Source organism: Heterodontus francisci, chromosome 23 (genome assembly GCF_036365525.1).
Source record: "Heterodontus francisci isolate sHetFra1 chromosome 23, sHetFra1.hap1, whole genome shotgun sequence".
In the NCBI taxonomy this organism is placed as follows: domain Eukaryota; kingdom Metazoa; phylum Chordata; class Chondrichthyes; order Heterodontiformes; family Heterodontidae; genus Heterodontus; species Heterodontus francisci.
The window spans coordinates 80,742,998-80,810,210 of NC_090393.1; positions in this window are offsets into that span (position 1 = coordinate 80,742,998).

Genomic DNA, 67,213 nt, shown 5'->3' on the forward strand with positions numbered 1-67,213 from the left:
AGAGTGATAGAGACTGATAGAGAGTTTCAGAGAGTGTCAGAGAGTGTCAGAGAGTGTCAGAGATTGTCTGAGAGTGATAGAGAGTGATAGAGAGTGATAGAGACTGTCAGAGAGTGTCTGAGAGTGTCAGAGAGTGATAGAGAGTGATAGAGAGTGTCAGAGAGTGTCAGAGAGTGTCAGAGAGTGTCAGAGAGTGATAGAGATTGTCAGAGAGTGATAGGGAGTTTCAGAGAGTTTCAGAGAGTGTCTGAGAGTGTCTGAGAGTGTCAGAGAGTGTCAGAGAGTGATAGAGAGTGTCAGAGAGTATCAGAGAGTCTCTGAGAGTGTCAGAGAGTGATAGAGAGTGTCAAAGAGTGTCAGAGAGTGATGGAGAGTGATAGAGAGTGATAGAGAGTGCCAGAGAGTGTCAGAGACTGATAGAGAGTTTCAGAGAGTGTCAGAGAGTGTCAGAGAGTGTCAGAGAGTGTCTGAGATTGTCTGAGATTGTCTGAGAGTGATAGAGAGTGATAGAGAGTGATAGAGACTGTCAGAGAGTGTCTGAGAGTGTCAGAGAGTGATAGAGAGTGATAGAGAGTGTCAGAGAGTGTCAGAGAGTGTCTGAGAGTGTCAGAGAGTGTCAGAGAGTGATAGTGAGTGTCTGAGATTTTCAGAGAGTGTCAGAGAGTGTCATAGAGTGATAGAGAGTGATAGAGAGTGTCAGAGAGTGTCAGAGAGAGTCAGAGAGTGATAGTGAGTGTCTGAGATTGTCAGAGAGTGTCAAAGAGTGTCAAAGAGTGTCAAAGAGTGTCAGAGAGAGTCAGAGAGTGATGGAGAGTGATAGAGAGTGATAGAGAGTGTCAGAGAGCGATAGAGAGTGATAGAGACTGTCAGAGAGTGTCAGAGAGTGATAGAGAGTGATAGAGAGTTTCAGAGAGTGATAGAGAGTGTCAGAGAGTGTCAGAGAGTGTCAGAGAGTGATAGAGAGTGATAGAGAGTGTCAGAGAGTGTCAGAGAGTGTCAGAGAGTGATAGTGAGTGTCTGAGAGTGTCAGAGAGTGTCAAAGTGTGTCAGAGAGTGATGGAGAGTAATAGAGAGTGATAGAGAGTGATAGAGAGAGCCAGAGAGTGTCAGAGAGTGATAGAGAGTGATAGTGAGTTTCAGAGAGTGTCAGAGAGTGATAGTGAGTGTCAGAGAGTGTCAGAGAGTGTCAGAGAGTGATAGAGAGTGATAGAGAGTGATAGAGAGTGATAGAGAGTGTCAGAGAGTGTCAGAGAGTTATAGAGAGTGATAGAGAGTTTCAGCGAGTGTCAGAGAGTGTCAGAGAGTGATAGTAAGTGTCTGAGAGTGTCGGAGAGTGTCAGAGAGTGTCAGAGAGTGTCAGAGAGTGATAGAGAGTGATAGAGAGTGATAGAGAGTGTCAGAGAGTGTCAGAGAGTGTCTGAGATTGTCTGAGAGTGATAGAGAGTGATAGAGACTGTCAGAGAGTGTCTGAGAGTGTCAGAGAGTGATAGAGAGTGATAGAGAGTGTCAGAGAGTGTCAGAGAGTGTCAGAGAGCGATAGAGAGGGATAGAGAGTGTCAGAGAGTGTCAGAGAGTGTCAGAGAGTGATAGAGAGTGATAGAGAGTTTCAGAGAGTGTCAGAGAGTGTCAGAGAGTGTCAGAGAGTGTCTGAGATTGTCTGAGAGTGATAGAGAGTGATAGAGACTGTCAGAGAGTGTCTGAGAGTGTCAGAGAGTGATAGAGAGTGATAGAGAGTGTCAGAGAGTGTCAGAGAGTGTCTGAGAGTGTCAGAGAGTGTCAGAGAGTGTCAGAGAGTGATAGAGAGTGATAGAGAGTGTCAGAGAGTGATAGAGAGTGTCAGAGAGTGATAGGGAGTTTCAGAGAGTGTCTGAGAGTGTCAGAGAGTGATAGAGAGTGTCAGAGAGTATCAGAGAGTCTCTGAGAGTCTCAGAGAGTGATAGAGACTGTCAGAGAGTGTCAGAGAGGGATAGAGAGTGATAGAGAGTTTCAGAGAGTTTCAGAGAGTGTCTGAGAGTGTCAGAGTGTGATAGAGAGTGATATAGAGTGTGAGAGAGTGTCAGAGAGTGTTTGAGAGTGTCAGAGAGTGTCAGAGAGTGTCAGAGAGTGTCAGAGAGTGATAGAGAGTGTCAGAGAGTGTCAGAGAGTGATAGAGAGTGTCAGAGAGTGATAGGGAGTTTCAGAGAGTGATAGAGACTGTCAGAGAGTGTCAGAGAGTGTCAGAGAGTGATAGAGAGTGTCAGAGAGTGATGGAGAGTGATAGAGAGTTTCAGAGAGTTTCAGAGAGTGTCTGAGAGTGTCTGAGAGTGTCAGAGTGTGATAGAGAGTGATATAGAGTGTCAGAGAGTGTCAGAGAGTGTCTGAGAGTGTCTGAGAGTGTATGTGAGTGTCAGAGAGTGATAGAGACTGTCAGAGAGTGTCAGAGAGTGTCAGAGAGTGATAGAGAGTGATAGAGAGTGTCAGAGACTGATGGAGAGTGATAGAGAGTGATAGAGAGTGTCAGAGAGTGTCAGAGACTGATAGAGAGTGATAGAGACTGTCAGAGAGTGTCAGAGAGTGTCAGACAGTGATAGTGAGTGATAGAGAGTGTCAGAGAGTGATGGAGAGTGATAGAGAGTGATAGAGAGTGATAGAGAGTGTCAGATAGTGTCAGAGAGTGATAGAGAGTGTCTGAGAGTGTATGAGAGGGTCAGAGAGTGATAGAGAGTGATAGAGACTTTCAGAGAGTGTCAGAGAGTGTCAGAGAGTTTCAGAGAGTGATAGAGAGTGATAGAGAGTGTCAGAGAGTGATGGAGAGTGATAGAGAGTGATAGAGATTGATAGAGAGTGTCAGAGAGTGTCAGAGAGTGATAGAGAGTGATAGAGACTGTCAGAGAGTGTCAGAGAGTGATAGAGAGTGTCAGAGAGTGATGGAGAGTGATGGAGAGTGTCAGAGAGTGATAGAGAGTGATAGAGAGTGTCAGAGAGTGTCAGAGAGTGTCAGAGAGTGTCAGAGAGTGATAGTGAGTGTCTGAGAGTGTCTGAGAGTGTCAGAGAGTGTTAGAGAGTGTCTGAGAGTGTCAGAGAGTGATAGAGAGTGTCAGAGAGTGTCAGAGAGTGTCAGAGAGTGTCTGAGAGTGTCAGAGCGTGTCAGAGAGTGTCAGAGAGTGTCAGAGAGTGTCAGAGAGTGATAGAGAGTGATAGAGAGTTTCAGAGAGTATCAGAGAGTGTCTGAGAGTGTCTGAGAGTGTCTGAGAGTGATAGAGAGTGTCAGAGAGTGATAGGGAGTTTCAGAGAGTGTCAGAGAGTGATAGGGAGTTTCAGAGAGTGTCTGAGAGTGTCAGAGAGTGATAGAGAGTGATAGAGAGTGTCAGAGACTGATGGAGAGTGATAGAGAGTGATAGAGAGTGATAGAGAGTGTCAGAGAGTGTCAGAGACAGATAGAAATCTGCCCCCCAGGATATTGGTACCCCTCTGGTTCAGGTGAAGACCATCCTGTTTGTAGAGGTCCCACCTACCCCAGAAAGAGCCCCAATTATCCAGGAAACCAAAACCCTCCCTCCTACACCATCCCTGCAGCCACGTGTTCAACTCCTCTCTCTCCCTTTTCCTCGCTTCGCTAGCACGTGGCACGGGCAACAACCCAGAGATAACAACTCTGTTTGTTCTCGCTCGAAGCTTCCACCCTAGCTCCCTGAATTTCTGCCTTAAATCCCCATCTCTCTTCCTACCTATGTCGTTGGTGCCTATGTGGACCACGACTTGGGGCTGCTCCCCCTCCCCCTTAAGGATCCCAAAAACACGATCCGAGACATCACGAACCTGGGAGGCAACACACCAACCATGAGTCTCTCTCGTTCCCACAGAACCTCCTATCTGTTCCCCTAACTATGGAGTCCCCAATGACTAATGCTCTGCTCCTCTTCCCCCTTCCCTTCTGTGCAACAGGGACAGACTCTGTGCCAGAGACCTGTACCCCATTGCTTACCCCTGGTAAGTCGTCCCCCCCAACAGTATCCAAAACGGTATACCTGTTGTTGAGGGAAACGGCCACAGGGGATCCCTGCACTGCCTGCTGGTTCCCTCTCCTTCTTCCCCTGACGGTAACCCATCTACCTACTTCTTTTACCTGAGGTGTGACTACCTCCCTATAACTCCTGTCAATAACCCCCTCCGCCTCCCGAATGATCCGAAGTTCATCCAGCTCCAGTTCCCTAACGCGATTCTCGAAGAGCTGGAGTTGGGTGCACTTCCCGTAGGTGCAGTCAGCAGGGACACTAAAGCAACTGCCCAAATATGTAACCTCACTTACCCAGCAGTCCCGCGTGCGCTCCGCCTACACACGAGAAATGGCTTCCGATTTCTTGGCACACTTTTCAAAGCTCAGCTCCCGCTGTTCTCTCTCTGGCTCTGTGACATCCGATTTCTTGGCGCGCTTTTCCAAGCTCAGCTCCCGCTGTTCTCTCTCTCTCTCTCTGTGGCTTCCCATTTCTTGGCGCGCATTTCAAAGCTCTGCTCCCGCTGTTCTTTCTCTCTCTCTCTCTCTCTGTGACATCCGATTTCTTGGCGCGCTTTTCAAATCTCTGCTGCCGCTGTTCTCTCTCTCTCTCTCTGTGACATCCGATTTCTTGGCGCGCTTTTCCAAGCTCAGCTCCCGCTGTTCTCTCTCTCTCTCTCTCTCTGTGGCTTCCGATTTCTTGGCGCGCTTTTCAAATCTGTGCTGCCGCTGTTCTCTCTCTCTCTGTGACATCCGATTTTTTGGCGCGCTTTTCCAAGCTCAGCTCCCGCTGTTCTCTCTCTCTCTCTCTCTGTGGCTTCCCATTTCTTGGCGCGCATTTCAAAGCTCTGCTCCCGCTGTTCTTTCTCTCTCTCTCTCTCTCTGTGACATCCGATTTCTTGGCGCGCTTTTCCAAGCTCAGCTCCCGCTGTTCTCGCTCTCTCTCTCTCTTTGTGACATCCGATTTCTTGGCGCGCTTTTCCAAGCTCAGCTCCCGCTGTTCTCTCTATCTCTCTGTGACATCCGATTTCTTGGCTCGCTTTTCACAGCTTTGTTCCCGCTGTTCTCTCTCTCTCTCTCTCTCTCTGTGGCTTCCGATTTATTGGCGCGCTATTCAAATCTGTGCTGCCGCTGTTCTCCCTCTCTCTCTCTCTGTGGCTTCCCATTTCTTGGTGCGCTTTTCAAAGCTCTGCTCCCGCTGTTCTCTCTCTCTCTGTGGCTTCCGACTTCTTGGCGCACATTTCAAAGCTCTGCTCCCGCTGATCTCTCTCTCTCTGTGACAGAGAATGTGAGAGAGTGTCAGAGAGAGACAGAGAGAGTCAGAGAGTGTCTGAGAGTGTCAGAAAAAGACTGAGAGAGATACAGAGTGATAGTGATACGGAGTGTCAGAGAGTGTCTGAGAGTGTCAGAAAATGTCTGAGAGTGATAGAGAGTGATAGAGAGAGATAGAGAGAGATAGAGAGTGTCAAAGAGTGCCAGAGAGTGCCAGAGAGTGTCAGAGAGTGACAGAGAGTGATAGAGAGTGTCAGAGAGTGATAGAGAGTGTCAGAGAGTGTCAGAGAGGGTCAGGGATTGTATGAGAGTGATAGAGAGTGTCAGAGAGTGATAGAGAGTGTCAGAGAGAGATAGAGAGTGCCAGAGAGTGTCTGAGAGTGTCAGAAAGTGATAGAAAGTGTCAGAGAGTGTCTGCGAGTGTCAGAGAGTTTCAGAGAGTGATAGAGATTTTCAGAGAGTGCCTGAGAGTGTCAGAGTGTGTCAGACAGAGTCAGAGAGTGACAGAGAGTGTCAGAGAGTGATATAAACTTTCAGAGAGTGTCAGAGAGGGTCAGAGAGGGTCCGAGAGGGTCAGAGAGTGTCAGAGAGTATGAGAGAGTGTCAGAGAGTGTTAGAGTGTCAGAGAGTGTCAGAGAGTGATAGAGAGTGTCAGCGAGTGATAGAGTGGCAGAGAGTGTCTGAAAGTGTCAGAGAGTTTGACAGTGTCAGAGAGTGTCAGAGAGTGATAGAGAGTGTGTGTAAGTGTCAGAGAGTGATAGAGAGTTGCAGAGAGTGTCTGAAATTGTTAGAGAGCGTCAGAGAGGGATAGAGAGTGTCAGAGAGTGTCTGAGTGTGTCAGAGAGTGTCTGAGTGTGTCTGAGAGGGTCAGAGAGTGTCAGAGAGTGATAGAGACTGTCAGAGAGTGTCAGAGAGGGTCAGAGAGTGACAGAGAGTGATAGAGAGTGGCTGAGAGTGTCTGAAAGTGGCTGAGAGTGTCTGAAAGTGTCAGCGAGTGATAGAGAGTGGCAGAGAATGTCTGAAAGTGTCAGAGAGTGTCAGAGAGTGATCGTGAGTGGCAGAGAGTGTCTGAAAGTGTCAGAGAGTGTCAGAGAGTGATATTGAGTGTCAGCGAGTGGATGTGTGTGTCTGAGAGTGTCAGAGAGGGTCAGAGAGTGATAGAGAGGGTCAGAGAGTGTCAGAGAGTGGCAGAGAGTGTCTGAAAGTGTCAGAGAGAGTCAGAGAGTGATAGAGAGTGTCAGAGAGTGTCTGAGTGTGTCTGAGAGTGTCAGAGAGTGTCAGAGAGTGTCAGAGTGTATCAGAGAGTATCAGAGAGTGTCAGAGAGTGTCAGAGAGTGATAGAGAGTGTCTGAGACTGTCTGAGAGTGTCAGATTGACTCAGAGAGTGATAGAGAGTGTCGGAGAGTGTCTGAGAGGGTTAGAGTGTATCAGAGAGTGTCAGAGAGTGTCAGAGAGTGATAGAGAGTGTCTGAGACTGTCTGAGAGTGTCAGATTGACTCAGAGAGTGATAGAGAGTGTCGGAGAGTGTCTGAGAGGGTTAGAGTGTATCAGAGAGTGTCAGAGAGTGAATACGAGTGAATGAGAGTGGTAGAGAGTGGTAGAGAGTGTCTGAGTGTGTCAGAGAGTGTCTGAGAGTGTCAGAGTGTATCAGAGAGTGTCAGAGAGTGATAGAGAGTGTCAGAGAGTGTATGAGAGTGTCAGAGAGTGTCAGAGAGTGTGCGAGTGTCAGAGAGTGTCATAGAGTGTCATAGAGTGTCAGAGAGTGTCAGAGAGAGTCAGTGAGTGATTGAGAGTGATTGAGAATGATTCACAGTGATAGAGAGTGTCAGAGAGTGATAGAGAGTGATAGAGAGGTTCAGAGAGGGTCAGAGAGTGTCAGAGAGTGTGCGAGTGTCAGAGAGTGTCAGAGAGTGTCAGAGAGTGTCATAGAGTGTCAGAGAGTGTCAGAGAGAGTCAGTGAGTGATTGAGAGTGATTGAGAATGATTCACAGTGATAGAGAGTGTCAGAGAGTGATAGAGTGTGTCAGAGAGGGTCAGAGGGGGTCAGAGAGTGTCAGAGAGTGTGAAAGAGTGTCAGAGAGTGGCAGAGAGTGTGCGAGTGTCAGAGAGTGTCAGAGAGTGATAGAGAGTTGCAGAGAGTGATAGAGAGTGTCAGAGAGTGATAGAGAGTGATAGAGAGGGTCAGAGAGTGTCAGAGAGTGTCAGAGAGTGTCTGAGAGTGTCAGAAAAAGACTGAGAGAGATACAGAGTGATAGTGATACGGAGTGTCAGAGAGTGTCTGAGAGTGTCAGAAAATGTCTGAGAGTGATAGAGAGTGATAGAGAGAGATAGAGAGAGATAGAGAGTGTCAAAGAGTGCCAGAGAGTGCCAGAGAGTGTCAGAGAGTGACAGAGAGTGATAGAGAGTGTCAGAGAGTGATAGAGAGTGTCAGAGAGTGTCAGAGAGGGTCAGGGATTGTATGAGAGTGATAGAGAGTGTCAGAGAGTGATAGAGAGTGTCAGAGAGAGATAGAGAGTGCCAGAGAGTGTCTGAGAGTGTCAGAAAGTGATAGAAAGTGTCAGAGAGTGTCTGCGAGTGTCAGAGAGTTTCAGAGAGTGATAGAGATTTTCAGAGAGTGCCTGAGAGTGTCAGAGTGTGTCAGACAGAGTCAGAGAGTGACAGAGAGTGTCAGAGAGTGATATAAACTTTCAGAGAGTGTCAGAGAGGGTCAGAGAGGGTCCGAGAGGGTCAGAGAGTGTCAGAGAGTATGAGAGAGTGTCAGAGAGTGTTAGAGTGTCAGAGAGTGTCAGAGAGTGATAGAGAGTGTCAGCGAGTGATAGAGTGGCAGAGAGTGTCTGAAAGTGTCAGAGAGTTTGACAGTGTCAGAGAGTGTCAGAGAGTGATAGAGAGTGTGTGTAAGTGTCAGAGAGTGATAGAGAGTTGCAGAGAGTGTCTGAAATTGTTAGAGAGCGTCAGAGAGGGATAGAGAGTGTCAGAGAGTGTCTGAGTGTGTCAGAGAGTGTCTGAGTGTGTCTGAGAGGGTCAGAGAGTGTCAGAGAGTGATAGAGACTGTCAGAGAGTGTCAGAGAGGGTCAGAGAGTGACAGAGAGTGATAGAGAGTGGCTGAGAGTGTCTGAAAGTGGCTGAGAGTGTCTGAAAGTGTCAGCGAGTGATAGAGAGTGGCAGAGAATGTCTGAAAGTGTCAGAGAGTGTCAGAGAGTGATCGTGAGTGGCAGAGAGTGTCTGAAAGTGTCAGAGAGTGTCAGAGAGTGATATTGAGTGTCAGCGAGTGGATGTGTGTGTCTGAGAGTGTCAGAGAGGGTCAGAGAGTGATAGAGAGGGTCAGAGAGTGTCAGAGAGTGGCAGAGAGTGTCTGAAAGTGTCAGAGAGAGTCAGAGAGTGATAGAGAGTGTCAGAGAGTGTCTGAGTGTGTCTGAGAGTGTCAGAGAGTGTCAGAGAGTGTCAGAGTGTATCAGAGAGTATCAGAGAGTGTCAGAGAGTGTCAGAGAGTGATAGAGAGTGTCTGAGACTGTCTGAGAGTGTCAGATTGACTCAGAGAGTGATAGAGAGTGTCGGAGAGTGTCTGAGAGGGTTAGAGTGTATCAGAGAGTGTCAGAGAGTGTCAGAGAGTGATAGAGAGTGTCTGAGACTGTCTGAGAGTGTCAGATTGACTCAGAGAGTGATAGAGAGTGTCGGAGAGTGTCTGAGAGGGTTAGAGTGTATCAGAGAGTGTCAGAGAGTGAATACGAGTGAATGAGAGTGGTAGAGAGTGGTAGAGAGTGTCTGAGTGTGTCAGAGAGTGTCTGAGAGTGTCAGAGTGTATCAGAGAGTGTCAGAGAGTGATAGAGAGTGTCAGAGAGTGTATGAGAGTGTCAGAGAGTGTCAGAGAGTGTGCGAGTGTCAGAGAGTGTCATAGAGTGTCATAGAGTGTCAGAGAGTGTCAGAGAGAGTCAGTGAGTGATTGAGAGTGATTGAGAATGATTCACAGTGATAGAGAGTGTCAGAGAGTGATAGAGAGTGATAGAGAGGTTCAGAGAGGGTCAGAGAGTGTCAGAGAGTGTGCGAGTGTCAGAGAGTGTCAGAGAGTGTCAGAGAGTGTCATAGAGTGTCAGAGAGTGTCAGAGAGAGTCAGTGAGTGATTGAGAGTGATTGAGAATGATTCACAGTGATAGAGAGTGTCAGAGAGTGATAGAGTGAGTCAGAGAGGGTCAGAGGGGGTCAGAGAGTGTCAGAGAGTGTGAAAGAGTGTCAGAGAGTGGCAGAGAGTGTGCGAGTGTCAGAGAGTGTCAGAGAGTGATAGAGAGTTGCAGAGAGTGGTAGAGAGTGTCAGAGAGTGATAGAGAGTGATAGAGAGGGTCAGAGAGTGTCAGAGAGTGTCAGAGAGTGTCAGAGAGTGATAGAGAGTGATAGAGAGGGTCAGAGAGTGTCAGAGAGTGTCAGAGAATGATAGAGAGTGATAGAGAGTGATAGAGAGTGTCTGAAAGTGTCAGAGAGTGATATAGAGTGAGAGAGAGGGTCAGAGAGGGTCAGAGAGTGTCAGAGAGTGTGAAAGAGTGTCAGAGAGTGGCAGAGAGTGTGCGAGTGTCAGAGAGTGTCAGAGAGTGTCAGAGAGTGTCAGAGAGTGTCAGAGAGTGATAGAGAGTGATAGAGAGTGATAGAGAGTGTCTGAAAGTGTCAGAGAGTGATATAGAGTGATAGAGAGCGGCAGAGAGTGTCTGAAAGTGTCAGAGAGTGATAGAGAGTGTCTGAGTTTGTCAAAAAGTGTCAGAGAGTGATAGAGTTCGTCAGAGAGGGTCAGAGAGTGTCAGAGAGTGTGAGAGCGTCAGAGAGTGTGAGAGTGTCAGAGAGTGTGAGTGTCAGAGAGTGTCAGATAGTGTCAGAGAGTGTCAGAGAGGGACAGAGTGTGTCAGAGAGTGTCAGAGTGTGTGAGAGAGTGTCAGAGAGTGTGAGATTGTCAGAGAGTGTCAGAGAGTGATAGAGAGTAGCAGATAGTGTCTGAAAGTGCCAGTGAGTGTCAGAGAGTGTCAGAGAGCGTCAGAGAGTGTCAGAGAGTGTCAGAGAGTGATAGAGAGTGATAGAGGGTGGCAGAGACTGTCTGAAAGTGTCAGAGAGTGTCAGAGAGTGATCGAGAGTGTCAGAGAGTGTCTGAGTGTGTCTGAGATTGTCAGAGAGTGTCAGAGAGTGTCAGAGAGTATCAGAGAGTGTCAGAGAGTGTCAGAGAGTGTCTGAGACTGTCTGAGAGTGTCAGAGAGTGATAGAGAGTGTCAGAGAGTGTCTGAGTGTGTATGAGATTTTCAGAGAGTGTCAGAGAGAGATGGAGAGTGTCACAGTGTATGAGAGAGTATCAGAGAGTGTCAGAGAGTGTCAGAGATTGTCAGATAGTGAAAGAGAGTGTCTGAGACTGTCTGAGAGTGTCAGCGAATGTCAGATAGTGATAGAGAGTGTCAGAGAGTGTTAGAGTGTATCAGAGAGTGTCAGACAGTGTGAGAGAGTGATAGAGTGTGGCAGAGAGTGACTGAGTGTGTCAGAGTGTGTCTGAGTTTGTCACAGTGTATCAGAGAGTGTCAGAGAGTGATGGAGAGTGCAAGAGAGTGTCAGAGAGTGTCAGAGAGTGATAGAGAGTGTCAGAGAGTGTGAGAGAGTGTCAGAGAGTGTGAGAGAGTGTCAGAGAGTGTCAGAGAGAGTGAGAGTGCCAGAGAGTGATAGAGAGTGTCAGAGAGTGTCAGACAGTGACAGAGAGTGTCAGAGTGGGTCAGAGAGTGTCAGAGACTGTGTGAGACTGTGTGAGAGCGTCAGAGAGTGTGAGAGTGTCAGAGAGTGTCAGAGAGTGATAGAGAGTGAGAGAGAGTGGCAGAGAGTGTCTGAAAGTGTCAGAGAGTGATAGAGAGTGTCAGAGAGTGTCAGAGAGTGTCTGAGATTGTCAGAGAGTGTCAGAGAGTGATAGAGAGTGTCAGAGAGTGTCAGAGAGTGATAGAGAGTATCAGAAAGGGTCCGAGAGTGTGAGAGTGTCGGAGAGTGTGAGAGTGTGAGAGTGTCAGAGAGTGTGAGAGTGTCAGAGAGTGACAGAGAGTGAAAGAGAGTGGCAGAGAGTGTCTGAAAGTGTCAAAGAGTGTCAGAGAGTGATAGAGAGTGTCAGAGAGTGTCAGAGAGTGATAGAGAGTGTCAGAAAGGGTCCGACAGTGTGAGAGTGTCAGAGAGTGTCAGAGAGTGACAGATGGTGAAAGAGAGCGGCAGAGAATGTCTGAAAGTGTCAGAGAGTGAAAGTGAGTGTGAGCGAGTGTCTGCGTGGGTCTGAGAGTGCCAGAGAGGGTCAGAGAGTGATATAGAGCGTCAGAGAGTGTCAAAGAGTGTTAGAGAGTGTCAAAGAGTGTTAGAGAGTGTCAGAGAGAGATAGAGAGTGGCAGAGAGTGTCTGAAAGTGTCAGAGAGTGTCAGAGAGAGATAGATAGTGTCACAGAGTGTCTGATTGTGTCTGAGATTGTCAGAGAGTGTCAGAGAGTGATAGAGAGTGTCAGAGAGTGTCACAGTGTATCAGAGAGTATCAGTGAGTGTCAGAGAGTGTCAGAGAGTGATAGAGAATGTCTGAGACTGTCTGAGAGTGTCAGATTGAGTCAGAGAGTGATAGAGAGTGTCAGAGAGTGTCTGAGAGTGTTTGAGTGTATCAGAGAGTGTCAGAGAGTGATAGAGAGTGGTAGAGAATGTTCTGAGTGTGTCAGAGAGTGTCTGAGAGTGCCACAGTGTATCAGAGAGTGTCAGAGAGTGATGGAGAGTGAGAGAGAGTGTCTGAGTGTGTCTGAGTGTTTCTGAAAGTGCCAGAGAGTGTCAGAGAGGTTCAGAGAGTGATTGAGAGTGATTGAGAATGATTGACAGTGATAGAGAGTGTCAGAGAGTGATAGAGTGTGCCAGAGAGTCTCTGAGAGTGTCAGAGAGGGTCAGAGAGGTTCAGAGAGTGTCAGAGAGTGTGAAAGAGTGTCAGCGAGGGTCAGAGAGGGTGCGAGTGTCAGAGAGTGTCAGAGAGTGTCAGAGAGTGTCAGAGAGTGTCAGAGAGTTATAGAGAGGGCAGAGAGTGTCTGAGTGTGTCAGAGAGTGTCAGAGAGTGACAGAGAGTGACAGAGAGTGTCAGAGAGTGTCAGAGAGTGTCAGAGAGTGATAGAGAGTGATAGAGAGTGATAGAGAGTGATAGAGAGTATCTGAAAGTGTCAGAGAGTGATATAGTGTTATAGAGAGTGGCAGAGAGTGTCTGAAAGTGTCAGAGAGTGATAGAGAGTGTCTGAGTGTGTCAGAGAGTGTCTGAGAGTGTCAGAGTGTATCAGAGAGTGTCAGAGAGTGTCAGAGAGTGTCTGAGAGTGCCAGAGTGTATCAGAGAGTTTCAGAGAGTGTCAGAGAGTGTCAGAGAGTGTCAGAGAGTGCCAGAGTGTGTCAGAGAGTGTCAGAGAGTGATAGAGAGTGATAGAGAGTGTCAGAGAGTGATAGAGTGTGCCAGAGAGTGTCTGAGAGTGTGAAAGAGTGTGAAAGTGTGTCAGAGAGTGTCAGAGAGTGTGCGAGTGTCAGAGAGTGTCAGAGAGTGTCAGAGAGTGATACAGAGAAGGCTGAGAGTGATAGAGAGTTTCAGAGACTGTCAGAGAGTAATTGAGAGTGATTGAGAATGATTCACAGTGATAGAGAGTGTCAGAGAGTGTCAGAGAGTGATAGAGTGTGCCAGAGAGTGTCTGAGAGGGTCAGAGAGGGTCAGAGAGTGTCAGAGAGTGTGAAAGAGTGTCAGAGAGTGGCAGAGAGTGTGCGAGTGTCAGAGAGTGTCAGAGAGGGATAGAGAGTGGCAGAGATTGTCTGAAAGTGTCAGAGAGTGTCTGAGAGTGATAGAGAGTGTCGGAGAGTGTCAGAGAGAGTCAGAGAGTGTCAGAGAGTGATAGAGAGTGATAGAGAGTGTCTGAAAGTGTCAGAGAGTGATATAGAGTGATAGAGAGTGGCAGAGAGTGTCTGAAAGTGTCATAGAGTGATAGAGAGTGTCTGAGTGTGTCAGAGAGAGTCAGAGAGTGATAAAGTTTGTCAGAGAGTGTCAGAGAGTGTCAGAGAGTGTCAGAGAGTTTCAGAGAGTGTGAGAGAATGTCAGAGAGTATGAGAGAGTGTCAGAGAGTGTGATAGTGTCAGAGAGTGTCAGATAGTGTCAGAGAGTGTCAGAGAGGGACAGAGTGTGTCAGAGAGTGTGAGAGAGAGTGAGAGTGTCAGAGAGTGTCAGAGACTGTCAGAGAGTGATAGAGAGTAGCAGAGAGTGTCTGAAAGTGTCAGAGAGTGTCAGAGAGTGATAGAGAGTGTCAGAGAGTGTCAGAGAGTGATAGAAAGTGATAGAGAGTGGCAGAGAGTGTCTGAAAGTGTCAGCGAGTGATATAGAGTGACGGAGAGTGGCAGAGAGTGTGTGAAAGTGTCAGAGAGTGTCAGAGAGTGTTCGAGAGTGTCAGAGAGTGTCTGAGTGTGTCTGAGATTGTCAGAGAGTGGCAGAGAGTGAGAGAGAGTGTCAGAGAGTGTCAGAGAGTGTGAGAGAGGGTCAGAGAGAGTGTCAGAGAGTGTCAGATAGTCATAGAGAGTGTCAGAGAGTGGTAGAGAGTTTCAGAGAGTGATAGAGAGGGATAGAGAGTGGCAGAGAGTGTCTGAAAGTGTCAGAGTGTGTCTGAGTGTGTCTGAGATTGTCAGAGAGTGTCAGAGAGTGTCAGAGAGTATCAGAGAGTGTCAGATAGTGTCAGTGAGTGTCAGAGAGTGATAGAGAGTGTCAGAAAGTGATAGAGAGTGGCAGAGAGTGTCTGAGTGTGTGTGAGATTGTCAGAGAGTGTCAGAGAGAGATAGAGAGTGTCAGAGTGTATTAGAGAGTATCAGAGAGTGTCAGAGAGTGTCAGAGATTGTCAGATAGTGATAGAGAGTGTCTGAGACTGTCTGAGAGTGTCAGCGAGTGTCAGATAGTGATAGAGAGCGTCAGAGAGTGTGTGAGAGTGTTAGGGTGTATCAGAGAGTGTCAGACAGTGTGAGAGAGTGATAGAGTGTGGTAGAGAGTGTCTGAGTGTGTCAGAGTGTCTCTGAGAGTGTCACAGTGTATCAGAGAGTGTCAGAGAGTGATGGAAAGTGTAAGAGCGTGTCAGAGAGTGTCAGAGAGTGTCAGAGAGTGATAGAGAGTGTCAGAGAGTGTCAGAGAGGGTCAGAGAGGGTGAGAGAGTGTCAGAGAGTGTGAGAGAGTGTCAGAGAGTGTGAGAGAGTGTCAGAGAGTGTCAGGGAGAGTGAGAGTGTCAGAGAGTGTGAGAGTGTCAGAAAGTGTCAGACAGTGACAGAGAGTGTCTGAGTGGGTCAGAGAGTGTCAGAGAGTGTGTGAGAGTGTGTGAGATTGTCAGAGAGTGTGAGAGTGTCAGAGAGTGTCAGAGAGTGATAGAGAGTGAGAGAGAGTGGCAGAGAGTGTCTGAAAGTGTCAGAGAGTGTCATAGAGTGTCAGAGAGTGACAGAGAGTGTCAGAGAGTGTCTGAGTGTGTCTGAGACTGTCAGAGAGTTTCAGAGAGTGATAGAGAGTGTCAGAGAGTGATAGAGAGTGTCAGAGAGTGTCAGAGAGTGATAGAGAGTGTAAGAGTGTCAGAGAGTGTGAGAGTGTCAGAGAGTGTGAGAGTGTCAGAGAGTGACAGAGAGTGGCAGAGAGTGTCTGAGTGTGTCAGAGTGTCTCTGAGAGTGTCACAGTGTATCAGAGAGTGTCAGAGAGTGATGGAAAGTGTAAGAGAGTGTCAGAGAGTGTCAGAGAGTGTCAGAGAGTGATAGAGAGTGTCTGAGAGTGTCAGAGAGGGTCAGAGAGGGTGAGAGAGTGTCAGAGAGTGTGAGAGAGTGTCATAGAGTGTGAGAGAGTGTCAGAGAGTGTCAGGGAGAGTGAGAGTGTCAGAGAGTGTGAGAGTGTCAGAAAGTGTCAGACAGTGACAGAGAGTGTCTGAGAGGGTCAGAGACTGTCAGAGAGTGTGTGAGAGTGTGTGAGATTGTCAGAGAGTGTGAGAGTGTCAGAGAGTGTCAGAGAGTGATAGAGAGTGAGAGAGAGTGGCAGAGAGTGTCTGAAAGTGTCAGAGAGTGTCAGAGAGTGTCAGAGAGTGACAGAGAGTGTCAGAGAGTGTCTGAGTGTGTCTGAGACTGTCAGAGAGTTTCAGAGAGTGATAGAGAGTGTCAGAGAGTGATAGAGAGTGTCAGAGAGTGTCAGAGAGTGATAGAGAGTGTAAGAGTGTCAGAGAGTGTGAGAGTGTCAGAGAGTGTGAGAGTGTCAGAGAGTGACAGAGAGTGGCAGAGAGTGTCTGAAAGTGTCAGCGAGTGATAGAGAGTAATAGAGAGTGGCAGAGAGTGTCTGAAAGTGTCAGAGAGTGTCTGAGTGTGTCTGAGATTGTCAGAGTGTGTCAGAGAGTGTCAGAGAGTGTCAGAGATTGTCAGAGAGTGTCAGAGATTGTCAGAGATGGTCAGAGAGTGTCAGAGAGTGTGAGAGAATGTCAGAGAGAGACAGAGTGTGTCAGAGAGTGTCAGAGAGTGTGAGAGTGTCAGAGAGTGTTAGAGAGTGGCAGAGAGTGTCTGAAAGTGTCAGAGAGTGTCAGAGAGTGACAGAGAGTGTCAGAGAGTGTCAGAGAGGGTCCGAGAGTGTGAGAGTGTCAGAGGGTGTGAGTGTGTCAGAGTGTGTCAGAGAGTGATAGAAAGTGATAGAGAGTGACAGAGAGTTTCTGAAATTGTCAGCGAGTGATAGAGAGTGATAGTGAGTGGCAGAGAGTGTCTGAAAGTGTCAGAGAGTGTCAGAGAGTGATCGAGAGTGCAAGAGAGTGTCTGAGTGAGTCTGAGATTGTCAGAGAGTGTCAGAGAGTGATAGAGAGTGTCAGAGTCTCAGAGAGTGTCAGGGAGGGTCAGAGAGTGTCAGAGAGTGTCAGAGAGTGTGAGCGAGTGTCAGAGAGAGGGTCAGAGAGTGTCAGAGAGTGATAGAGAGTGTCAGAGAGTGGCAGAGAGTTTCAGAGAGTGATAGAGAGTGATAGAGAGTGGCAGAGAGTGGCAGAGAGTGCCTGAAAGTGTCAGAGAGTGTCAGAGAGTGAAAGAGAGTGTCAGAGAGAGTCAGAGAGTGATAGAGAGTGATAGAGAGTGTCAGAGAGTGGCAGAGAGTTTCAGAGAGTGATAGAGAGTGATAGAGAGTGGCAGAGAGTGTCTGAAAGTGTCAGAGCGTGTCTGGGAGTGTCTGAGAGTGATAGAGAGTGATAGAGAGTGGTAGAGAGTGTCTGAAAGTGTCAGAGAGTGATAGAGAGTGTCAGAGAGTGTCTGAGTGTGTATGAGATAGTCAGAGAGTGTCAGAGAGAGATAGAGAGGGTCAGAGTGTATTAGAGAGTATCAGAGAGTATCAGAGAGTATCAGAGAGTGTCAGAGAGTGTCAGAGATTGTCAGATAGTGATAGAGAGTGTCAGAGAGTGTCAGAGAGTGTCAGAGAGTGATAGAGAGTGTCAGAGAGTGATAGAGAGTGACAGAGAGTGTCAGAGAGTGTCAGTGTGTGTCAGAGAGTGACGGAGAGTGATAGAGAGTGTCAGAGAGTGTCATTGAGTGCTAGAGAGAGTCAGAGTGTGTCAGAGATTGATAGAGAGCGATTGAGTGTGTCAGAGAGTGTCAGAGAGCGATAGAGAGTGTCAGAGAGTGATAGAGAGTGTCAGAGAGTGATAGAGAGTGTCTGAGAGTGTCTGAGAGTGACAGAGAGTGAAAGAGAGTGTCTGAGAGTGTCTGAGAGTGTCAGTGAGTGATAGAGAGTGATAGAGAGACTCTGAGAGTGTCAGAGAGATTCAGAGAGTGATAGAGAGTGTCAGAGAGTGATAGAGAGTGTCAGAGAGTGTCAGAGAGTGATAGAGAGTGTCTGAGAGTGACAGAGGGCGTCTGAGAGTGTCAGTGAGAGTCAGAGAGTGATAGAGAGTGTAAGAGAGAGATAGAGAATGTCAGAGAATGATGGAGAGTGTCTGAGAATGTCAGAGAGTGATAGAGAGTGTCAGAGAGTGATGGAGAGTGTCTGAGAGTGTCAGAGAGTGAGAGAGAGATTCTGAGAGTGTCAGAGAGTATCAGAGAGTGATAGAGAGTGATAGAGAGTGTCTGAGAGTGTCAGAAAGTGTCAGAAAGTGTCAGAGAGTGACAGAGAGTGTCAGAGATTGTCAGAGAGTGATAGAGAGTGTCAGAGAGTGATAGAGAGTGTCTGAGAATGTCAGAGAGTGATGGAGACTGTCAGAGAGTGATAGAGATTGTCTGAGAGTTTCAGAGAGTGAGAGAGAGATTCTGAGAGTGTCAGAGTGTGTCAGAGAGTGATAGCGAGTGATAGAGAGAGTCTGAGAGTGTCAGAGTGTGTCAGAGAGTGTCTGAGAGTGACAGAGAGTGTCTGAGATTGACAGCGAGTGTCTGAAAGTGACAGCGAGTGTCTGAGAGTGACAGCGAATGTCTGACAGTGTCAGTGAGTGTCAGAGAGTGATAAAGAGAGATAGAGAGTGATAGAGAGTTTCAGAGTGTGTCATTGAGTGATAGAGAGTGTCAGACAGTGTCAGAGTGTGATAGAGAGTGTCAGAGAATGACAGAGAGTGACAGAGAGTGACAGAGAGTGATAGAGAGTGTCAGAGAGTGTCAGAGAGTGTCAGAGCGTGTCAGAGAGTGTCAGAGAGTTTCAGAGAGCGATAGAGAGTGATAGAGAGTGGCAGAGAGTGGCAGAGAGTGCCTGAAAGTGTCAGAGAGTGTCAGAGAGTGAAAGAGAGTGTCAGAGAGAGTCAGAGAGTGATAGAGAGTGATAGAGAGTGTCAGAGAGTGGCAGAGAGTTTCAGAGAGTGATAGAGAGTGATAGAGAGTGGCAGAGAGTGTCTGAAAGTGTCAGAGCGTGTCTGGGAGTGTCTGAGAGTGATAGAGAGTGATAGAGAGTGGTAGAGAGTGTCTGAAAGTGTCAGAGAGTGATAGAGAGTGTCAGAGAGTGTCTGAGTGTGTATGAGATAGTCAGAGAGTGTCAGAGAGAGATAGAGAGGGTCAGAGTGTATTAGAGAGTATCAGAGAGTATCAGAGAGTATCAGAGAGTGTCAGAGAGTGTCAGAGATTGTCAGATAGTGATAGAGAGTGTCAGAGAGTGTCAGAGAGTGTCAGAGAGTGATAGAGAGTGTCAGAGAGTGATAGAGAGTGACAGAGAGTGTCAGAGAGTGTCAGTGTGTGTCAGAGAGTGACGGAGAGTGATAGAGAGTGTCAGAGAGTGTCATTGAGTGCTAGAGAGAGTCAGAGTGTGTCAGAGATTGATAGAGAGCGATTGAGTGTGTCAGAGAGTGTCAGAGAGCGATAGAGAGTGTCAGAGAGTGATAGAGAGTGTCAGAGAGTGATAGAGAGTGTCTGAGAGTGTCTGAGAGTGACAGAGAGTGAAAGAGAGTGTCTGAGAGTGTCTGAGAGTGTCAGTGAGTGATAGAGAGTGATAGAGAGACTCTGAGAGTGTCAGAGAGATTCAGAGAGTGATAGAGAGTGTCAGAGAGTGATAGAGAGTGTCAGAGAGTGTCAGAGAGTGATAGAGAGTGTCTGAGAGTGACAGAGGGCGTCTGAGAGTGTCAGTGAGAGTCAGAGAGTGATAGAGAGTGTAAGAGAGAGATAGAGAATGTCAGAGAATGATGGAGAGTGTCTGAGAATGTCAGAGAGTGATAGAGAGTGTCAGAGAGTGATGGAGAGTGTCTGAGAGTGTCAGAGAGTGAGAGAGAGATTCTGAGAGTGTCAGAGAGTATCAGAGAGTGATAGAGAGTGATAGAGAGTGTCTGAGAGTGTCAGAAAGTGTCAGAAAGTGTCAGAGAGTGACAGAGAGTGTCAGAGATTGTCAGAGAGTGATAGAGAGTGTCAGAGAGTGATAGAGAGTGTCTGAGAATGTCAGAGAGTGATGGAGACTGTCAGAGAGTGATAGAGATTGTCTGAGAGTTTCAGAGAGTGAGAGAGAGATTCTGAGAGTGTCAGAGTGTGTCAGAGAGTGATAGCGAGTGATAGAGAGAGTCTGAGAGTGTCAGAGTGTGTCAGAGAGTGTCTGAGAGTGACAGAGAGTGTCTGAGATTGACAGCGAGTGTCTGAAAGTGACAGCGAGTGTCTGAGAGTGACAGCGAATGTCTGACAGTGTCAGTGAGTGTCAGAGAGTGATAAAGAGAGATAGAGAGTGATAGAGAGTTTCAGAGTGTGTCATTGAGTGATAGAGAGTGTCAGACAGTGTCAGAGTGTGATAGAGAGTGTCAGAGAATGACAGAGAGTGACAGAGAGTGACAGAGAGTGATAGAGAGTGTCAGAGAGTGTCAGAGAGTGTCAGAGCGTGTCAGAGAGTGTCAGAGAGTTTCAGAGAGCGATAGAGAGTGTCAGAGAGAGATAGAGAGTGTCAGAGAGAGATAGAGAGTGTCAGAGAGTGATAGAGAGTGTCTGAGAGTGTCAGTGAGTGTCAGAGAGTGATAGAGAGTGTCTGAGCGTATCAGTGAGTGATAGAGAGTGATAGAGAGCCTCTGAGAGTGTCAGAGAGTGAAAGAGAGTGATAGAGAGTGTCAGAGAGTGATAGAGAGTGACAGAGAGTGTAAGAGTGTCAGAGAGTGTGAGAGTGTCAGAGAGTGTGAGAGTGTCAGAGAGTGACAGAGAGTGGCAGAGAGTGTCTGAGTGTGTCAGAGTGTCTCTGAGAGTGTCACAGTGTATCAGAGAGTGTCAGAGAGTGATGGAAAGTGTAAGAGAGTGTCAGAGAGTGTCAGAGAGTGTCAGAGAGTGATAGAGAGTGTCTGAGAGTGTCAGAGAGGGTCAGAGAGGGTGAGAGAGTGTCAGAGAGTGTGAGAGAGTGTCATAGAGTGTGAGAGAGTGTCAGAGAGTGTCAGGGAGAGTGAGAGTGTCAGAGAGTGTGAGAGTGTCAGAAAGTGTCAGACAGTGACAGAGAGTGTCTGAGAGGGTCAGAGACTGTCAGAGAGTGTGTGAGAGTGTGTGAGATTGTCAGAGAGTGTGAGAGTGTCAGAGAGTGTCAGAGAGTGATAGAGAGTGAGAGAGAGTGGCAGAGAGTGTCTGAAAGTGTCAGAGAGTGTCAGAGAGTGTCAGAGAGTGACAGAGAGTGTCAGAGAGTGTCTGAGTGTGTCTGAGACTGTCAGAGAGTTTCAGAGAGTGATAGAGAGTGTCAGAGAGTGATAGAGAGTGTCAGAGAGTGTCAGAGAGTGATAGAGAGTGTAAGAGTGTCAGAGAGTGTGAGAGTGTCAGAGAGTGTGAGAGTGTCAGAGAGTGACAGAGAGTGGCAGAGAGTGTCTGAAAGTGTCAGCGAGTGATAGAGAGTAATAGAGAGTGGCAGAGAGTGTCTGAAAGTGTCAGAGAGTGTCTGAGTGTGTCTGAGATTGTCAGAGTGTGTCAGAGAGTGTCAGAGAGTGTCAGAGATTGTCAGAGAGTGTCAGAGATTGTCAGAGATGGTCAGAGAGTGTCAGAGAGTGTGAGAGAATGTCAGAGAGAGACAGAGTGTGTCAGAGAGTGTCAGAGAGTGTGAGAGTGTCAGAGAGTGTTAGAGAGTGGCAGAGAGTGTCTGAAAGTGTCAGAGAGTGTCAGAGAGTGACAGAGAGTGTCAGAGAGTGTCAGAGAGGGTCCGAGAGTGTGAGAGTGTCAGAGGGTGTGAGTGTGTCAGAGTGTGTCAGAGAGTGATAGAAAGTGATAGAGAGTGACAGAGAGTTTCTGAAATTGTCAGCGAGTGATAGAGAGTGATAGTGAGTGGCAGAGAGTGTCTGAAAGTGTCAGAGAGTGTCAGAGAGTGATCGAGAGTGCAAGAGAGTGTCTGAGTGAGTCTGAGATTGTCAGAGAGTGTCAGAGAGTGATAGAGAGTGTCAGAGTCTCAGAGAGTGTCAGGGAGGGTCAGAGAGTGTCAGAGAGTGTCAGAGAGTGTGAGCGAGTGTCAGAGAGAGGGTCAGAGAGTGTCAGAGAGTGATAGAGAGTGTCAGAGAGTGGCAGAGAGTTTCAGAGAGTGATAGAGAGTGATAGAGAGTGGCAGAGAGTGGCAGAGAGTGCCTGAAAGTGTCAGAGAGTGTCAGAGAGTGAAAGAGAGTGTCAGAGAGAGTCAGAGAGTGATAGAGAGTGATAGAGAGTGTCAGAGAGTGGCAGAGAGTTTCAGAGAGTGATAGAGAGTGATAGAGAGTGGCAGAGAGTGTCTGAAAGTGTCAGAGCGTGTCTGGGAGTGTCTGAGAGTGATAGAGAGTGATAGAGAGTGGTAGAGAGTGTCTGAAAGTGTCAGAGAGTGATAGAGAGTGTCAGAGAGTGTCTGAGTGTGTATGAGATAGTCAGAGAGTGTCAGAGAGAGATAGAGAGGGTCAGAGTGTATTAGAGAGTATCAGAGAGTATCAGAGAGTATCAGAGAGTGTCAGAGAGTGTCAGAGATTGTCAGATAGTGATAGAGAGTGTCAGAGAGTGTCAGAGAGTGTCAGAGAGTGATAGAGAGTGTCAGAGAGTGATAGAGAGTGACAGAGAGTGTCAGAGAGTGTCAGTGTGTGTCAGAGAGTGACGGAGAGTGATAGAGAGTGTCAGAGAGTGTCATTGAGTGCTAGAGAGAGTCAGAGTGTGTCAGAGATTGATAGAGAGCGATTGAGTGTGTCAGAGAGTGTCAGAGAGCGATAGAGAGTGTCAGAGAGTGATAGAGAGTGTCAGAGAGTGATAGAGAGTGTCTGAGAGTGTCTGAGAGTGACAGAGAGTGAAAGAGAGTGTCTGAGAGTGTCTGAGAGTGTCAGTGAGTGATAGAGAGTGATAGAGAGACTCTGAGAGTGTCAGAGAGATTCAGAGAGTGATAGAGAGTGTCAGAGAGTGATAGAGAGTGTCAGAGAGTGTCAGAGAGTGATAGAGAGTGTCTGAGAGTGACAGAGGGCGTCTGAGAGTGTCAGTGAGAGTCAGAGAGTGATAGAGAGTGTAAGAGAGAGATAGAGAATGTCAGAGAATGATGGAGAGTGTCTGAGAATGTCAGAGAGTGATAGAGAGTGTCAGAGAGTGATGGAGAGTGTCTGAGAGTGTCAGAGAGTGAGAGAGAGATTCTGAGAGTGTCAGAGAGTATCAGAGAGTGATAGAGAGTGATAGAGAGTGTCTGAGAGTGTCAGAAAGTGTCAGAAAGTGTCAGAGAGTGACAGAGAGTGTCAGAGATTGTCAGAGAGTGATAGAGAGTGTCAGAGAGTGATAGAGAGTGTCTGAGAATGTCAGAGAGTGATGGAGACTGTCAGAGAGTGATAGAGATTGTCTGAGAGTTTCAGAGAGTGAGAGAGAGATTCTGAGAGTGTCAGAGTGTGTCAGAGAGTGATAGCGAGTGATAGAGAGAGTCTGAGAGTGTCAGAGTGTGTCAGAGAGTGTCTGAGAGTGACAGAGAGTGTCTGAGATTGACAGCGAGTGTCTGAAAGTGACAGCGAGTGTCTGAGAGTGACAGCGAATGTCTGACAGTGTCAGTGAGTGTCAGAGAGTGATAAAGAGAGATAGAGAGTGATAGAGAGTTTCAGAGTGTGTCATTGAGTGATAGAGAGTGTCAGACAGTGTCAGAGTGTGATAGAGAGTGTCAGAGAATGACAGAGAGTGACAGAGAGTGACAGAGAGTGATAGAGAGTGTCAGAGAGTGTCAGAGAGTGTCAGAGAGTGTCAGAGAGTGTCAGAGAGTTTCAGAGAGCGATAGAGAGTGTCAGAGAGAGATAGAGAGTGTCAGAGAGAGATAGAGAGTGTCAGAGAGTGATAGAGAGTGTCTGAGAGTGTCAGTGAGTGTCAGAGAGTGATAGAGAGTGTCTGAGCGTATCAGTGAGTGATAGAGAGTGATAGAGAGCCTCTGAGAGTGTCAGAGAGTGAAAGAGAGTGATAGAGAGTGTCAGAGAGTGATAGAGAGTGACAGAGAGTGTCTGAGAGTGATAGAGAGTGACAGAGAGTGTCAGAGAGTGATAGAGAGTGTCTGAGAATGACAGAGAGTGTCAGTGAGTGTCTGAGAGTGATAGAGAGTGATAGAGAGTGATAGAGAGTTTCAGAGTGTATCATTGAGTGATAGAGAGTGTTAGACAGTGTAAGAGTGTGATAGAGAGTGTCTGAGAGTGTCAGAGAGTGTCAGAGTGTGTCAGAGAGTGATAGAGCGTGATAGAGAGTGTCAGAGAGTGTCATAGAGTAATAGAGAGTTTCAGAGTGTGTCAGAGAGTGATAGAGAGTGATTGAGTGTGTCAGATAGTGTCAGAGAGCGATAGAGAGTGTCAGAGAGAGATAGAGAGTTTCAAAGAGTGATAGAGAGTGTCTGAGAGTGTCAGTGAGTGATAGAGAGTGATAGAGAGCCACTGAGAGTGTCAGAGAGTGTCAGAGAGTGATAGAGAGTGTCAGAGAGTGATAGAGAGTGATCGAGAGTGTCTGAGAGTGATAGAGAGTGTCAGAGAGTGATGGAGAGTGATAGAGAGTGACAGAGAGGGTCTGAGAGTGTCAGAGAGTGTCAGAGTGTGTCAGAGAGTGACAGAGAGTGATAGAGAGTGTCAGAGAGTGTCATAGAGTGATAGAGAGTGTCCGAGTGTGTCAGAGAGTGATAGAGTGTGATTTAGTGTGTCAGAGAGTGTCAGAGAGCGATAGAGAGTGTCAGAGAGTGATAGAGAGTGATAGAGAGTGTCAGAGAGAATCATAGAGTGATGGAGAGTGTCAGAGAGTGTCAGAGAATGATAGAGAGTGATAGAGAGTGTCAGAGTGTGTCAGTCAGTTTCAGAGAGTGATGGAGAGTCATAGAGAGTCTCACAGAGTGTCATTGATTAATAGAGCGTGTCAGAGAGTGTCAGAGATTGATAGAGAGTGATAGAGAGTGTCTGAGATTGTCTGAGAGTGACAGAGAGTGAAAGAGAGTGAAAGAGAGTGTCTGAGAGTGTCAGTGAGTGTCAGAGAGTGTCAGAGAGTGATAGAGAGTGATAGAGAGTGTCAGAGAGAATCATAGAGTGATGGAGAGTGTCAGAGAGTGTCAGAGAATGATAGAGAGTGATAGAGAGTGTCAGAGTGTGTCAGTCAGTTTCAGAGAGTGATAGAGAGTCATAGAGAGTGTCACAGTGTGTCATTGATTAATAGAGAGTGTCAGAGAGTGTCAGAGATTGATAGAGAGTGATAGAGAGTGTCAGAGAGTGTCAGAGAGTGAAAGAGAGTGATAGAGTGTGTCAGAGTGTGTCAGAGAGTGATAGAGAGTGATAGAGAGAGTCAGAGAGCGTTAGAGAGTTACAGAGAGTGTCAGAGAGTGACAGAGAGTGTCAGAGCGTGTCAGAGAGTGATACGGGGTGTGATAGAGGATGCCTGAGAGTGTCAGAGTGTGTCAGAGAGTGTCAGAGAGTGATGGAGTGTGATAGAGAGTGTCACAGAGGGTCATTGAGTGATAGAGAGTGTCAGAGAGTGTCAGAGAGTGATAGGGAGTGTCAGAGAGTGACAGAGAGAGTCTGAGAATGTCAGAGAGTGATAGAGAATGTCAGAGAGTGATAGAGAGTGATAGAGAGTCTCTGAGAGTGTCAGAGAGTTTCAGAGAGTGAGAGAGAGATTCTGAGAGTCTCAGAGAGTGTCAGAGAGTGTCGGAGAGCGAAAGAGAGTGTCAGTGAGTGATAGAGAGTGTCAGAGAGTGATAGAGAGTGTCTGAGAGTGTCTGAGAGTGACAGAGAGTGTCTGAGAGTGACAGCGAGTGTCTGAGAGTGTCAGTGAGTGTCAGAGAGTGATATAGAGTGATAGGGAGTGATAGAAAGTTTCAGAGTGTGTCATTGAGTGATAGAGAGTGTCAGAGTGTGAAAGAGATTGTCAGAGAGTGTCATAGAGTGATAGAGAGTGTAAGAGAGTGATAGAGAGTGATAAAGAGTGTCAGAGAATGATAGAGAGTGACATAGAGTGACAGAGAGTGTCTGAGAGTGTCAGAGAGTGTCAGAGTGTGTCAGAGAGTGATAGAGAGTGATAGAGAGTGATAGAGAGTGTTAGAGAGTGTCATAGAGTGGCTGAGAGTGTCAGAGTGTTTCAGAGAGTGATAGAGAGTGATAGAGAGTGATAGAGAGTGATTGAGTGTGTCAGAGAGTATCAGAGAGCGATAGAGAGTGTCAGAGAGCGATAGAGAGTGTCTGAGAGTGACAGAGAGTGAAAGAGCGTGTCTGTGAGTGCCAGTGAGTGTCAGAGACTGATAGAGAGTGTCTGAGAGTGTCAGTGAGTGATAGAGAGTGATAGTGACAATCTGAGAGTGTCAGAGAGTGTCAGATAGTGATAGAGAGTGTCAGAGAGTGATAGTGAGTGGCAGAGAGTGTCTGAGAGTGTCAGTGAGTGTCAGAGAGTGATAGAGTGTGTCAGAGAGTGATAGAGTGTGATTGAGTGTGTCAGAGAGTGTCAGAGTGCGATAGACAGTTTCAGAGAGTGATAGAGAGTGTCTGAGATTGTCTGAGAGTGACAGAGAGTGAAAGAGAGTGTCTGAGAGTGTCAGTGAGTGTCAGAGAGTGATAGAGAGTGTCTGAGAGTGTCAGTGAGTGATAGAGAGCGATAGAGAGCCTCTGAGAGTGTCAGAGAAATTCAGAGAGTGATAGAGAGTGTCAGAGAGTGATAGTGAGTGGCAGAGAGTGTCTGAGAGTGTCAGTGAGTGTCAGAGAGTGATAGAGAGTGTCTGAGAGTGATAGAGAGTGATAGAGAGTGATAGAGAGTGTCAGAGAGTATTATAGAGTGATGGAGAGTGTCAGAGAGTGTCAGAGAGTGTCAGAGAGTGATAGAGAGTGATAGAGAGTGTCAGAGTGTGTCAGAGAGTTTCAGAGAGTGATAGAGAGTCATAGAGAGTGTCCCAGAGTGTCATTGATTAATAAACAGTGTCAGAGAGTGTCACAAATTGATAGAGAGTGATAGAGAGTGTCAGAGAGTGAAAGAGAGTGATAGAGAGTGTCAGAGTGTGTCAGAGAGTGATAGAGAGTGATAGAGCGAGTCAGAGAGAGTTAGACAGTTACAGAGAGTGTCAGAGAGTGACAGAGAGTGTCAGAGAGTGTCAGAGAGTGATATGGAGTGTGTTAGAGAGTGCCTGAGAGAGCCAGAGTGTGTCAGAGAGTGTCAGAGAGTGATGGAGAGTGATAGAGAGAGTCACAGAGGGTCATTGAGTGATAGAGAGTGTCAGAGAGTGTCAGAGAGTGGTAGAGAGTGTCAGAGAGTGCCAGAGAGTGATAGGGAGTGTCAGAGAGTGACAGAGAACTTGTGAGAATGTCAGAGAGTGATAGAGAATGTCAGAGAGTGATAGAGAGTGATAGAGAGTCTCTGAGAGTGTCAGAGAGTTTCATAGAGTGAGAGAGAGATTCTGAGAGTGTCAGAGAGTGTCAGAGAGTGATAGAGAGTGATAGAGAGTGATAGAGAGTGTCAGAGAGTGATAGAGAGTGTCTGAGAGTGTCTGAGAGTGACAGCGAGTGTCTGAGACTGACAGCGAGTGTCTGAGAGTGTCAGTGAGTGTCAGAGAGTGATAGAGAGTGATAGGGAGTGATAGACAGTTTCAGAGTGTGTCATTGAGTAATAGAGAGTGTCAGAGAGTGTCAGAGTGGGATAGAGAGTGTCAGAGAGTGTCAGAGAGTGTCATAGAGTGATAGAGAGTGTAAGAGAGTGATAGAGAGAGATAGAGAGGGTCAGAGATTGATAGTGAGTGACAGAGAGTGACAGAGAGTGACAGAGAGTGACAGAGAGTGACAGAGAGTGTCAGAGAGTGTCAGAGAGTGTCAGAGTGTGTCAGAGAGTGATAGAGAGTGATAGAGAGTGATAGAGAGTGTCAGAGAGTGTCATCGAGTGATAGAGAGTGTCAGAGTGTTTCAGAGAGTGATAGAGAGTGTCATTGAGTGTGTCAGAGAGTGTCAGTGAGCGATAGAGAGTGTCAGAGAGTGATAGAGAGTGTCAGAGCGCGATAGAGAGTGTCTGAGAGTGACAGAGAGTGAAAGAGAGTGTCTGAGAGTGTCAGTGAGTGTCAGAGACTGATAGAGAGTGTCTGAGAGTGTCAGTGAGTGATAGAGAGTGATAGAGACCCTCTGAGAGTGTCAAAGCGTGTCAGAGAGTGAGAGAGAGTGTCAGAGAGTGATAGAGAGTGACAGAGAGTGATAGAGAGCCTATGAGAGTGTCAGTGAGTGTCAGAGTGTGTCAGAGGGTGTCAGAGCGTGTCAGAGAGTGATAGAGAGTGATAGAGAGTTTCAGAGAGTGTCAGAGAGTGATGGAGAGTGTCAGAGATTGTCACAAAGTGTCAGAGAGTGATAGATAGCGTCAGAGAGTGTCACAGAGTGAAAGAGAGGGATAGAGAGTGTCACAGAGTGTCATTGAGTAATAGAGATTGTCAGAAAGTGTCAGAGAGTGATAGGGAGTGTCAGAGAGTGTCAGAGAGTGTCAGAGAGTGATACGGAGTGTGATTGAGAGTGTCTGAGAGTGTCAGAGAGTGTCAGAGAGTGATGGAGAGTGTCAGACCGTGTCAGAGTGTGATAGAGTGTGTCTGAGAGTGTCTGAGAGTGTCAGAGAGTGTCAGAGTGTGTCAGAGAGTGATAGAGAGTGATAGAGAGTGATAGAGAGTGTCAGAGAGAGTCAGAGAGTGATAGAGAGTGATTGAGTGTGTCAGAGAGTGTCAGAGAGCGATAGAGAGTGTCAGAGAGAGATAGACAGTGTCAGAGAGTGAAAGAGAGTGTCTGAGAGTGATAGAGAGTGGTAGAGAGTGACAGAGAGCGATAGAGAGTGTCTGAGAGTGTCTGAGAGTGACAGAGAGTGAAAGAGAGTGTCTGAGAGTGTTAGTGAGTGTCAGAGACTGATGGAGAGTGTCAGAGAGTGTCAGAGTGTGTCAGAGAGTGATAGAGAGTGATAGAGAGTGATAGAGAGTGTCAGAGTGTTTCAGAGAGTGATAGAGAGTGATTGAGTGTGTCAGAGAGTGCCAGAGAGCGATAGAGAGTGTCAGAGAGCGATAGAGAGTGTCAGAGAGTGATAGAGAGTGTCAGAGAGCGATAGAGAGTGTCTGAGAGTGTCTGAGAGTGACAGAGAGTGAAAGAGAGTGTCTGAGAGTGTTAGTGAGTGTCAGAGACTGATAGAGAGTGTCTGAGAGTGTCAGTGAGTGATAGAGAGTGATAGAGACCCACTGAGAGTGTCAGAGAGTGTCAGAGAGTGATAGAGAGTGTCAGAGAGTGTTAGAGAGTGATAGAGAGTGACAGAGAGTGATAACGAGTGATAGAGAGCCTATGAGAGTGTCAGAGAGTGTCAGAGTATGTCAGAGGGTGTCAGAGAGTGTCAGAGAGTGATAGAGTGTGATAGAGAGTTTCAGAGAGTGATGGAGAGTGTCAGAGATTGTCACAAAGTGATAGAGAGTGATAGAGAGTGATAGAGAGTGTCAGAGTGTGTCAGAGAGTGTCAGAGAGTGATAGAGAGTGATGGAGAGTGTCAGACCGTGTCACAGTGTGATAGAGTGTGTCTGAGAGTGTCAGAGAGTGACAGAGTGTGTCAGAGAGTGATAGAGAGTGATAGAGAGTGATAGAGAGTGATAGAGAGTGATAGAGAGTGTCAGAGAGTGTCAGAGAGTGATAGAGAGTGATTGACACTCTCTGACACTCTCAGACACTCTCTATCACTCTCTGACACTCTCTATCACTCTCTGACACTCTCTGACACTCTCAGACACTCTCTGACACTCTCTATCACTCTCTATCACTCTCTGACACTCTCAGACACTCTCTATCACTCTCTGACACTCTCTATCACTCTCTGACACTCTCTGACAATCTCTGACACTCTCAGACACTCGCTTTCACTCTCTGACACTCTCAGACACTCTCTATCACTCTCTGACACTCTCTATCACTCTCTGACACTCTCTGACACTCTCAGACACTCTCTGACACTCTCTATCACTCTCTATCACTCTCTGACACTCTCTGACACTCTCTATCACTCTCTGACACTCTCTATCACTCTCTGACACTCTCTGACAATCTCTGACACTCTCAGACACTCGCTTTCACTCTCTGACACTCTCAGACACTCATTATCACTCTCTGACACTCTCTGACACTCTCTATCACTCTCTGAGAGTGATAATGAGTGTCTGAGAGTGTCAGAGAGTGAAAGCGAGTGTCTGAGAGTGTCAGAGATTGTCAGAGAGTGTCAGAGAGTGATAGAGAGTGTCAGAGAGTGATAGAGAGTGTCTGAGAGTGTCAGAGAGTGATAGAGAGTGATAGAGAGTGTCAGAGAGTGTCTGAGAGTGTCAGAGAGTGTCAGAGAGTGATAGAGAGTGATAGAGAGTGTCAGAGAGTGTCAGAGAGTGAAAGCGAGTGTCTGAGAGTGTCAGAGAGTGAAAGCGAGTGTCTGAGAGTGTCAGAGATTGTCAGAGAGTGTCTGAGAGTGTCAGAGAGTGATAGTGAGTGTCTGAGAGTGTCAGAGTGTCAGAGAGTGATAGAGAGTGATAGAGAGTGTCAGAGAGTGTCAGAGAGTGAAAGCGAGTGTCTGAGAGTGTCAGAGAGTGAAAGCGAGTGTCTGAGAGTGTCAGAGATTGTCAGAGAGTGTCTGAGAGTGTCAGAGAGTGATAGTGAGTGTCTGAGAGTGTCAGAGTGTCAGAGAGTGATAGAGAGTGATAGAGAGTGTCAGAGTATGTCAGAGGGTGTCAGAGAGTGTCAGAGAGTGATGGAGTGTGATAGAGAGTTTCAGAGAGTGATGGAGAGTGTCAGAGATTGTCACAAAGTGATAGAGAGTGATAGAGAGTGATAGAGAGTGTCAGAGTGTGTCAGAGAGTGTCAGAGAGTGATAGAGAGTGATGGAGAGTGTCAGACCGTGTCAGAGTGTGATAGAGTGTGTCTGAGAGTGTCAGAGAGTGACAGAGTGTGTCAGAGAGTGATAGAGATTGATAGAGAGTGATAGAGAGTGATAGAGAGTGATAGAGAGTGTCAGAGAGTGTCAGAGAGTGATAGAGAGTGATTGACACTCTCTGACACACTCAATCACTCTCTATCACTCTCTGACACTCTCTATCACTCTCTGACACTCTCAGACACTCTCTATCACTCTCTGACACTCTCTATCACTCTCTGACACTCTCTGACACTCTCAGACACTCTCTGACACTCTCTATCACTCTCTATCACTCTCTGACACTCTCAGACACTCTCTATCACTCTCTGACACTCTCTATCACTCTCTGACACTCTCTGACAATCTCTGACACTCTCAGACACTCGCTTTCACTCTCTGACACTCTCAGACACTCTCTATCACTCTCTGACACTCTCTATCACTCTCTGACACTCTCTGACACTCTCAGACACTCTCTGACACTCTCTATCACTCTCTATCACTCTCTGACACTCTCAGACACTCTCTATCACTCTCTGACACTCTCTATCACTCTCTGACACTCTCTGACAATCTCTGACACTCTCAGACACTCGCTTTCACTCTCTGACACTCTCAGACACTCATTATCACTCTCTGACACTCTCTGACACTCTCTGACACTCTCTATCACTCTCTGAGAGTGATAATGAGTGTCTGAGAGTGTCAGAGAGTGAAAGCGAGTGTCTGAGAGTGTCAGAGATTGTCTGAGAGTGTCAGAGAGTGATAGAGAGTGTCAGAGAGTGATAGAGAGTGTCTGAGAGTGTCAGAGAGTGATAGAGAGTGATAGAGAGTGTCAGAGAGTGTCTGAGAGTGTCAGAGAGTGTCAGAGAGTGATAGAGAGTGATAGAGAGTGTCAGAGAGTGTCAGAGAGTGAAAGCGAGTGTCTGAGAGTGTCAGAGAGTGAAAGCGAGTGTCTGAGAGTGTCAGAGATTGTCAGAGAGTGTCTGAGAGTGTCAGAGAGTGATAGTGAGTGTCTGAGAGTGTCAGAGTGTCAGAGAGTGTCAGAGAGTGATAGAGAGTGATAGAGAGTGTCAGAGAGTGTCAGAGAGTGAAAGCGAGTGTCTGAGAGTGTCAGAGATTGTCAGAGAGCGACTGAGAGTGTCAGAGAGTGATAGTGAGTGTCTGAGAGTGTCAGAGTGTCAGAGAGTGATAGAGAGTGATAGAGAGTGTCAGAGAGTGTCAGAGAGTGATAGTAAGTGTCTGAGAGTGTCAGAGTGTCAGAGAGTGATAGAGAGTGATAGAGAGTGTCAGAGAGTGTCAGAGAGTGAAAGCGAGTGTCTGAGAGTGTCAGAGAGTGAAAGCGAGTGTCTGAGAGTGTCAGAGATTGTCAGAGAGTGTCTGAGAGTGTCAGAGAGTGATAGTGAGTGTCTGAGAGTGTCAGAGTGTCAGAGAGTGATAGAGAGTGATAGAGAGTGTCAGAGAGTGTCAGAGAGTGAAAGCGAGTGTCTGAGAGTGTCAGAGATTGTCAGAGAGCGACTGAGAGTGTCAGAGAGTGATAGTGAGTGTCTGAGAGTGTCAGAGTGTCAGAGAGTGATAGAGAGTGATAGGGAGTGTCAGAGAGTTTCAGAGAGTGATAGTGAGTGTCTGAGAGTGTCAGAGTGTCAGAGAGTGATAGAGAGTGATAGAGAGTGTCAGAGAGTGTCAGAGAGTGAAAGCGAGTGTCTGAGAGTGTCAGAGAGTGAAAGCGAGTGTCTGAGCGTGTCAGAGATTGTCAGAGAGTGTCTGAGAGTGTCTGAGAGTGATAGTGAGTGTCTGAGAGTGTCAGAGTGTCAGAGAGTGATAGAGAGTGATAGAGAGTGTCAGAGAGTGTCAGAGAGTGTCTGAGAGTGTCTGAGAGTGTCAGAGAGTGTCTGAGAGTGTCAGAGAGTGATAGTGAGTGTCTGAGAGTGTCAGAGTGTCAGAGAGTGATAGAGAGTGATAGAGAGTGTCAGAGAGTGTCAGAGAGTGAAAGCGAGTGTCTGAGAGTGTCAGAGATTGTCAGAGAGCGACTGAGAGTGTCAGAGAGTGATAGTGAGTGTCTGAGAGTGTCAGAGTGTCAGAGAGTGATAGAGAGTGATAGGGAGTGTCAGAGAGTTTCAGAGAGTGATAGTGAGTGTCTGAGAGTGTCAGAGTGTCAGAGAGTGATAGAGAGTGATAGAGAGTGTCAGAGAGTGAAAGCGAGTGTCTGAGAGTGTCAGAGAGTGAAAGCGAGTGTCTGAGAGTGTCAGAGATTGTCAGAGAGTGTCTGAGAGTGTCTGAGAGTGATAGTGAGTGTCTGAGAGTGTCAGAGTGTCAGAGAGTGATAGAGAGTGATAGAGAGTGTCAGAGAGTGTCAGAGAGTGATAATGAGTGTCTGAGAGTGTCAGAGAGTGTCAGAGAGTGAAAGCGAGTGTCTGAGAGTGTCAGAGATTGTCAGAGAGTGTCAGAGAGTGATAGAGAGTGTCAGAGAGTGTCAGAGATTGTCAGAGAGTGTCAGAGAGTGATAGAGAGTGTCAGAGAGTGATAGAGAGTGTCTGAGAGTGTCAGAGAGTGAAAGCGAGTGTCTGAGAGTGTCAGAGATTGTCAGAGAGTGTCTGAGAGTGTCAGAGAGTGATAGTGAGTGTCTGAGAGTGTCAGAGTGTCAGAGAGTGATAGAGAGTGATAGAGAGTGTCAGAGAGTGTCAGAGAGTGATAGTGAGTGTCTGAGAGTGTCAGAGTGTCAGAGAGTGATAGAGAGTGATAGAGAGTGTCAGAGAGTGTCAGAGAGTGATAATGAGTGTCTGAGAGTGTCAGAGATTGTCAGAGAGTGTCTGAGAGTGTCAGAGAGTGATAGTGAGTGTCTGAGAGTGTCAGAGTGTCAGAGAGTGATAGAGAGTGATAGAGAGTGTCAGAGAGTGTCAGAGAGTGAAAGCGAGTGTCTGAGAGTGTCAGAGATTGTCAGAGAGCGACTGAGAGTGTCAGAGAGTGATAGTGAGTGTCTGAGAGTGTCAGAGTGTCAGAGAGTGATAGAGAGTGATAGGGAGTGTCAGAGAGTTTCAGCGAGTGATAGTGAGTGTCTGAGAGTGTCAGAGTGTCAGAGAGTGATAGAGAGTGATAGAGAGTGTCAGAGAGTGTCAGAGAGTGAAAGCGAGTGTCTGAGAGTGTCAGAGAGTGAAAGCGAGTGTCTGAGAGTGTCAGAGATTGTCAGAGAGTGTCTGAGAGTGTCTGAGAGTGATAGTGAGTGTCTGAGAGTGTCAGAGTGTCAGAGAGTGATAGAGAGTGATAGAGAGTGTCAGAGAGTGTCAGAGAGTGATAATGAGTGTCTGAGAGTGTCAGAGAGTGTCAGAGAGTGAAAGCGAGTGTCTGAGAGTGTCAGAGATTGTCAGAGAGTGTCAGAGAGTGATAGAGAGTGTCAGAGAGTGATAGAGAGTGTCTGAGAGTGTCAGAGAGTGAAAGCGAGTGTCTGAGAGTGTCAGAGATTGTCAGAGAGTGTCTGAGAGTGTCAGAGAGTGATAGTGAGTGTCTGAGAGTGTCAGAGTGTCAGAGAGTGATAGAGAGTGATAGAGAGTGTCAGAGAGTGTCAGAGAGTGATAGTGAGTGTCTGAGAGTGTCAGAGTGTCAGAGAGTGATAGAGAGTGATAGAGAGTGTCAGAGAGTGTCAGAGAGTGATAATGAGTGTCTGAGAGTGTCAGAGAGTGAAAGCGAGTGTCTGAGAGTGTCAGAGATTGTCAGAGAGTGTCTGAGAGTGTCAGAGAGTGATAGTGAGTGTCTGAGAGTGTCAGAGTGTCAGAGAGTGATAGAGAGTGATAGAGAGTGTCAGAGAGTGTCAGAGAGTGATAGTGAGTGTCTGAGAGTGTCAGAGTGTCAGAGAGTGATAGAGAGTGATAGAGAGTGTCAGAGAGTGTCAGAGAGTGATAATGAGTGTCTGCGAGTGTCAGAGAGTGTCAGAGAGTGTCAGAGAGTGAAAGCGAGTGTCTGAGAGTGTCAGAGGTTGTCAGAGAGTGTCAGAGAGTGATAGAGAGTGTCAGAGAGTGATAGAGAGTGTCTGAGAGTGTCAGAGAGTGATAGAGAGTGATAGAGAGTGTCAGAGAGTGTCTGAGAGTGTCAGAGAGTGTCAGAGAGTGATAGAGAGTGATAGAGAGTGTCAGAGAGTGTCAGAGAGTGAAAGCGAGTGTCTGAGAGTGTCAGAGAGTGAAAGCGAGTGTCTGAGAGTGTCAGAGAGTGTCTGAGAGTGTCAGAGAGTGATAGTGAGTGTCTGAGAGTGTCAGAGTGTCAGAGAGTGATAGAGAGTGTCTGAGAGTGTCAGAGAGTGTCAGAGAGTGATAGAGAGTGATAGAGAGTGTCAGAGAGTGTCAGAGAGTGATAGTGAGTGTCTGAGAGTGTCAGAGTGTCAGAGAGTGATAGAGAGTGATAGAGAGTGTCAGAGAGTGTCAGAGAGTGATAGTGAGTGTCTGAGAGCGTCAGAGTGTCAGAGAGTGATAGAGAGTGATAGAGAGTGTCAGAGAGTGTCAGAGAGTGATAGTGAGTGTCTGAGAGTGTCAGAGTGTCAGAGAGTGATAGAGAGTGATAGAGAGTGTCAGAGAGTGTCAGAGAGTGATAATGAGTGTCTGAGAGTGTCAGAGAGTGATAGTGAGTGTCTGAGAGTGTCAGAGTGTCAGAGAGTGATAGAGAGTGATAGAGAGTGTCAGAGAGTGTCAGAGAGTGATAATGAGTGTCTGAGAGTGTCAGAGAGTGAAAGCGAGTGTCTGAGAGTGTCAGAGATTGTCAGAGAGTGTCAGAGAGTGAAAGCGAGTGTCAGAGAGTGAAAGCGAGTGTCTGAGAGTGTCAGAGAGTGTCTGAGAGTGTCAGAGAGTGATAGTGAGTGTCTGAGAGTGTCAGAGTGTCAGAGAGTGATAGAGAGTGTCTGAGAGTGTCAGAGAGTGTCAGAGAGTGATAGAGAGTGATAGAGAGTGTCAGAGAGTGTCAGAGAGTGATAGTGAGTGTCTGAGAGTGTCAGAGTGTCAGAGAGTGATAGTGAGTGATAGAGAGTGTCAGAGAGTGTCAGAGAGTGATAGTGAGTGTCTGAGAGCGTCAGAGTGTCAGAGAGTGATAGAGAGTGATAGAGAGTGTCAGAGAGTGTCAGAGAGTGATAGTGAGTGTCTGAGAGTGTCAGAGTGTCAGAGAGTGATAGAGAGTGATAGAGAGTGTCAGAGAGTGTCAGAGAGTGATAATGAGTGTCTGAGAGTGTCAGAGAGTGATAGTGAGTGTCTGAGAGTGTCAGAGTGTCAGAGAGTGATAGAGAGTGATAGAGAGTGTCAGAGAGTGTCAGAGAGTGATAATGAGTGTCTGAGAGTGTCAGAGAGTGAAAGCGAGTGTCTGAGAGTGTCAGAGATTGTCAGAGAGTGTCTGAGAGTGTCAGAGAGTGATAGTGAGTGTCTGAGAGTGTCAGAGTGTCAGAGAGTGATAGAGAGTGATAGAGAGTGTCAGAGAGTGTCAGAGAGTGATAGTGAGTGTCTGAGAGTGTCAGAGTGTCAGAGAGTGATAGAGAGTGATAGAGAGTGTCAGAGAGTGTCAGAGAGTGATAATGAGTGTCTGAGAGTGTCAGAGAGTGTCAGAGAGTGTCAGAGAGTGAAAGCGAGTGTCTGAGAGTGTCAGAGATTGTCAGAGAGTGTCAGAGAGTGATAGAGAGTGTCTGAGAGTGTCAGAGAGTGTCAGAGAGTGATAGAGAGTGATAGAGAGTGTCAGAGAGTGTCAGAGAGTGATAGTGAGTGTCTGAGAGTGTCAGAGTGTCAGAGAGTGATAGAGAGTGATAGAGAGTGTCAGAGAGTGTCAGAGAGTGATAGTGAGTGTCTGAGAGTGTCAGAGTTTCAGAGAGTGATAGAGAGTGATAGAGAGTGTCAGAGAGTGTCAGAGAGTGATAGTGAGTGTCTGAGAGTGTCAGAGTGTCAGAGAGTGATAGAGAGTGATAGAGAGTGTCAGAGAGTGTCAGAGAGTGATAATGAGTGTCTGAGAGTGTCAGAGAGTGATAGTGAGTGTCTGAGAGTGTCAGAGTGTCAGAGAGTGATAGAGAGTGATAGAGAGTGTCAGAGAGTGTCAGAGAGTGATAGTGAGTGTCTGAGAGTGTCAGAGTGTCAGAGAGTGATAGAGAGTGATAGAGAGTGTCAGAGAGTGTCAGAGAGTGATAATGAGTGTCTGAGAGTGTCAGAGAGTGAAAGCGAGTGTCTGAGAGTGTCAGAGATTGTCAGAGAGTGTCTGAGAGTGTCAGAGAGTGATAGTGAGTGTCTGAGAGTGTCAGAGTGTCAGAGAGTGATAGTGAGTGTCTGAGAGTGTCAGAGTGTCAGAGAGTGATAGAGAGTGATAGAGAGTGTCAGAGAGTGTCAGAGAGTGATAGTGAGTGTCTGAGAGTGTCAGAGTGTCAGAGAGTGATAGAGAGTGATAGAGAGTGTCAGAGAGTGTCAGAGAGTGATAATGAGTGTCTGAGAGTGTCAGAGAGTGTCAGAGAGTGTCAGAGAGTGAAAGCGAGTGTCTGAGAGTGTCAGAGATTGTCAGAGAGTGTCAGAGAGTGATAGAGAGTGTCAGAGAGTGATAGAGAGTGTCTGAGAGTGTCAGAGAGTGATAGAGAGTGATAGAGAGTGTCAGAGAGTGTCTGAGAGTGTCAGAGAGTGTCAGAGAGTGATAGAGAGTGATAGAGAGTGTCAGAGAGTGTCAGAGAGTGAAAGCGAGTGTCTGAGAGTGTCAGAGAGTGAAAGCGAGTGTCTGAGAGTGTCAGAGAGTGTCTGAGAGTGTCAGAGAGTGATAGTGAGTGTCTGAGAGTGTCAGAGTGTCAGAGAGTGATAGAGAGTGATAGAGAGTGTCAGAGAGTGTCAGAGAGTGATAGTGAGTGTCTGAGAGTGTCAGAGTGTCAGAGAGTGATAGAGAGTGATAGAGAGTGTCAGAGAGTGTCAGAGAGTGATAGTGAGTGTCTGAGAGTGTCAGAGTGTCAGAGAGTGATAGAGAGTGATAGAGAGTGTCAGAGAGTGTCAGAGAGTGATAGTGAGTGTCTGAGAGTGTCAGAGTGTCAGAGAGTGATAGAGAGTGATAGAGAGTGTCAGAGAGTGTCAGAGAGTGATAATGAGTGTCTGAGAGTGTCAGAGAGTGATAGTGAGTGTCTGAGAGTGTCAGAGTGTCAGAGAGTGATAGAGAGTGATAGAGAGTGTCAGAGAGTGTCAGAGAGTGAAAGCGAGTGTCTGAGAGTGTCAGAGATTGTCAGAGAGTGTCTGAGAGTGTCAGAGAGTGATAGTGAGTGTCTGAGAGTGTCAGAGTGTCAGAGAGTGATAGAGAGTGATAGAGAGTGTCAGAGAGTGATAGAGAGTGATAGAGAGTGTCAGAGAGTGTCAGAGAGTGATAGTGAGTGTCTGAGAGTGTCAGAGTGTCAGAGAGTGATAGAGAGTGATAGAGAGTGTCAGAGAGTGTCAGAGAGTGATAGTGAGTGTCTGAGAGTGTCAGAGTGTCAGAGAGTGATAGAGAGTGATAGAGAGTGTCAGAGAGTGTCAGAGAGTGATAATGAGTGTCTGAGAGTGTCAGAGAGTGATAGTGAGTGTCTGAGAGTGTCAGAGTGTCAGAGAGTGATAGAGAGTGATAGAGAGTGTCAGAGAGTGTCAGAGAGTGATAATGAGTGTCTGAGAGTGTCAGAGAGTGAAAGCGAGTGTCTGAGAGTGTCAGAGATTGTCAGAGAGTGTCTGAGAGTGTCAGAGAGTGATAGTGAGTGTCTGAGAGTGTCAGAGTGTCAGAGAGTGATAGAGAGTGATAGAGAGTGTCAGAGAGTGTCAGAGAGTGATAGTGAGTGTCTGAGAGTGTCAGAGTGTCAGAGAGTGATAGAGAGTGATAGAGAGTGTCAGAGAGTGTCAGAGAGTGATAATGAGTGTCTGAGAGTGTCAGAGTGTCAGAGAGTGATAGAGAGTGATAGAGAGTGTCAGAGAGTGTCAGAGAGTGATAATGAGTGTCTGAGAGTGTCAGAGAGTGTCAGAGAGTGTCAGAGAGTGAAAGCGAGTGTCTGAGAGTGTCAGAGATTGTCAGAGAGTGTCAGAGAGTGATAGAGAGTGTCAGAGAGTGATAGAGAGTGTCTGAGAGTGTCAGAGAGTGATAGAGAGTGTCAGAGAGTGTCTGAGAGTGTCAGAGAGTGTCAGAGAGTGATAGAGAGTGATAGAGAGTGTCAGAGAGTGTCAGAGAGTGATAGTGAGTGTCTGAGAGTGTCAGAGTGTCAGAGAGTGATAGAGAGTGATAGAGAGTGATAGAGAGTGTCAGAGAGTGTCAGAGAGTGATAATGAGTGTCTGAGAGTGTCAGAGAGTGTCAGAGAGTGATAGAGAGTGATAGAGAGTGTCAGAGAGTGTCTGAGAGTGTCAGAGAGTGATAGAGAATGTCAGAGAGTGATAGAGAGTGTCTGAGAGTGTCAGAGAGTGATAGAGAGTGATAGAGAGTGTCAGAGAGTGTCTGAGAGTCAGAGAGTGTCAGAGAGTGATAGAGAGTGTCAGAGAGTGTCAGAGAGTGTCAGAGAGTGATAGAGAGTGTCAGAGAGTGATAGAGAGTGTCTGAGAGTGTCAGAGAGTGTCAGAGAGTGATAGAGAGTGTCAGAGAGTGTCAGAGAGTTATAGAGAGTGTCAGAGAGTGTCAGAGAGTGTCAGAGAGTGATAGTGAGTGTCAGAGAGTGTCTGAGAGTGTCAGAGAGTGATAGTGAATGTCAGAGAGTGATAGAGAGTGATAGAGAGTGATAGAGAGTGTCAGAGAGTGTCTGAGAGTGTCAGAGAGTGTCAGAGAGTGATAGAGAGTGTCAGAGAGTGATAGAGAGCGTCTGAGAGTGTCAGAGAGTGATAGAGAGTGATAGAGAGTGGCAGAGAGTGTCAGAGAGTGTCAGAGAGTGTCAGAGAGTGATAGTGAGTGTCAGAGAGTGTCTGAGAGTGTCAGAGAGTGATAGTGAGTGTCAGAGAGTGATAGAGAGTGATAGAGAGTGATAGAGAGTGTCAGAGAGTGTCTGAGAGTGTCAGAGAGTGTCAGAGAGTGATAGAGAGTGTCAGAGAGTGATAGAGAGCGTCTGAGAGTGTCAGAGAGTGATAGAGAGTGATAGAGAGTGTCAGAGAGTGTCTGAGAGTGTCAGAGAGTGATAGAGAGTGATAGAGAGTGTCAGAGAGTGCCAGAGAGTGTCAGAGAGTGTCAGAGAGTGATAGTGAGTGTCAGAGAGTGTCTGAGAGTGTCAGAGAGTGTCAGAGAGTGATAGTGAGTGTCAGAGAGTGATAGAGAGTGATAGAGAGTGATAGAGAGTGTCAGAGAGTGTCAGAGAGTGATAGTGAGTGTCTGAGAGTGTCAGAGTGTCAGAGAGTGATAGAGAGTGATAGAGAGTGATAGAGAGTGTCAGAGAGTGATAGAGAGGGTCAGAGAGTGATAGAGAGCGTCTGAGAGTGTCAGAGAGTGATAGAGAGTGATAGAGAGTGTCAGAGAGTGTCTGAGAGTGTCAGAGAGTGATAGAGAGTGATAGAGAGTGTCAGAGAGTGTCAGAGAGTGTCAGAGAGTGATAGTGAGTGTCAGAGAGTGTCTGAGAGTGTCAGAGAGTGATAGTGAGTGTCAGAGAGTGATAGAGAGTGATAGAGAGTGATAGAGAGTGTCAGAGAGTGTCAGAGAGTGATAGTGAGTGTCTGAGAGTGTCAGAGTGTCAGAGAGTGATAGAGAGTGATAGAGAGTGTCAGAGAGTGTCAGAGAGTGATAATGAGTGTCAGAGAGTGATAGAGAGTGATAGAGAGTGATAGAGAGTGTCAGAGAGTGTCAGAGAGTGATAGTGAGTGTCTGAGAGTGTCAGAGTGTCAGAGAGTGATAGAGAGTGATAGAGAGTGTCAGAGAGTGTCAGAGAGTGATAGTGAGTGTCAGAGAGTGATAGAGAGTGATAGAGAGTGATAGAGAGTGTCAGAGAGTGTCTGAGAGTGTCAGAGAGTGTCAGAGAGTGATAGAGAGTGTCAGAGAGTGATAGAGAGCGTCTGAGAGTGTCAGAGAGTGATAGAGAGTGATAGAGAGTGTCAGAGAGTGTCTGAGAGTGTCAGAGAGTGATAGAGAGTGATAGAGAGTGTCAGAGAGTGCCAGAGAGTGTCAGAGAGTGTCAGAGAGTGATAGTGAGTGTCAGAGAGTGTCTGAGAGTGTCAGAGAGTGATAGTGAGTGTCAGAGAGTGATAGAGAGTGATAGAGAGTGATAGAGAGTGTCAGAGAGTGTCAGAGAGTGATAGTGAGTGTCTGAGAGTGTCAGAGTGTCAGAGAGTGATAGAGAGTGATAGAGAGTGATAGAGAGTGTCAGAGAGTGATAGAGAGGGTCAGAGAGTGATAGAGAGCGTCTGAGAGTGTCAGAGAGTGATAGAGAGTGATAGAGAGTGTCAGAGAGTGTCTGAGAGTGTCAGAGAGTGATAGAGAGTGATAGAGAGTGTCAGAGAGTGTCAGAGAGTGTCAGAGAGTGTCAGAGAGTGATAGTGAGTGTCAGAGAGTGTCTGAGAGTGTCAGAGAGTGATAGTGAGTGTCAGAGAGTGATAGAGAGTGATAGAGAGTGATAGAGAGTGTCAGAGAGTGTCAGAGAGTGATAGTGAGTGTCTGAGAGTGTCAGAGTGTCAGAGAGTGATAGAGAGTGATAGAGAGTGTCAGAGAGTGTCAGAGAGTGATAGTGAGTGTCAGAGAGTGATAGAGAGTGATAGAGAGTGATAGAGAGTGTCAGAGAGTGTCAGAGAGTGATAGTGAGTGTCTGAGAGTGTCAGAGTGTCAGAGAGTGATAGAGAGTGATAGAGAGTGTCAGAGAGTGTCAGAGAGTGATAATGAGTGTCAGAGAGTGATAGAGAGTGATAGAGAGTGATAGAGAGTGTCAGAGAGTGTCAGAGAGTGATAGTGAGTGTCTGAGAGTGTCAGAGTGTCAGAGAGTGATAGAGAGTGATAGAGAGTGTCAGAGAGTGTCAGAGAGTGATAATGAGTGTCTGAGAGTGTCAGAGAGTGTCAGAGAGTGATAGAGAGTGATAGAGAGTGTCAGAGAGTGTCTGAGAGTGTCAGAGAGTGATAGAGAGTGTCAGAGAGTGATAGAGAGTGTCTGAGAGTGTCAGAGAGTGATAGAGAGTGATAGAGAGTGTCAGAGAGTGTCTGAGAGTCAGAGAGTGTCAGAGAGTGATAGAGAGTGTCAGAGAGTGTCAGAGAGTGTCAGAGAGTGATAGAGAGTGTCAGAGAGTGATAGAGAGTGTCTGAGAGTGTCAGAGAGTGATAGAGAGTGTCAGAGAGTGTCTGAGAGTGTCAGAGAGTGTCAGAGAGTGATAGAGAGTGTCAGAGAGTGTCAGAGAGTTATAGAGAGTGTCAGAGAGTGTCAGAGAGTGTCAGAGAGTGATAGTGAGTGTCAGAGAGTGTCTGAGAGTGTCAGAGAGTGATAGTGAATGTCAGAGAGTGATAGAGAGTGATAGAGAGTGATAGAGAGTGTCAGAGAGTGTCTGAGAGTGTCAGAGAGTGTCAGAGAGTGATAGAGAGTGTCAGAGAGTGATAGAGAGCGTCTGAGAGTGTCAGAGAGTGATAGAGAGTGATAGAGAGTGTCAGAGAGTGTCAGAGAGTGTCAGAGAGTGTCAGAGAGTGATAGTGAGTGTCAGAGAGTGTCTGAGAGTGTCAGACAGTGATAGTGAGTGTCAGAGAGTGATAGAGAGTGATAGAGAGTGATAGAGAGTGTCAGAGAGTGTCTGAGAGTGTCGGAGAGTGTCAGAGAGTGATAGAGAGTGTCAGAGAGTGATAGAGAGCGTCTGAGAGTGTCAGAGAGTGATAGAGAGTGATAGAGAGTGTCAGAGAGTGTCTGAGAGTGTCAGAGAGTGATAGAGAGTGATAGAGAGTGTCAGAGAGTGTCAGAGAGTGTCAGAGAGTGTCAGAGAGTGATAGTGAGTGTCAGAGAGTGTCTGAGAGTGTCAGAGAGTGATAGTGAGTGTCAGAGAGTGATAGAGAGTGATAGAGAGTGATAGAGAGTGTCAGAGAGTGTCTGAGAGTGTCAGAGAGTGTCAGAGAGTGATAGAGAGTGTCAGAGAGTGATAGAGAGCGTCTGAGAGTGTCAGTGAGTGATAGAGAGTGATAGAGAGTGTCAGAGTGTGTCAGAGAGTGTCAGAGAGTGATAGAGAGTGTCAGAGAGTGTCAGAGAGTGTCAGAGAGTGATAGAGAGTGATAGAGAGTGATAGTGAGTGTCTGAGAGTGATAGAGAGTGTCAGAGAGTGTCTGAGAGTGTCAGAGAGTGTCAGAGAGTGATAGAGAGTGTCAGAGAGTGATAGAGAGTGTCTGAGAGTGTCAGAGAGTGATAGAGAGTGTCAGAGAGTGTCAGAGAGTGATAGAGAGTGATAGAGAGTGTCAGAGAGTGTCAGAGAGTGTCAGAGAGTGATAGAGAGTGATAGAGAGAGATAGAGAATGTCAGAGAGTGTCTGAGAGTGTCAGAGAGTGATAGAGAGTGATAGAGAGTGTCAGAGAGTGTCTGAGAGTGTCAGAGAGTGTCAGAGAGTGATAGAGAGTGTCAGAGAGTGATAGAGAGTGTCTGAGAGTGTCAGAGAGTGATAGAGAGTGATAGAGAGTGATAGAGAGTGTCAGAGAGTGTCTGAGAGTGTCAGAGAGTGTCAGAGAGTGATAGAGAGTGATAGAGAGTGTCAGAGAGTGTCAGAGAGTGTCAGAGAGTGATAGCGAGTGTCTGAGAGTGTCAGAGAGTGATAGAGAGTGATAGAGAGTGATAGAGAGTGTCAGAGAGTGTCTGAGAGTGTCAGAGAGTGTCAGAGAGTGATAGAGAGTGATAGAGAGTGTCAGAGAGTGTCAGAGAGTGTCAGAGAGTGATAGCGAGTGTCTGAGAGTGTCAGAGAGTGAAAGCGAGGGTCTGAGAGTGTCAGAGATTGTCAGAGAGTGTCTGAGAGTGTCAGAGAGTGATAGTGAGTGTCTGAGAGTGTCAGAGTGTCAGAGAGTGATAGAGAGTGATAGAGAGTGTCAGAGAGTGATAGTGAGTGTCTGAGAGTGATAGAGAGTGTCAGAGAGTGTCTGAGAGTGTCAGAGAGTGTCAGAGAGTGATAGAGAGTGTCAGAGAGTGATAGAGAGTGTCTGAGAGTGTCAGAGAGTGATAGAGAGTGATAGAGAGTGTCAGAGAGTGTCTGAGAGTGTCAGAGAGTGTCAGAGAGTGATAGAGAGTGTCAGAGAGTGTCAGAGAGTGATAGAGAGTGATAGAGAGTGTCAGAGAGTGTCAGAGAGTGTCAGAGAGTGATAGAGAGTGATAGAGAGAGATAGAGAATGTCAGAGAGTGTCTGAGAGTGTCAGAGAGTGATAGAGAGTGATAGAGAGTGTCAGAGAGTGATAGAGAGTGTCAGAGAGTGTCAGAGAGTGATAGAGAGTGATAGAGAGAGATAGAGAATGTCAGAGAGTGTCTGAGAGTGTCAGAGAGTGATAGAGAGTGATAGAGAGTGTCAGAGAGTGTCTGAGAGTGTCAGAGAGTGTCAGAGAGTGATAGAGAGTGTCAGAGAGTGATAGAGAGTGTCAGAGAGTGTCTGAGAGTGTCAGAGAGTGTCAGAGAGTGATAGAGAGTGATAGAGAGTGTCAGAGAGTGTCAGAGAGTGAAAGCGAGTGTCTGAGAGTGTCAGAGATTGTCAGAGAGTGTCTGAGAGTGTCAGAGAGTGATAGTGAGTGTCTGAGAGTGTCAGAGTGTCAGAGAGTGATAGAGAGTGATAGAGAGTGTCAGAGTGTCAGAGAGTGATAGAGAGTGATAGAGAGTGTCAGAGAGTGTCAGAGAGTGATAGTGAGTGTCTGAGAGTGTCAGAGAGTGATAGTGAGTGTCTGAGAGTGATAGAGAGTGTCAGAGAGTGTCTGAGAGTGTCAGAGAGTGTCAGAGAGTGATAGAGAGTGTCAGAGAGTGATAGAGAGTGTCTGAGAGTGTCAGAGAGTGATAGAGAGTGTCAGAGAGTGTCAGAGAGTGATAGAGAGTGATAGAGAGTGTCAGAGAGTGTCAGAGAGTGATAGAGAGTGATAGAGAGAGATAGAGAATGTCAGAGAGTGTCTGAGAGTGTCAGAGAGTGATAGAGAGTGATAGAGAGTGTCAGAGAGTGTCTGAGAGTGTCAGAGAGTGTCAGAGAGTGATAGAGAGTGTCAGAGTGTGATAGAGAGTGATAGAGAGTGTCAGAGAGTGTCTGAGAGTGTCAGAGAGTGTCAGAGAGTGATAGAGAGTGATAGAGAGTGTCAGAGAGTGTCAGAGAGTGTCAGAGAGTGATAGCGAGTGTCTGAGCGTCAGAGAGTGAAAGCGAGTGTCAGAGAGTGAAAGCGAGTGTCTGAGAGTGTCAGAGATTGTCAGAGAGTGTCTGAGAGTGTCAGAGAGTGATAGTGAGTGTCTGAGAGTGTCAGAGTGTCAGAGAGTGATAGAGAGTGATAGAGAGTGTCAGAGAGTGTCAGAGAGTGATAGTGAGTGTCTGAGAGTGATAGAGAGTGTCAGAGAGTGTCTGAGAGTGTCAGAGAGTGTCAGAGAGTGATAGAGAGTGTCAGAGAGTGATAGAGAGTGTCTGAGAGTGTCAGAGAGTGATAGAGAGTGATAGAGAGTGTCAGAGAGTGTCTGAGAGTGTCAGAGAGTGTCAGAGAGTGATAGAGAGAGTCAGAGAGTGTCAGAGAGTGATAGAGAGTGATAGAGAGTGTCAGAGAGTGTCAGAGAGTGTCAGAGAGTGATAGAGAGTGATAGAGAGAGATAGAGAATGTCAGAGAGTGTCTGAGAGTGTCAGAGAGTGATAGAGAGTGATAGAGAGTGTCAGAGAGTGATAGAGAGTGTCAGAGAGTGTCAGAGAGTGATAGAGAGTGATAGAGAGAGATAGAGAATGTCAGAGATTGTCTGAGAGTGTCAGAGAGTGATAGAGAGTGATAGAGAGTGTCAGAGAGTGTCTGAGAGTGTCAGAGAGTGTCAGAGAGTGATAGAGAGTGTCAGAGAGTGATAGAGAGTGTCAGAGAGTGTCTGAGAGTGTCAGAGAGTGTCAGAGAGTGATAGAGAGTGATAGAGAGTGTCAGAGAGTGTCAGAGAGTGAAAGCGAGTGTCTGAGAGTGTCAGAGAGTGAAAGCGAGTGTCTGAGAGTGTCAGAGATTGTCAGAGAGTGTCTGAGAGTGTCAGAGAGTGATAGTGAGTGTCTGAGAGTGTCAGAGTGTCAGAGAGTGATAGAGAGTGATAGAGAGTGTCAGAGAGTGTCAGAGAGTGATAGTGAGTGTCTGAGAGTGATAGAGAGAGTCAGAGAGTGTCTGAGAGTGTCAGAGAGTGTCAGAGAGTGATAGAGAGTGTCAGAGAGTGATAGAGAGTGTCTGAGAGTGTCAGAGAGTGATAGAGAGTGATAGAGAGTGTCAGAGAGTGTCAGAGAGTGTCAGAGAGTGTCAGAGAGTGATAGAGAGTGTCAGAGAGTGTCAGAGAGTGATAGAGAGTGATAGAGAGTGTCAGAGAGTGTCAGAGAGTGTCAGAGAGTGATAGAGAGTGATAGAGAGAGATAGAGAATGTCAGAGAGTGTCTGAGAGTGTCAGAGAGTGATAGAGAGTGATAGAGAGTGTCAGAGAGTGTCTGAGAGTGTCAGAGAGTGTCAGAGAGTGATAGAGAGTGTCAGAGAGTGATAGAGAGTGTCTGAGAGTGTCAGAGAGTGATAGAGAGTGATATAGAGTGTCAGTGAGTGTCTGAGAGTGTCAGAGAGTGTCAGAGAGTGATAGAGAGTGATAGAGAGTGTCAGAGAGTGTCAGAGAGTGAAAGCGAGTGTCTGAGAGTGTCAGAGAGTGAAAGCGAGTGTCTGAGAGTGTCAGAGATTGTCAGAGAGTGTCAGAGAGTGTCAGAGAGTGTCAGAGAGTGTCAGAGAGTGAAAGCGAGTGTCTGAGAGTGTCAGAGATTGTCAGAGAGTGTCAGAGAGTGTCAGAGAGTGTCAGAGAGTGATAGAGAGTGTCAGAGTGTCAGAGAGTGATAGAGAGTGATAGAGAGTGTCAGAGAGTGTCAGAGAGTGATAGTGAGTGTCTGAGAGTGTCAGAGTGTCAGAGAGTGATAGAGAGTGATAGAGAGTGTCAGAGAGTGTCAGAGAGTGATAATGAGTGTCTGAGAGTGTCAGAGAGTGTCAGAGAGTGATAGAGAGTGATAGAGAGTGTCAGAGAGTGATAGAGATTGAAAGAGAGTGTCAGAGAGTGTCTGAGAGTGTCAGTGAGTGTCAGAGAGTGATAGAGAGTGTCTGAGAGTGTCAGAGAGTGAAAGCGAGTGTCTGAGAGTGTCAGAGATTGTCAGAGAGTGTCTGAGAGTGTCAGAGAGTGATAGTGAGTGTCTGAGAGTGTCAGAGTGTCAGAGAGTGATAGAGAGTGATAGAGAGTGTCAGAGAGTGTCAGAGAGTGATAGTGAGTGTCTGAGAGTGATAGAGAGTGTCAGAGAGTGTCTGAGAGTGTCAGAGAGTGTCAGAGAGTGATAGAGAGTGTCAGAGAGTGATAGAGAGTGTCTGAGAGTGTCAGAGAGTGATAGAGAGTGATAGAGAGTGTCAGAGAGTGTCAGAGAGTGTCAGAGAGTGTCAGAGAGTGATAGTGAGTGTCAGAGAGTGTCTGAGAGTGTCAGAGAGTGATAGTGAGTGTCAGAGAGTGATAGAGAGTGATAGAGAGTGATAGAGAGTGTCAGAGAGTGTCTGAGAGTGTCAGAGAGTGTCAGAGAGTGATAGAGAGTGTCAGAGAGTGATAGAGAGCGTCTGAGAGTGTCAGAGAGTGATAGAGAGTGATAGAGAGTGTCAGAGAGTGTCTGAGAGTGTCAGAGAGTGATAGAGAGTGATAGAGAGTGTCAGAGAGTGTCAGAGAGTGTCAGAGAGTGTCAGAGAGTGATAGTGAGTGTCAGAGAGTGTCTGAGAGTGTCAGAGAGTGATAGTGAGTGTCAGAGAGTGATAGAGAGTGATAGAGAGTGATAGAGAGTGTCAGAGAGTGTCTGAGAGTGTCAGAGAGTGTCAGAGAGTGATAGAGAGTGTCAGAGAGTGATAGAGAGCGTCTGAGAGTGTCAGTGAGTGATAGAGAGTGATAGAGAGTGTCAGAGTGTGTCAGAGAGTGTCAGAGAGTGATAGAGAGTGTCTGAGAGTGTCAGAGAGTGTCAGAGAGTGTCAGAGAGTGATAGAGAGTGATAGAGAGTGATAGTGAGTGTCTGAGAGTGATAGAGAGTGTCAGAGAGTGTCTGAGAGTGTCAGAGAGTGTCAGAGAGTGATAGAGAGTGTCAGAGAGTGATAGAGAGTGTCTGAGAGTGTCAGAGAGTGATAGAGAGTGTCAGAGAGTGTCAGAGAGTGATAGAGAGTGATAGAGAGTGTCAGAGAGTGTCAGAGAGTGTCAGAGAGTGATAGAGAGTGATAGAGAGAGATAGAGAATGTCAGAGAGTGTCTGAGAGTGTCAGAGAGTGATAGAGAGTGATAGAGAGTGTCAGAGAGTGTCTGAGAGTGTCAGAGAGTGTCAGAGAGTGATAGAGAGTGTCAGAGAGTGATAGAGAGTGTCTGAGAGTGTCAGAGAGTGATAGAGAGTGATAGAGAGTGATAGAGAGTGTCAGAGAGTGTCTGAGAGTGTCAGAGAGTGTCAGAGAGTGATAGAGAGTGATAGAGAGTGTCAGAGAGTGTCAGAGAGTGTCAGAGAGTGATAGCGAGTGTCTGAGAGTGTCAGAGAGTGATAGAGAGTGATAGAGAGTGATAGAGAGTGTCAGAGAGTGTCTGAGAGTGTCAGAGAGTGTCAGAGAGTGATAGAGAGTGATAGAGAGTGTCAGAGAGTGTCAGAGAGTGTCAGAGAGTGATAGCGAGTGTCTGAGAGTGTCAGAGAGTGAAAGCGAGGGTCTGAGAGTGTCAGAGATTGTCAGAGAGTGTCTGAGAGTGTCAGAGAGTGATAGTGAGTGTCTGAGAGTGTCAGAGTGTCAGAGAGTGATAGAGAGTGATAGAGAGTGTCAGAGAGTGATAGTGAGTGTCTGAGAGTGATAGAGAGTGTCAGAGAGTGTCTGAGAGTGTCAGAGAGTGTCAGAGAGTGATAGAGAGTGTCAGAGAGTGATAGAGAGTGTCTGAGAGTGTCAGAGAGTGATAGAGAGTGATAGAGAGTGTCAGAGAGTGTCTGAGAGTGTCAGAGAGTGTCAGAGAGTGATAGAGAGTGTCAGAGAGTGTCAGAGAGTGATAGAGAGTGATAGAGAGTGTCAGAGAGTGTCAGAGAGTGTCAGAGAGTGATAGAGAGTGATAGAGAGAGATAGAGAATGTCAGAGAGTGTCTGAGAGTGTCAGAGAGTGATAGAGAGTGATAGAGAGTGTCAGAGAGTGATAGAGAGTGTCAGAGAGTGTCAGAGAGTGATAGAGAGTGATAGAGAGAGATAGAGAATGTCAGAGAGTGTCTGAGAGTGTCAGAGAGTGATAGAGAGTGATAGAGAGTGTCAGAGAGTGTCTGAGAGTGTCAGAGAGTGTCAGAGAGTGATAGAGAGTGTCAGAGAGTGATAGAGAGTGTCAGAGAGTGTCTGAGAGTGTCAGAGAGTGATAGAGAGTGATAGAGAGTGTCAGAGAGTGTCAGAGAGTGATAGTGAGTGTCTGAGAGTGTCAGAGTGTCAGAGAGTGATAGAGAGTGATAGAGAGTGTCAGAGAGTGTCAGAGAGTGATAGTGAGTGTCAGAGAGTGTCAGAGATTGTCAGAGAGTGTCAGAGAGTGTCAGAGAGTGATAGTGAGTGTCTGAGAGTGTCAGAGTGTCAGAGAGTGATAGAGAGTGATAGAGAGTGTCAGAGAGTGTCAGAGAGTGATAGTGAGTGTCTGAGAGTGTCAGAGAGTGATAGTGAGTGTCTGAGAGTGATAGAGAGTGTCAGAGAGTGTCTGAGAGTGTCAGAGAGTGTCAGAGAGTGATAGAGAGTGTCAGAGAGTGATAGAGAGTGTCTGAGAGTGTCAGAGAGTGATAGAGAGTGTCAGAGAGTGTCAGAGAGTGATAGAGAGTGATAGAGAGTGTCAGAGAGTGTCAGAGAGTGATAGAGAGTGATAGAGAGAGATAGAGAATGTCAGAGAGTGTCTGAGAGTGTCAGAGAGTGATAGAGAGTGATAGAGAGTGTCAGAGAGTGTCTGAGAGTGTCAGAGAGTGTCAGAGAGTGATAGAGAGTGTCAGAGTGTGATAGAGAGTGATAGAGAGTGTCAGAGAGTGTCTGAGAGTGTCAGAGAGTGTCAGAGAGTGATAGAGAGTGATAGAGAGTGTCAGAGAGTGTCAGAGAGTGTCAGAGAGTGATAGCGAGTGTCTGAGCGTCAGAGAGTGAAAGCGAGTGTCAGAGAGTGAAAGCGAGTGTCTGAGAGTGTCAGAGATTGTCAGAGAGTGTCTGAGAGTGTCAGAGAGTGATAGTGAGTGTCTGAGAGTGTCAGAGTGTCAGAGAGTGATAGAGAGTGATAGAGAGTGTCAGAGAGTGTCAGAGAGTGATAGTGAGTGTCTGAGAGTGATAGAGAGTGTCAGAGAGTGTCTGAGAGTGTCAGAGAGTGTCAGAGAGTGATAGAGAGTGTCAGAGAGTGATAGAGAGTGTCTGAGAGTGTCAGAGAGTGATAGAGAGTGATAGAGAGTGTCAGAGAGTGTCTGAGAGTGTCAGAGAGTGTCAGAGAGTGATAGAGAGTGTCAGAGAGTGTCAGAGAGTGATAGAGAGTGATAGAGAGTGTCAGAGAGTGTCAGAGAGTGTCAGAGAGTGATAGAGAGTGATAGAGAGAGATAGAGAATGTCAGAGAGTGTCTGAGAGTGTCAGAGAGTGATAGAGAGTGATAGAGAGTGTCAGAGAGTGATAGAGAGTGTCAGAGAGTGTCAGAGAGTGATAGAGAGTGATAGAGAGAGATAGAGAATGTCAGAGAGTGTCTGAGAGTGTCAGAGAGTGATAGAGAGTGATAGAGAGTGTCAGAGAGTGTCTGAGAGTGTCAGAGAGTGTCAGAGAGTGATAGAGAGTGTCAGAGAGTGATAGAGAGTGTCAGAGAGTGTCTGAGAGTGTCAGAGAGTGTCAGAGAGTGATAGAGAGTGATAGAGAGTGTCAGAGAGTGTCAGAGAGTGAAAGCGAGTGTCTGAGAGTGTCAGAGAGTGAAAGCGAGTGTCTGAGAGTGTCAGAGATTGTCAGAGAGTGTCTGAGAGTGTCAGAGAGTGATAGTGAGTGTCTGAGAGTGTCAGAGTGTCAGAGAGTGATAGAGAGTGATAGAGAGTGTCAGAGAGTGTCAGAGAGTGATAGTGAGTGTCTGAGAGTGATAGAGAGTGTCAGAGAGTGTCTGAGAGTGTCAGAGAGTGTCAGAGAGTGATAGAGAGTGTCAGAGAGTGATAGAGAGTGTCTGAGAGTGTCAGAGAGTGATAGAGAGTGATAGAGAGTGTCAGAGAGTGTCAGAGAGTGTCAGAGAGTGTCAGAGAGTGATAGAGAGTGTCAGAGAGTGTCAGAGAGTGATAGAGAGTGATAGAGAGTGTCAGAGAGTGTCAGAGAGTGTCAGAGAGTGATAGAGAGTGATAGAGAGAGATAGAGAATGTCAGAGAGTGTCTGAGAGTGTCAGAGAGTGATAGAGAGTGATAGAGAGTGTCAGAGAGTGTCTGAGAGTGTCAGAGAGTGTCAGAGAGTGATAGAGAGTGTCAGAGAGTGATAGAGAGTGTCTGAGAGTGTCAGAGAGTGATAGAGAGTGATATAGAGTGTCAGTGAGTGTCTGAGAGTGTCAGAGAGTGTCAGAGAGTGATAGAGAGTGATAGAGAGTGTCAGAGAGTGTCAGAGAGTGAAAGCGAGTGTCTGAGAGTGTCAGAGAGTGAAAGCGAGTGTCTGAGAGTGTCAGAGATTGTCAGAGAGTGTCAGAGAGTGTCAGAGAGTGTCAGAGAGTGATAGAGAGTGTCAGAGTGTCAGAGAGTGATAGAGAGTGATAGAGAGTGTCAGAGAGTGTCAGAGAGTGATAGTGAGTGTCTGAGAGTGTCAGAGTGTCAGAGAGTGATAGAGAGTGATAGAGAGTGTCAGAGAGTGTCAGAGAGTGATAATGAGTGTCTGAGAGTGTCAGAGAGTGTCAGAGAGTGATAGAGAGTGATAGAGAGTGTCAGAGAGTGATAGAGATTGAAAGAGAGTGTCAGAGAGTGTCTGAGAGTGTCAGTGAGTGTCAGAGAGTGATAGAGAGTGTCTGAGAGTGTCAGAGAGTGAAAGCGAGTGTCTGAGAGTGTCAGAGATTGTCAGAGAGTGTCTGAGAGTGTCAGAGAGTGATAGTGAGTGTCTGAGAGTGTCAGAGTGTCAGAGAGTGATAGAGAGTGATAGAGAGTGTCAGAGAGTGTCAGAGAGTGATAGTGAGTGTCTGAGAGTGATAGAGAGTGTCAGAGAGTGTCTGAGAGTGTCAGAGAGTGTCAGAGAGTGATAGAGAGTGTCAGAGAGTGATAGAGAGTGTCTGAGAGTGTCAGAGAGTGATAGAGAGTGATAGAGAGTGTCAGAGAGTGTCTGAGAGTGTCAGAGAGTGTCAGAGAGTGATAGAGAGTGTCAGAGAGTGTCAGAGAGTGATAGATAGTGATAGAGAGTGTCAGAGAGTGTCAGAGAGTGTCAGAGAGTGATAGAGAGTGATAGAGAGAGATAGAGAATGTCAGAGAGTGTCTGAGAGTGTCAGAGAGTGATAGAGAGTGATAGAGAGTGTCAGAGAGTGATAGAGAGTGTCAGAGAGTGTCAGAGAGTGATAGAGAGTGATAGAGAGAGATAGAGAATGTCAGAGAGTGTCTGAGAGTGTCAGAGAGTGATAGAGAGTGATAGAGAGTGTCAGAGAGTGTCTGAGAGTGTCAGAGAGTGTCAGAGAGTGATAGAGAGTGTCAGAGAGTGATAGAGAGTGTCAGAGAGTGTCTGAGAGTGTCAGAGAGTGTCTGAGAGTGTCAGAGAGTGATAGAGAGTGATAGAGAGTGTCAGAGAGTGTCTGAGAGTGTCAGAGAGTGTCAGAGAGTGATAGAGAGTGTCAGAGAGTGATAGAGAGTGTCTGAGAGTGTCAGAGAGTGATAGAGAGTGATAGAGAGTGTCAGTGAGTGTCTGAGAGTGTCAGAGAGTGTCAGAGAGTGATAGAGAGTGATAGAGAGTGTCAGAGAGTGTCAGAGAGTGAAAGCGAGTGTCTGAGAGTGTCAGAGAGTGAAAGCGAGTGTCTGAGAGTGTCAGAGATTGTCAGAGAGTGTCTGAGAGTGTCAGAGAGTGATAGTGAGTGTCTGAGAGTGTCAGAGTGTCAGAGAGTGATAGAGAGTGATAGAGAGTGTCAGAGAGTGTCAGAGAGTGATAGTGAGTGTCTGAGAGTGTCAGAGAGTGATAGAGAGTGATAGAGAGTGTCAGAGAGTGTCAGAGAGTGATAGTGAGTGTCTGAGAGTGTCAGAGTGTCAGAGAGTGATAGAGAGTGATAGAGAGTGTCAGAGAGTGTCAGAGAGTGATAGTGAGTGTCTGAGAGTGTCAGAGTGTCAGAGAGTGATAGAGAGTGATAGAGAGTGTCAGAGAGTGTCAGAGAGTGATAGTGAGTGTCTGAGAGTGTCAGAGTGTCAGAGAGTGATAGAGAGTGATAGAGAGTGTCAGAGAGTGTCAGAGAGTGATAGTGAGTGTCTGAGAGTGTCAGAGAGTGATAGAGAGTGATAGAGAGTGTCAGAGAGTGTCAGAGAGTGATAGTGAGTGTCTGAGAGTGTCAGAGTGTCAGAGAGTGATAGAGAGTGATAGAGAGTGTCAGAGAGTGTCAGAGAGTGATAGTGAGTGTCTGAGAGTGTCAGAGTGTCAGAGAGTGATAGAGAGTGATAGAGAGTGTCAGAGAGTGTCAGAGAGTGATAATGAGTGTCTGAGAGTGTCAGAGAGTGTCAGAGAGTGATAGAGAGTGATAGAGAGTGTCAGAGAGTGTCTGAGAGTGTCAGAGAGTGATAGAGAGTGTCAGAGAGTGATAGAGAGTGTCTGAGAGTGTCAGAGAGTGATAGAGAGTGATAGAGAGTGTCAGAGAGTGTCTGAGAGTGTCAGAGAGTGTCAGAGAGTGATAGAGAGTGTCAGAGAGTGTCAGAGAGTTATAGAGAGTGTCAGAGAGTGTCAGAGAGTGTCAGAGAGTGATAGTGAGTGTCAGAGAGGGTCTGAGAGTGTCAGAGAGTGATAGTGAATGTCAGAGAGTGATAGAGAGTGATAGAGAGTGATAGAGAGTGTCAGAGAGTGTCTGAGAGTGTCAGAGAGTGTCAGAGAGTGATAGAGAGTGTCAGAGAGTGATAGAGAGCGTCTGAGAGTGTCAGAGAGTGATATAGAGTGATAGAGAGTGTCAGAGAGTGTCAGAGAGTGTCAGAGAGTGTCAGAGAGTGATAGTGAGTGTCAGAGAGTGTCTGAGAGTGTCAGAGAGTGATATTGAGTGTCAGAGAGTGATAGAGAGTGATAGAGAGTGATAGAGAGTGTCAGAGAGTGTCTGAGAGTGTCAGAGAGTGTCAGAGAGTGATAGAGAGTGTCAGAGAGTGATAGAGAGCGTCTGAGAGTGTCAGAGAGTGATAGAGAGTGATAGAGAGTGTCAGAGAGTGTCAGAGAGTGTCAGAGAGTGATAGAGAGTGATAGAGAGTGTCTGAGAGTGTCAGAGAGTGTCAGAGAGTGTCAGAGAGTGATAGAGAGTGATAGAGAGTGATAGAGAGTGTCAGAGAGTGTCTGAGAGTGTCAGAGAGTGTCAGAGAGTGATAGAGAGTGTCAGAGAGTGATAGAGAGCGTCTGAGAGTGTCAGAGAGTGATAGAGAGTGATAGAGAGTGTCAGAGAGTGTCAGAGAGTGTCAGAGAGTGATAGAGAGTGTCTGAGAGTGTCAGAGATTGTCACAGAGTGTCTGAGAGTGTCAGAGAGTGATATAGAGTGTCAGGGAGTGATAGAGAGTGTCAGAGAGTGATAGAGAGTGATAGAGAGTGCCTGAGAGTGTCTGAGAGTGTCTGAGAGTGTCAGAGAGTGTCAGAGAGTGATAGAGAGTGTCAGAGAGTGTCAGAGAGTGTCAGAGAGTGATAGAGAGTGATAGAGAGTGATAGAGAGTGTCAGAGAGTGTCAGAGAGTGATAGTGAGTGTCAGAGCGTGTCAGTGAGTGTCAGAGAGTGATAGAGAGTGATAGAGAGTGTCAGAGAGTGTCAGAGAGAGATAGAGAGTGTCAGAGAGTGTCTGAGAGTGTCAGAGAGTGTCAGAGAGTGTCAGAGAGTGTCAGAGAGTGATAGAGAGTGTCAGAGAGTGATAGAGAGTGATAGAGAGTGTCAGAGAGTGATAGAGAGTGTCAGAGAGAGATAGAGAGTGATAGAGAGTGTCAGAGAGTGTCTGAGAGTGTCAGAGAGTGTCAGAGAGTGATAGAGAGTGTCAGAGAGTGATAGAGAGCGTCTGAGAGTGTCAGAGAGTGATAGAGAGTGATAGAGAGTGTCAGAGAGTGTCAGAGAGTGTCAGAGAGTGATAGAGAGTGTCTGAGAGTGTCAGAGATTGTCACAGAGTGTCTGAGAGTGTCAGAGAGTGATATAGAGTGTCAGGGAGTGATAGAGAGTGTCAGAGAGTGATAGAGAGTGTCAGGGAGTGATAGAGAGTGTCAGAGAGTGATAGAGAGTGATAGAGAGTGTCTGAGAGTGTCTGAGAGTGTCTGAGAGTGTCAGATAGTGTCAGAGAGTGATAGAGAGTGTCAGAGAGTGTCAGAGAGTGTCAGAGAGTGATAGAGAGTGATAGAGAGTGATAGAGAGTGTCAGAGAGTGTCAGAGAGTGATAGTGAGTGTCAGAGCGTGTCAGTGAGTGTCAGAGAGTGATAGAGAGTGATAGAGAGTGTCAGAGAGTGTCAGAGAGAGATAGAGAGTGTCAGAGAGTGTCTGAGAGTGTCAGAGAGTGTCAGAGAGTGATAGTGAGTGTCTGAGAGTGTCAGAGAGTGTCAGAGAGAGATAGAGAGTGTCAGAGAGTGTCAGAGAGTGTCAGAGAGTGATAGAGAGTGTCAGAGAGTGATAGAGAGTGATAGAGAGTGTCAGAGAGTGATAGAGAGTGTCAGAGAGTGTCTGAGAGTGTCAGAGAGTGTCAGAGAGTGATAGAGAGTGTCAGAGAGTGATAGAGAGTGTCAGAGTATCAGAGAGTGTCAGAGAGTGTCAGAGAGTGATAGAGAGTGTCTGAGAGTGTCAGAGATTGTCACAGAGTGTCTGAGAGTGTCAGAGAGTGATATAGAGTGTCAGGGAGTGATAGAGAGTGTCAGAGAGTGATAGAGAGTGTCAGGGAGTGATAGAGAGTGTCAGAGAGTGATAGAGAGTGATAGAGAGTGTCTGAGAGTGTCTGAGAGTGTCTGAGAGTGTCAGATAGTGTCAGAGAGTGATAGAGAGTGTCAGAGAGTGTCAGAGAGTGTCAGAGAGTGATAGAGAGTGATAGAGAGTGATAGAGAGTGTCAGAGAGTGTCAGAGAGTGATAGTGAGTGTCAGAGCGTGTCAGTGAGTGTCAGAGAGTGATAGAGAGTGATAGAGAGTGTCAGAGAGTGTCAGAGAGAGATAGAGAGTGTCAGAGAGTGTCTGAGAGTGTCAGAGAGTGTCAGAGAGTGATAGTGAGTGTCTGAGAGTGTCAGAGAGTGTCAGAGAGAGATAGAGAGTGTCAGAGAGTGTCAGAGAGTGTCAGAGAGTGATAGAGAGTGTCAGAGAGTGATAGAGAGTGATAGAGAGTGTCAGAGAGTGATAGAGAGTGTCAGAGAGTGTCTGAGAGTGTCAGAGAGTGTCAGAGAGTGATAGAGAGTGTCAGAGAGTGATAGAGAGTGTCAGAGTATCAGAGAGTGTCAGAGAGTGATAGCGAGTGTCTGAGAGTGTCAGAGATTGTCAGAGAGTGTCTGAGAGTGTCAGAGAGTGATAGTGAGTGTCTGAGAGTGTCAGAGTGTCAGAGAGTGATCGAGAGTGATGGAGAGTGTCAGAGAGTGTCAGAGAGTGTCAGAGAGTGATAGTGAGTGTCTGAGAGTGTCAGAGAGTGTCAGAGAGTGATAGAGAGTGATAGAGAGTGTCAGAGAGTGTCTGAGAGTGTCAGAGAGTGTCAGAGAGTGATAGAGAGTGTCAGAGAGTGATAGAGAGTGTCTGAGAGTGTCAGAGAGTGATAGAGAGTGATAGAGAGTGTCAGAGAGTGTCTGAGAGTGTCAGAGAGTGATAGAGAGTGATAGAGAGTGTCAGAGAGTGTCTGAGAGTGTCAGAGAGTGTCAGAGAGTGATAGAAAGTGTCAGAGAGTGTCAGAGAGTGATAGTGAGTGTCTGAGAGTGTCAGAGAGTGTCAGAGAGTGATAGAAAATGATAGAGAGTGTCAGAGAGTGTCAGAGAGTGTCAGAGAGTGTCAGAGAGTGATAGTGAGTGTCAGAGAGTGTCTGAGAGTGTCAGAGAGTGATAGTGAGTGTCAGAGAGTGATAGAGAGTGATAGAGTGTGATAGAGAGTGTCAGAGAGTGTCTGAGAGTGTCAGAGAGTGTCAGAGAGTGATAGAGAGTGTCAGAGAGTGATAGAGAGCGTCTGAGAGTGTCAGAGAGTGATAGAGAGTGATAGAGAGTGTCAGAGAGTGATAGAGAGTGTCAGAGAGTGATAGAGAGTGTCAGAGTATCAGAGAGTGTCAGAGAGTGATAGAGAGTGTCAGAGTATCAGAGAGTGTCAGAGAGTGATAGCGAGTGTCTGAGAGTGTCAGAGATTGTCAGAGAGTGTCTGAGAGTGTCAGAGAGTGATAGTGAGTGTCTGAGAGTGTCAGAGTGTCAGAGAGTGATCGAGAGTGATGGAGAGTGTCAGAGAGTGTCAGAGAGTGTCAGAGAGTGATAGTGAGTGTCTGAGAGTGTCAGAGAGTGTCAGAGAGTGATAGAGAGTGATAGAGAGTGTCAGAGAGTGTCTGAGAGTGTCAGAGAGTGTCAGAGAGTGATAGAGAGTGTCAGAGAGTGATAGAGAGTGTCTGAGAGTGTCAGAGAGTGATAGAGAGTGATAGAGAGTGTCAGAGAGTGTCTGAGAGTGTCAGAGAGTGATAGAGAGTGATAGAGAGTGTCAGAGAGTGTCTGAGAGTGTCAGAGAGTGTCAGAGAGTGATAGAAAGTGTCAGAGAGTGTCAGAGAGTGATAGTGAGTGTCTGAGAGTGTCAGAGAGTGATAGAGAGTGATAGAGAGTGTCAGAGAGTGTCTGAGAGTGTCAGAGAGTGATAGAGAGTGATAGAGAGTGTCAGAGAGTGTCTGAGAGTGTCAGAGAGTGTCAGAGAGTGATAGAAAGTGTCAGAGAGTGTCAGAGAGTGATAGTGAGTGTCTGAGAGTGTCAGAGTGTCAGAGAGTGATCGAGAGTGATGGAGAGTGTCAGAGAGTGTCAGAGAGTGTCAGAGAGTGATAGTGAGTGTCTGAGAGTGTCAGAGAGTGTCAGAGAGTGATAGAGAGTGATAGAGAGTGTCAGAGAGTGTCTGAGAGTGTCAGAGAGTGTCAGAGAGTGATAGAGAGTGTCAGAGAGTGATAGAGAGTGTCTGAGAGTGTCAGAGAGTGATAGAGAGTGATAGAGAGTGTCAGAGAGTGTCTGAGAGTGTCAGAGAGTGATAGAGAGTGATAGAGAGTGTCAGAGAGTGTCTGAGAGTGTCAGAGAGTGTCAGAGAGTGATAGAAAGTGTCAGAGAGTGTCAGAGAGTGATAGTGAGTGTCTGAGAGTGTCAGAGAGTGATAGAGAGTGATAGAGAGTGTCAGAGAGTGTCTGAGAGTGTCAGAGAGTGATAGAGAGTGATAGAGAGTGTCAGAGAGTGTCTGAGAGTGTCAGAGAGTGTCAGAGAGTGATAGAAAGTGTCAGAGAGTGTCAGAGAGTGATAGTGAGTGTCTGAGAGTGTCAGAGAGTGTCAGAGAGTGATAGAAAATGATAGAGAGTGTCAGAGAGTGTCAGAGAGTGTCAGAGAGTGTCAGAGAGTGTCAGAGAGTGATAGTGAGTGTCAGAGAGTGTCTGAGAGTGTCAGAGAGTGATAGTGAGTGTCAGAGAGTGATAGAGAGTGATAGAGTGTGATAGAGAGTGTCAGAGAGTGTCTGAGAGTGTCAGAGAGTGTCAGAGAGTGATAGAGAGTGTCAGAGAGTGATAGAGAGCGTCTGAGAGTGTCAGAGAGTGATAGAGATTGATAGAGAGTGTCAGAGAGTGATAGAGAGTGTCAGAGAGTGATAGAGAGTGTCAGAGTATCAGAGAGTGTCAGAGAGTGATAGCGAGTGTCTGAGAGTGTCAGAGATTGTCAGAGAGTGTCTGAGAGTGTCAGAGAGTGATAGTGAGTGTCTGAGAGTGTCAGAGTGTCAGAGAGTGATCGAGAGTGATGGAGAGTGTCAGAGAGTGTCAGAGAGTGTCAGAGAGTGATAGTGAGTGTCTGAGAGTGTCAGAGAGTGTCAGAGAGTGATAGAGAGTGATAGAGAGTGTCAGAGAGTGTCTGAGAGTGTCAGAGAGTGTCAGAGAGTGATAGAGAGTGTCAGAGAGTGATAGAGAGTGTCTGAGAGTGTCAGAGAGTGATAGAGAGTGATAGAGAGTGTCAGAGAGTGTCTGAGAGTGTCAGAGAGTGATAGAGAGTGATAGAGAGTGTCAGAGAGTGTCTGAGAGTGTCAGAGAGTGTCAGAGAGTGATAGAAAGTGTCAGAGAGTGTCAGAGAGTGATAGTGAGTGTCTGAGAGTGTCAGAGAGTGATAGAGAGTGATAGAGAGTGTCAGAGAGTGTCTGAGAGTGTCAGAGAGTGATAGAGAGTGATAGAGAGTGTCAGAGAGTGTCTGAGAGTGTCAGAGAGTGTCAGAGAGTGATAGAAAGTGTCAGAGAGTGTCAGAGAGTGATAGTGAGTGTCTGAGAGTGTCAGAGTGTCAGAGAGTGATCGAGAGTGATGGAGAGTGTCAGAGAGTGTCAGAGAGTGTCAGAGAGTGATAGTGAGTGTCTGAGAGTGTCAGAGAGTGTCAGAGAGTGATAGAGAGTGATAGAGAGTGTCAGAGAGTGTCTGAGAGTGTCAGAGAGTGTCAGAGAGTGATAGAGAGTGTCAGAGAGTGATAGAGAGTGTCTGAGAGTGTCAGAGAGTGATAGAGAGTGATAGAGAGTGTCAGAGAGTGTCTGAGAGTGTCAGAGAGTGATAGAGAGTGATAGAGAGTGTCAGAGAGTGTCTGAGAGTGTCAGAGAGTGTCAGAGAGTGATAGAAAGTGTCAGAGAGTGTCAGAGAGTGATAGTGAGTGTCTGAGAGTGTCAGAGAGTGATAGAGAGTGATAGAGAGTGTCAGAGAGTGTCTGAGAGTGTCAGAGAGTGATAGAGAGTGATAGAGAGTGTCAGAGAGTGTCTGAGAGTGTCAGAGAGTGTCAGAGAGTGATAGAAAGTGTCAGAGAGTGTCAGAGAGTGATAGTGAGTGTCTGAGAGTGTCAGAGAGTGTCAGAGAGTGATAGAGAATGATAGAGAGTGTCAGAGAGTGTCAGAGCGTGTCAGAGAGTGTCAGAGAGTGATAGTGAGTGTCAGAGAGTGTCTGAGAGTGTCAGAGAGTGATAGTGAGTGTCAGAGAGTGATAGAGAGTGATAGAGTGTGATAGAGAGTGTCAGAGAGTGTCTGAGAGTGTCAGAGAGTGTCAGAGAGTGATAGAGAGTGTCAGAGAGTGATAGAGAGCGTCTGAGAGTGTCAGAGAGTGATAGAGAGTGATAGAGAGTGTCAGAGAGTGTCAGAGAGTGTCAGAGAGTGATAGCGAGTGTCTGAGAGTGTCAGAGATTGTCTGAGAGTGTCTGAGAGTGTCAGAGTGTGATAGTGAGTGTCTGAGAGTGATAGAGAGTGTCAGAGAGTGTCTGAGAGTGTCAGAGAGTGTCAGAGATTGATAGAGAGTGTCAGAGAGTGATAGAGAGTGTCTGAGAGTGTCAGAGAGTGATAGAGAGTAATAGAGAGTGTCAGAGAGTGTCTGAGAGTGTCAGAGAGTGTCAGAGAGTGTCAGAGAGTGATAGAGAGTGTCAGAGAGTGTCAGAGAGTGATAGAGAGTGATAGAGAGTGTCAGAGAGTGTCAGAGAGTGTCAGAGAGTGATAGAGAGTGATAGAGAGAGATAGAGAATGTCAGAGAGTGTCTGAGAGTGTCAGAGAGTGATAGAGAGTGATAGAGAGTGTCAGAGAGTGTCTGAGAGTGTCAGAGAGTGTCAGAGAGTGATAGAGAGTGTCAGAGAGTGATAGAGAGTGATAGAGAGTGTCAGAGAGTGATAGAGAGTGTCAGAGAGTGTCTGAGAGTGTCAGAGAGTGTCAGAGAGTGATAGAGAGTGATAGAGAGTGTCAGAGAGTGTCAGAGAGTGTCAGAGAGTGATAGCGAGTGTCTGAGAGTGTCAGAGAGTGTCAGAGAGTGTCAGAGAGTGTCAGAGAGTGATAGAGAGTGATAGAGAGAGATAGAGAATGTCAGAGAGTGTCTGAGAGTGTCAGAGAGTGATAGAGAGTGATAGAGAGTGTCAGAGAGTGTCTGAGAGTGTCAGAGAGTGTCAGAGAGTGATATAGAGTGTCAGAGAGTGATAGAGAGTGATAGAGAGTGTCAGAGAGTGATAGAGAGTGTCAGAGAGTGTCTGAGAGTGTCAGAGAGTGTCAGAGAGTGATAGAGAGTGATAGAGAGTGTCAGAGAGTGTCAGAGAGTGTCAGAGAGTGATAGCGAGTGTCTGAGAGTGTCAGAGAGTGAAAGCGAGTGTCTGAGAGTGTCAGAGATTGTCAGAGAGTGTCTGAGAGTGTCAGAGAGTGATAGTGAGTGTCAGAGAGTGATAGAGAGTGATAGAGTGTGATAGAGAGTGTCAGAGAGTGTCTGAGAGTGTCAGAGAGTGTCAGAGAGTGATAGAGAGTGTCAGAGAGTGATAGAGAGCGTCTGAGAGTGTCAGAGAGTGATAGAGAGTGATAGAGAGTGTCAGAGAGTGTCAGAGAGTGTCAGAGAGTGATAGCGAGTGTCTGAGAGTGTCAGAGATTGTCTGAGAGTGTCTGAGAGTGTCAGAGAGTGATAGTGAGTGTCTGAGAGTGATAGAGAGTGTCAGAGAGTGTCTGAGAGTGTCAGAGAGTGTCAGAGATTGATAGAGAGTGTCAGAGAGTGATAGAGAGTGTCTGAGAGTGTCAGAGAGTGATAGAGAGTGATAGAGAGTGTCAGAGAGTGTCTGAGAGTGTCAGAGAGTGTCAGAGAGTGTCAGAGAGTGATAGAGAGTGTCAGAGAGTGTCAGAGAGTGATAGAGAGTGATAGAGAGTGTCAGAGAGTGTCAGAGAGTGTCAGAGAGTGATAGAGAGTGATAGAGATAGATAGAGAATGTCAGAGAGTGTCTGAGAGTGTCAGAGAGTGATAGAGAGTGTCAGAGAGTGTCTGAGAGTGTCAGAGAGTGTCAGAGAGTGATAGAGAGTGTCAAAGAGTGATAGAGAGTGTCTGAGAGTGTCAGAGAGTGATAGAGAGTGATAGAGAGTGTCAGAGAGTGTCTGAGAGTGTCAGCGAGTGTCAGAGAGTGATAGAGAGTGATAGAGAGTGTCAGAGAGTGTCAGAGAGTGTCAGAGAGTGATAGCGAGTGTCTGAGAGTGTCAGAGAGTGAAAGCGAGTGTCTGAGAGTGTCAGAGAGTGAAAGCGAGTGTCTGAGAGTGTCAGAGAGTGATAGTGAGTGTCTGAGAGTGTCAGAGTGTCAGAGAGTGATAGAGAGTGATAGAGAGTGTCAGAGAGTGTCAGAGAGTGATAATGAGTGTCAGAGAGTGTCAGAGAGTGAAAGCGAGTGTCTGAGAGTGTCAGAGAGTGAAAGCGAGTGTCTGAGAGTGTCAGAGAGTGATAGTGAGTGTCTGAGAGTGTCAGAGTGTCAGAGAGTGATAGAGAGTGATAGAGAGTGTCAGAGAGTGTCAGAGAGTGATAATGAGTGTCAGAGAGTGTCAGAGAGTGTCAGAGAGTGATAGAGAGTGTCAGAGAGTGATAGAGAGTGTCTGAGAGTGTCAGAGAGTGATAGAGAGTGATAGAGAGTGTCAGAGAGTGTCTGAGAGTGTCAGAGAGTGTCAGAGAGTGATAGAGAGTGATAGAGAGTGTCAGAGAGTGTCTGAGAGTGTCTGAGAGTGTCAGAGAGTGATAGAGAGTGATAGAGAGTGTCAGAGAGTGTCAGAGAGTGTCAGAGAGTGATAGCGAGTGTCTGAGAGTGTCAGAGAGTGAAAGCGAGTGTCTGAGAGTGTCAGAGATTGTCAGAGAGTGTCTGAGAGTGTCAGAGAGTGATAGTGAGTGTCTGAGAGTGTCAGAGTGTCAGAGAGTGATAGAGAGTGATAGAGAGTGTCAGAGAGTGTCAGAGAGTGATAGTGAGTGTCTGAGAGTGTCAGAGTGTCAGAGAGTGATAGAGAGTGATAGAGAGTGTCAGAGAGTGTCAGAGAGTGAAAGCGAGTGTCTGAGAGTGTCAGAGATTGTCAGAGAGTGTCTGAGAGTGTCACAGAGTGATAGTGAGTGTCAGAGAGTGATAGAGAGTGATAGAGTGTGATAGAGAGTGTCAGAGAGTGTCTGAGAGTGTCAGAGAGTGTCAGAGAGTGATAGAGAGTGTCAGAGAGTGATAGAGAGCGTCTGAGAGTGTCAGAGAGTGATAGAGAGTGATAGAGAGTGTCAGAGAGTGTCAGAGAGTGTCAGAGAGTGATAGCGAGTGTCTGAGAGTGTCAGAGATTGTCTGAGAGTGTCTGAGAGTGTCAGAGAGTGATAGTGAGTGTCTGAGAGTGATAGAGAGTGTCAGAGAGTGTCTGAGAGTGTCAGAGAGTGTCAGAGATTGATAGAGAGTGTCAGAGAGTGATAGAGAGTGTCTGAGAGTGTCAGAGAGTGTCAGAGATTGATAGAGAGTGTCAGAGAGTGATAGAGAGTGTCTGAGAGTGTCAGAGAGTGATAGAGAGTGATAGAGAGTGTCAGAGAGTGTCTGAGAGTGTCAGAGAGTGTCAGAGAGTGTCAGAGAGTGATAGAGAGTGTCAGAGAGTGTCAGAGAGTGATAGAGAGTGATAGAGAGTGTCAGAGAGTGTCAGAGAGTTTCAGAGAGTGATAGAGAGTGATAGAGAGAGATAGAGAATGTCAGAGAGTGTCTGAGAGTGTCAGAGAGTGATAGAGAGTGATAGAGAATGTCAGAGAGTGTCTGAGAGTGTCAGAGAGTGATAGAGAGTGATAGAGAGTGTCAGAGAGTGATAGAAAGTGTCTGAGAGTGTCAGAGAGTGATAGAGAGTGATAGAGAGTGTCAGAGAGTGTCTGAGAGTGTCAGAGAGTGTCAGAGAGTGATAGAGAGTGATAGAGAGTGTCAGAGAGTGTCAGAGAGTGTCAGAGAGTGATAGCGAGTGTCTGAGAGTGTCAGAGAGTGAAAGCGAGTGTCTGAGAGTGTCAGAGATTGTCAGAGAGTGTCTGAGAGTGTCAGAGAGTGATAGTGAGTGTCTGAGAGTGTCAGAGTGTCAGAGAGTGATAGAGAGTGATAGAGAGTGTCAGAGAGTGTCAGAGAGTGATAATGAGTGTCAGAGAGTGTCAGAGAGTGTCAGAGAGTGATAGAGAGTGTCAGAGAGTGATAGAGAGTGTCTGAGAGTGTCAGAGAGTGATAGAGAGTGATAGAGAGTGTCAGAGAGTGTCTGAGAGTGTCTGAGAGTTTCAGAGAGTGATAGAGAGTGATAGAGAGTGTCAGAGAGTGTCAGAGAGTGTCAGAGAGTGAAAGCGAGTGTCTGAGAGTGTCAGAGATTGTCAGAGAGTGTCTGAGAGTGTCAGAGAGTGATAGTGAGTGTCTGAGAGTGTCAGAGTGTCAGAGAGTGATAGAGAGTGATAGAGAGTGTCAGAGAGTGTCAGAGAGTGAAAGCGAGTGTCTGAGAGTGTCAGAGAGTGAAAGCGAGTGTCTGAGAGTGTCAGAGATTGTCAGAGAGTGTCTGAGAGTGTCAGAGAGTGATAGTGAGTGTCTGAGAGTGTCTGAGAGTGTCAGAGATTGTCAGAGAGTGTCTGAGAGTGTCAGAGTGTCAGAGAGTGATAGAGAGTGATAGAGAGTGTCAGAGAGTGTCAGAGAGTGAAAGCGAGTGTCTGAGAGTGTCAGAGAGTGTCAGAGAGTGATAGAGAGTGATAGAGAGAGATAGAGAATGTCAGAGAGTGTCTGAGAGTGTCAGAGAGTGATAGAGAGTGATAGAGAGTGTCAGAGAGTGTCTGAGAGTGTCAGAGAGTGTCAGAGAGTGATATAGAGTGTCAGAGAGTGATAGAGAGTGATAGAGAGTGTCAGAGAGTGATAGAGAGTGTCAGAGAGTGTCTGAGAGTGTCAGAGAGTGTCAGAGAGTGATAGAGAGTGATAGAGAGTGTCAGAGAGTGTCAGAGAGTGTCAGAGAGTGATAGCGAGTGTCTGAGAGTGTCAGAGAGTGTCTGAGAGTGTCTGAGAGTGTCAGAGAGTGATAGAGAGTGATAGAGAGTGTCAGAGAGTGTCAGAGAGTGTCAGAGAGTGATAGCGAGTGTCTGAGAGTGTCAGAGAGTGAAAGCGAGTGTCTGAGAGTGTCAGAGATTGTCAGAGAGTGTCTGAGAGTGTCAGAGAGTGATAGTGAGTGTCTGAGAGTGTCAGAGTGTCAGAGAGTGATAGAGAGTGATAGAGAGTGTCAGAGAGTGTCAGAGAGTGAAAGCGAGTGTCTGAGAGTGTCAGAGATTGTCAGAGAGTGTCTGAGAGTGTCACAGAGTGATAGTGAGTGTCAGAGAGTGATAGAGAGTGATAGAGTGTAATAGAGAGTGTCAGAGAGTGTCTGAGAGTGTCAGAGAGTGTCAGAGAGTGATAGAGAGTGTCAGAGAGTGATAGAGAGCGTCTGAGAGTGTCAGAGAGTGATAGAGAGTGATAGAGAGTGTCAGAGAGTGTCAGAGAGTGTCAGAGAGTGATAGCGAGTGTCTGAGAGTGTCAGAGATTGTCTGAGAGTGTCTGAGAGTGTCAGAGAGTGATAGTGAGTGTCTGAGAGTGATAGAGAGTGTCAGAGAGTGTCTGAGAGTGTCAGAGAGTGTCAGAGATTGATAGAGAGTGTCAGAGAGTGATAGAGAGTGTCTGAGAGTGTCAGAGAGTGTCAGAGATTGATAGAGAGTGTCAGAGAGTGATAGAGAGTGTCTGAGAGTGTCAGAGAGTGATAGAGAGTGATAGAGAGTGTCAGAGAGTGTCTGAGAGTGTCAGAGAGTGTCAGAGAGTGTCAGAGAGTGATAGAGAGTGTCAGAGAGTGTCAGAGAGTGATAGAGAGTGATAGAGAGTGTCAGAGAGTGTCAGAGAGTTTCAGAGAGTGATAGAGAGTGATAGAGAGAGATAGAGAATGTCAGAGAGTGTCTGAGAGTGTCAGAGAGTGATAGAGAGTGATAGAGAATGTCAGAGAGTGTCTGAGAGTGTCAGAGAGTGATAGAGAGTGATAGAGAGTGTCAGAGAGTGATAGAAAGTGTCTGAGAGTGTCAGAGAGTGATAGAGAGTGATAGAGAGTGTCAGAGAGTGTCTGAGAGTGTCAGAGAGTGTCAGAGAGTGATAGAGAGTGATAGAGAGTGTCAGAGAGTGTCAGAGAGTGTCAGAGAGTGATAGCGAGTGTCTGAGAGTGTCAGAGAGTGAAAGCGAGTGTCTGAGAGTGTCAGAGATTGTCAGAGAGTGTCTGAGAGTGTCAGAGAGTGATAGTGAGTGTCTGAGAGTGTCAGAGTGTCAGAGAGTGATAGAGAGTGATAGAGAGTGTCAGAGAGTGTCAGAGAGTGATAATGAGTGTCAGAGAGTGTCAGAGAGTGTCAGAGAGTGATAGAGAGTGTCAGAGAGTGATAGAGAGTGTCTGAGAGTGTCAGAGAGTGATAGAGAGTGATAGAGAGTGTCAGAGAGTGTCTGAGAGTGTCTGAGAGTTTCAGAGAGTGATAGAGAGTGATAGAGAGTGTCAGAGAGTGTCAGAGAGTGTCAGAGAGTGATAGCGAGTGTCTGAGAGTGTCAGAGAGTGAAAGCGAGTGTCTGAGAGTGTCAGAGATTGTCAGAGAGTGTCTGAGAGTGTCAGAGAGTGATAGTGAGTGTCTGAGAGTGTCAGAGTGTCAGAGAGTGATAGAGAGTGATAGAGAGTGTCAGAGAGTGTCAGAGAGTGAAAGCGAGTGTCTGAGAGTGTCAGAGAGTGAAAGCGAGTGTCTGAGAGTGTCAGAGATTGTCAGAGAGTGTCTGAGAGTGTCAGAGAGTGATAGTGAGTGTCTGAGAGTGTCTGAGAGTGTCAGAGATTGTCAGAGAGTGTCTGAGAGTGTCAGAGTGTCAGAGAGTGATAGAGAGTGATAGAGAGTGTCAGAGAGTGTCAGAGAGTGAAAGCGAGTGTCTGAGAGTGTCAGAGAGTGAAAGTGAGTGTCTGAGAGTGTCAGAGCTTGTCAGAGAGTGTCTGAGAGTGTCAGAGAGTGATAGTGAGTGTCTGAGAGTGTCAGAGTGTCAGAGAGTGATAGAGAGTGATAGAGAGTGTCAGAGAGTGTCAGAGAGTGAAAGCGAGTGTCTGAGAGTGTCAGAGAGTGAAAGCGAGTGTCTGAGAGTGTCAGAGATTGTCAGAGAGTGTCTGAGAGTGTCAGAGAGTGATAGTGAGTGTCTGAGAGTGTCAGAGTGTCAGAGAGTGATAGAGAGTGATAGAGAGTGATAGAGAGTGTCAGAGAGTGTCAGAGAGTGATAATGAGTGTCTGAGAGTGTCAGAGTGTCAGAGAGTGATAGAGAGTGATAGAGAGTGTCAGAGAGTGTCAGAGAGTGAAAGCGAGTGTCTGAGAGTGTCAGAGAGTGAAAGCGAGTGTCTGAGAGTGTCAGAGATTGTCAGAGAGTGTCTGAGAGTGTCAGAGAGTGATAGTGAGTGTCTGAGAGTGTCAGAGTGTCAGAGAGTGATAGAGAGTGATAGAGAGTGATAGAGAGTGTCAGAGAGTGTCAGAGAGTGATAGTGAGTGTCTGAGAGTGTCAGAGTGTCAGAGAGTGATAGAGAGTGATAGAGAGTGTCAGAGAGTGTCAGAGAGTGAAAGCGAGTGTCTGAGAGTGTCAGAGAGTGAAAGCGAGTGTCTGAGAGTGTCAGAGATTGTCAGAGAGTGTCTGAGAGTGTCAGAGAGTGATAGTGAGTGTCTGAGAGTGTCAGAGTGTCAGAGAGTGATAGAGAGTGATAGAGAGTGATAGAGAGTGTCAGAGAGTGTCAGAGAGTGATAATGAGTGTCTGAGAGTGTCAGAGAGTGATAGTGAGTGTCTGAGAGTGTCAGAGTGTCAGAGAGTGATAGAGAGTGATAGAGAGTGTCAGAGAGTGTCAGAGAGTGATAATGAGTGTCAGAGAGTGTCAGAGAGTGTCAGAGAGTGATAGAGAGTGTCAGAGAGTGATAGAGAGTGTCTGAGAGTGTCAGAGAGTGATAGAGAGTGATAGAGAGTGTCAGAGAGTGTCTGAGAGTGTCTGTGAGTTTCAGAGAGAGATAGAGAGTGATAGAGAGTGTCAGAGAGTGTCTGAGAGTGTCAGAGAGTGTCAGAG